At 37.6% G+C, this 72,089-nt stretch overlaps 1 pseudogene; it reads left to right on the top strand.

Annotated features, from left to right (window-relative positions):
- The first annotated feature begins 46,884 nt into the window (after positions 1-46,884).
- On the top strand, positions 46,885-49,449 carry LOC126077517 (40S ribosomal protein S2-like; annotated as a pseudogene).
- Positions 49,450-72,089: the final 22,640 nt, after the last annotated feature.

Below are 72,089 nucleotides of genomic sequence, written 5' to 3'. Positions count from 1 at the left end.
GAAAAAGGAATCAAATACTTGGAAACTGAACAATACCCTGCTGAAAAAAGACTGGGTTATAGAAGACATTAAGGAGGGAATAAAGAAATTCATAGAATGCAACGAGAATGAAAACACTTCCTATCAAAACCTCTGGGACACAGCAAAAGCAGTGCTCAGAGGTCAATTTATATCGATAAATGCACACATACAAAGAGAAGAGCCAAAATCAGAGAACTGTCCCTACAACTTGAACAAATAGAAAGTGAGCAACAAAAGAATCCATCAGGCACTAGAAGAAAACAAATAATAAAAATTAGAGCTGAACTAAATGAAACAGAAAAACAATTGAAAGAATTAACAAAGCCAAAAGCTGGTTCTTTGAAAAAATCAACAAAATTGATAAACCATTGGCTAGACTGACTAAAGAAATACAGGAAAGGAAACAACCTGAATAAGAAACGAGGTGGACCACATCACAACAGACCCAACTGAAATTAAAAGAATCATATCAGATTATTACAAAAAATTGTACTCTAACAAATTTGCAAACCTAGAAGAAATAGATGAATTCCTAGAAAAACACTACCTACCTAAACTAACACATTCAGAAGTAGAACAACTAAATAGACCCATAACAAAAAAAGAGATTGAAACGGTAATCAAAAACTCCCAACAAAAAAGAAAAGCCCTGGCCCAGACGGCTTCACTGCAGAGTTCTACCAAACTTTCAGAGAAGAGTTAACACCACTGCTACTAAAGGTATTTCAAAGCATAGAAAATGATGGAATACTACCTAACTCGTTCTATGAAGCCACCATCTCCCTGATACCAAAACTAGGTAAAGACATCACAAAAAAAGAAAATTACACACCTATATCCCTCATGAACATAGATGCAAAAATCCTCAACAAAATTCTAGCCAATAGAATTCAACAACATATCAAAAAACTAATCCACCACCACCAAGTGGGATTTATACCAGGTATGCAAGGCTGGTTTAATATTAGAAAAACCATTAATGTAATCCACCATATAAATAAAACAAAAGACAAAAACCACATGATCTTATCAATTGATGCAGAAAAGGCATTTGACAAAGTCCAACACTCATTCATGATAAAAACTCTCAGCAAACTAGGAATTGAAAGAAAATTCCTCAACATAATTAAGGGCTTCCAACAGTCAACACCACTCTAAATGGAGACAGCCTGAAAGCATTTCCCCTGAGAACAGAAACCAGACAAGGATGCCCCTTATCACCACTCTTATTCAATTGCTCTGGTCCTAACCAGAGCAATTAGGCTAGACAAAGAAATAAAGGGCATCTGGATTGGCAAGGAAGAAATAAAATTATCTCTATTTGCAGATGACATGATCTTATACACAGAAAACCCTAAGGAATCCTCCAGAAACCTACTGAAACTAATAGAAGAGTTTGGCAGAGTATCAGATTACAAGATAAACATATGAAAATCAATTGGATTCCTCTACATCAACAAAAAGAACACCAAAGAGGAAATCACCAAATCAATACCATTCACAGTAGCCCCCAAGAAGATAAAACACTTAGGAATAAATCTTACCGAAGATGTAAAAGACCTATACAAAGAAAACTACAAAGTACTACTACAAGAAACTAAAAAGAACCTACTTAAGTGGAAAAACATACCTTGCTCATGGATAGGAAGACTTAACATAGTAAAAATGTCTATTCTACCAAAAGCCATCTATACATACAATGCACTTCCAATCCAAATTCCAATGACATTCTTTAATGTGATGGAGAAACAAATCACCAACTTCATATGGAAGGGAAAGAAGCCTCGGATAAGTAAAGCATTACTGAAAAAGAAGAAGAAAGTGGGAGGCCTCACTGTACCTGATTTTAGAACCTATTATACAGCCACAGTAGTCAAAATAGCCTGGTACTGGTACAACAACAGGCACATAGACCAATGGAACAGAATTGAGAACCCAGATATAAATCCATCCACATATGAGCAGCTGATATTTGACAAAGGCCCAGTGTCAGTTAATTGGGAAAAAGATAGTCTCTTTAACAAATGGTGCTGGCATAACTGGATATCCATTTGCAAAAAAATGAAACAGGACCCATACCTAACATCGTGCACAAAAACTAAACTCCAAGTGGATCAAAAACCTGAACATAAAGACTAAAATGATACAGATCATGGAAGAAAAAATAGGGACAACCCTAGGAGCCCTAATACAAGGCATAAACAGAATACAAAACATTACCAAAAATGATGAAGAGAAACCCGATAACTGGGAGCTCCTAAAAATCAAACACCTATGCTCATCTAAAGACTTCACCAAAAGAGTAAAAAGACCACCGACAGATTGGGAAAGAATTTTCAGCTATGACATCACCGACCAGCACGTGACCTCTAAAATCTATATGATTCTGTTAAAACTCAACCACAAAAAGACAAATAACCCAATCAAAAAGTGGGCAAAGGATATGAACATACACTTCACTAAAGAAGATATTCAGGCAGCTAAAAGATACATGAGAAAATGCTCTTGATCATTAGCCATTAGAGAAATGCACATTAAAACTATGATGAGATTCCATCTCACTCCAACAAGGCTGGCATTAATCCAAAAAACACAAAATAATAAATGTTGAAGAAGCTGCAGAGAGATTGGAACTCTTATACACTGCTAGTGGGAATGTAAAATGGTACAACCATTTTGGAAATCTATCTGGCGTTATCTTAAAAAGTTAGAAATAGAACTACCATAGAAAATTTTTTTTTTTTTTTACCATACAACCCAGAAATCCCACTCCTCGGAATATACCCTAGAGAAATAAGAGACTTCACACGAACAGATGTATGCACACCCATGTTTATTGCAGCTCTGTTCACAATAGCAAAAAGCTGGAAGCAACCAAGGTGCCCATCAACGGACGAATGGTTAAATAAATTGCGGTATATTCACACAATGGAATACTACGCATCGATAATGAACAGTGACGAATCTGTGAAACATTTCATAACATGGAGGAACCTGGAAGGCATTTTGCTGAGTGAAATTAGTCAGAGGCAAAAGGACAAATATTTTATAAGACCACTATTTTATGATAAGATCTTGAGAAATAGTATAAACTGAGAAGAACACATTCTTTTGTGGTTATGAGGGGGGAAGGGAGGGAGGGTGGGAGAGAGTTATTTACTGATTAGTTAGCAGATAAGAAGTAGTTTAGGTGAAAGGAAGGACAATACTCAATACACGGGAGGTCAGCTCAACTGGACTGTACCAAAAGCAAAGAAGTTTCCGGGATAAAGTGAATGCTTCAAAGGTCGGTGAAGAAAGGGCGGGAGTTTGGAGACTATGGCTTAAGGGGACTTCTAAGTCAATTGGCAAAATAATTCTATTATGAAAACATTCTGCATCCCACTTTGAAATGTGGCGTCTCATGTCTTAAATGCTAACAAGCGGCCATCTAAGATGCATTAATTGGTCTCAACCCACCTGGATCAAAGGTGAATGAAGAACACCAAGGTCACATGATAACTATGAGCCCAAGAGAGAGAAAGGGTCACATGAACCGGAGACTTACATCATCCTGAGACCAGAAGAACTAGATGGTCCCTGGCCACAACCGATGACTTTCCTGACAGGGAGCACAACAGAGAACCCCTGAGGGAGCAGGAGATCAGTGGGATGCAGACCCCAAATTCTCATAAAAAGACCAGACTTAATGGTCTGACTGAGACTAGAGGAATCCCGACGGTCATGGTGCCCAAACCTTCTTTTGGCCCAGGACAGGAACCATTCCCAAAGACAACTCATCAGACATGGAAGGGACTGAACAATGGGTAGGAGAGAGATGCTGATGAAGAGTGAGCTACTTGTATCAGGTGGACACTAGAGACTGTGTTGGCATGTCCTGTCTGGAGGGGAGATAGGAGGGTAGAGAGGGTTAGAAATTGGCAAAATTGTCACGAAAGGAGAGACTGGAAGGGCTGACTCATTAGGGGGAGAGTAAGTGGGAGTATGGAGTAAGGTGTATATAGTGACAGACTGTCTTGATTTGTAAACTTTCACTTAAAGAGCAATAAAACTTATTTTAAAAAAATAGGGCCTATAAAAATCCAATTAGTGTATTATGATCATCTTTTATAAAAATTTCAATAGAGTTGGAAAAATGTGAGCTGAAAATAATTCAAAATTATTTTGGGATTCAAAATGTGAAAAGTATTAAAACTTATAATATCCAAGCATGTTTTTATCCCAAGGGAAAATGACAATTAGGTTCAAACACCAGATAAAAGATGTGCACACCTATTGTCTAGTTCATACTTGGCAGAATTGTGTGACGGGAGAGGCACAGAAAATGTCTATTAGCAACTAGAAACTATTTTTGTCCTCACTTGACACAGCAACTTGATCATTCATTTAGACAGCACACTATTGCTCTTGACACCATATGCTCTGTCAGCATCTGGCATTTGTTAATTGCCCAGCATAAAACAGGATGGACAGTTATTAGTAGCATCTTGCCAATTGTTCTAGAAAATACGTAGAAGCAGAGAGTGGGTATAGACCATTACCCATGTCCCTATAACCTCAAAATGAGTATTTTAGTGTTTCTTCTTCTGAGGCATCACTTATTACGAGTATCTATGCATCCTCTATAAAATGAATAGATGATTAGAAATAGAACTAGCACCACTGAGATGAGTATCATCATTACTATTTTCACAACTCAACAAATTATTTTGACAGTATAGATAGCACTTATCTCTTAAGCTTACAGTAATCCTTTTTTTACAATGCCATATTCAGGTAGGATAATCACTGCATAATGCTTTCTTTTAATAAGGTTGATTCCAATCTCATAGTAACCTAGAGAGTCTCATGACAAAGCAGTATTTCTTGTCACTTTTTTTGTTGTTAACTTTCATCTCAGTTAGTGCAATTTTCTCCTTCCTTTGAACTACATACATACATTTTCAAATATTTTAAATAAAATGCCCCTGTAAAAGTTTGAGGACCAAAATCCAAAGCAGTTAATGTTTACGCAAATCTAGGTTTCCCAAATATAGTGCCAGCTGACTATCCATTTGCAGGATCCAGAGCAAGAAATAGCCAGTGAGCCTTGACTGAAAGTCCACCTATATTGGATGAAGGCCACAACCCCAAGGAAATTCCCCTTCAGCCGATTGGCTGCGTATAATAGATCTCATCATGGAGGTGATTACATTATATCATATCTCATTATGGAGGCAACTACATCATTATATAGCTGCCAAATTACATCATAACTGCCAAAGCACAGAGAATTATGGCCCAGCCAAATTGACATGCAACCTCAACAATCACAGTGACTCTATGTACAACAGAATGAAACATTGCCTGGTCCATCTTACAGTACAATGCATTTATTCTTTTTGAGAGAAGTCCTCAGATTATATGTCCGGGCATTGTTACAGACAGTGAGAGAATTAAAAAAAAAAAAAAAAAAAAAACTAAGATGGCTTATAGAATTAGGCACACCACCACTAGAATTTGCCGGTAATCTCTACAGTTTTGGAGAAAGTTGGATAAGTTCCTTGCAAGCAATAGATGGTCTAGGGGCACTTAAAACATCAGCCTGTCTTTTTCCCTTCATTTTCATGGGGTCTGGGAACAATGAGGAACAATTTCAAAGTAGTCTCTGTATCACCTTTCTATTACTATAAGAACAAATTACAACAAACTTAGAACCTTAACACTTTGGTCGCCCAATTATTTTCTGCTTTGTATTTTTTGTTGATTTGTCATTAATGGAAGCATGCTGAGTCCTTGAGTGTGTCTAAATTTTTGTTAGGTAGCATGGATTTTTTTTTTCTTGCCCCCTCCCACAAGCCTGCCCTTTGTGTTCCAAGGTACATATGTTGTAACACTAATTCTATCCCAGAGTCCACTGTTATATTTGTGTAACAAATAAAAATTTTAAATTTTTCTATTTTACCTACCAAAAATTCAGACATCTCTTATAATACCCTGTAAAAACAGTAATTTGTAGCACACTATTGTTTCTTCCATTTCAGTCGTCAAGACCCCTGCCTGTGGAAGCCTGCATTTTGAGTGGTGGAGCAGCTTCCCAATAAACCTCAGAGGCTGAAAAATTAAATGGTTTCCATATGTACCACTGGAACCCTGGTGGCACAGTGGTTAAGAGCTCAGCTGCTAGCCAAAAGATTGGCAGTTTGAATCTACCAGCTGTACTTGGAAGCTCTATGGGGCAGTTCTACTCTGTCCTATAGGGTCACTATGAGTTGGAATTGGCTCTATGGCAATTTTTTTTTTATACGTACCATCACACACAAAAGGGTTAAAACAACACTAATTATTTTACAGTACTGTTGTCAAACGTGCAACATGAGTCTTATGGGATAAATCAAGGTGTCTGTAGGGCTGCATTCCTTTCTGGAAGCTCTAGGGGGAATCTATTTCCTTGTCTTTTCTGACTTTTAGAGGTTGTCTGCATTCCTTGGCTCATCACATTCTTCATCCATCTTCAAATCCAGCATCAGGTCACATCTCTTAGACCTTTTCTACTCCCTTTTTCTCTTTTAAGGACATTTGAACTACATTATACCCACATAGATAATACTTGATGATCTCTTTATTTGAAGGTCAGCTGATGAACAACTTTTATACTATCTGTAATCTTAATTTCTCTTTACCATATAAGGTACATTATTATATAAGGTACATTATTCACAATTTCCAAGGATTACAATGTGGACATTACTGGGTGGCCAGTTATTCTTGCTATCACAGTCTCCAACATGTACCTGCTTGAAAGACTGAGGAGCTTTAAGGAAGGCTATATCAGAATGTGGATAAGTTCCTGAGAAAACCATCATGAGTGTAGAAAGCGGTTTTATAGAAAAGAACTAACTGTGCATTGAGACCCCAATACCAAAAGGACAATTGTCGCATATTCAGGGTAAGACTGAGCTATATTCAGTCTCCAGTGGAGAAGAAAAAGGCTATATTTAAAGGAAAGAACTGTGTCAACATTAGTTTTTTGGCCTGGGGCCCGTGCTTTAGAGACCCTTCATGTCATCTGCACACCTACATTTTTAAAAAAGAAAATTATTCTAAAACTTGCTGTTGTTATTTTTCCTTGACTCACTCCCACTCATGGTGACATTATGTATAACAGAATGAAACACTGCCAGGTCCTTGGACACTTTCATGATCTTGTTATGTTTGAGTACATTGTTGCAGTTACTGTGTTAATCTATGTCATTGAGAGTTTCCCTCATTTTAGCATTACGGAACACGATGTCCTTTTCCCGTGATTGATCTTTCTTGATGACTTGTCCAAAGTAAGAAAGACAATGTCTTACCATCCTGGTTTCTAAAAAGCATTCTCACTCCACTCCTTCCAAGATTGACTTGTTTGTTCTTCTGGTAGACCATAATACATTCAATATTCTTTGCTAAAAGCACAATAAAAAGGCATCAATACTCCTTCAATCTTCCTTTTACATTGTCTAAATTCGACCTGCATATGAGGCAATTGAAAATATCCTGACTTGGTTCAAACTTACCTTTGTAAGCTTGAATTGTGCCCCCCCAAAATGCATGTCAACATGGCTAGGCCATGATTCCCAGTATTGTGTCATCATCCTCTATTTTGTGATCTGATGTAATTATTCTTTGTGTGGTAATCCTAACCTCTGTGATGTTAATGAGGCAGGATTAGAGACACTTGTGTTAAAGAGGCAGGACACAACCTACAGGATTATGTTGTATCTTGAGTCGATCTCTTTTGAGATATAAAAGAGAGACGTGAGCAGAGAGGAGAGGGACCTCATTACCACCAAGAAAGAAGAGCCGGAAGTGAACACGTACTCTGGACCCAGGGCCCTTACGATGAGAAACTCCTAGACCCAGGAGAAGATTGATGACAAGGACTTTCCCCCAGAGCCTACAGAGAGAGAAAGACTTCCCTTGGAGCTGATGCCCTGAATTTGGACTTCCAGCCTCCTAAACAGTGATAGAATAAATTTCTGTTTGTTAAAGCCATTCACTGTGTTATTTCAGTTATAGCAGCACTAGATAACCAAAACATCATCAAAGTAATATCTTTGCTTTTTTAATATTTTAGAGTTCTTTTGTAGCAGATATTCCAAAAAAAATGACATTTGATTTTTTGACTACTGCTTCCATGGGCATTGTTTTTGATCCAAGTACAGAGAAATCCTTAATAACATCAATTTCTTCACCATTTATCAGAATGTTGTTTATTGGTCGAGTTGTGAGGATTTTGGTTTTATGTTCAGGTGTAATCTATATTGAAGGTTGTAGTCTTTGACTTTCATCAGTAAGTGCTTCATGCGGTCTTCATTTTCAGCAAGCAAGATTTTGTCAACTTCATATTGCAGGTTGTTAATGAGTTTTTTTTCCAATCCTGATGCCAAGTTCTTCTTTATATAGTCCAATTTCTCATATTGTTTGTTTAGCATACAGAGAGAATAAGTAAGGTGAAAGGATACAATCCTACCATATAGTTTTTCTAATTATAAACCGTTCAGTATCTCATTGTTCTGTTAGAACTAGTGCCTCTTGATCTTTGTACGGGTTCCCCATGAGCACCATTAAATGTTCTGAAATTCCCATTCTTTGTAATGTTATCCATAATTTGTTATGACCTACAGAGTCAAATGCCTTCACATAGCTGATTTAAAAAAAAAAACAGGTAAACATTTTTTTTTTTGGTATTCTCTACATTCATACAAGACCCATCTGACATCAGCGATGATATTTCTTGTTCCATGTCCTCTTCTGAATCTGGGTTGAACAATGTATGGCTTGAGCTGCTTTAGATTATCTTCAGAAAAATTTTGCTAGAATGTAATATTAATGATATCGTGTGCTAACATTACTGCATTCTGTTTATTTTTCTTTTGAATGAACACAAATATCTATATCATCCAGTTGGTTGGTCAGGTAGCTGTCTTTTATATTCCTTGACATAGATGAGTAAGTCCTTCATACATTGTATCTGTTTGTTTGAGCATCTTATTTGGATTTCTGTCAGTTTCTGAAGCTTTGTTTTCACCAATGCCTTTAGTGAAGCTTGAACTTCAATACCAGTTCTTGAGCTTATGGTACCTCCTAAAATAGTTGAATATCCACCAATTCTTTTTGGTACAGTGACTCTGTAACAATCTTTTGTACTAATCTTCTTTTGATGCTTTGTGTATCTTTCTCTTTTTTTTTTTGCCCATGGAATCCTTGAATCTTGTAACTCAGAACTAAAATTTTCTCTTCAGTTTCTTTAGCTTGAGAAATGCCCATTACATTCCACTCTTTTGGTTTGTAAATTCAAGTCTTTGCACATTTCACTATAGTAATTTACCTTGTCTTTTCAAGCTATCCTTTGAAATCTTCTGTTTAGCTTTTTAATTTCATCTGTTTGATTTAGCTATCTGCACTTAATAGCATGTTGCAGAGTCTTTTCTGATATCTGTTTTGATCTTTTCCTTTTTTACTGTCCTTTTAATAACATCTTACTTTCATATGTATGATATCCTTGATGTCAACTCATAATGCTTCTCATTTTTGGTCATTAGAGTTCATTGTGTCAATTTTTTTCTTGAGATGGTCTCTAAATTCAGGCAGGGTGTACTCAAGGTCCCTTGACTTGTTTTGATTTTCCAGCTTCAAGTTTTACTTGTATATGAGCAATTGATGGTCTGCTCCACACTCAGCCACTGAGTTTGTCTTGGCTAAATAGTATTAAAAAAAAAAAAAAATTTTTTTTTTTAATAATATTGAGCTTCTCTGTTGTCTTTTTCCACAGATATATTTGATATGACTTCTATGTAACCCATCTTGTGAGGTGTATAGTCACTCTGATTGTTAAAAAAAAAAGTATTTCTGATACATAAATCATCAATCTTGAGGAATTTTATAGTGGGATTTCAACATTGTCCCTATCACCAAGGCCATATTTTCTAATGTTGTTCCTTTCTTGCTCCCAACTATTGCATTCCAAATACCAGAATTATTAATGCGTTTTGATTGTATGTTTGATCATTTTCAGGCTGCAGCAGTTTGTAAAAGTCTTCAATTCTTCATCTTTGGCATGTGTGCTTTGTGCATGTATTTGAATAATAGTTGTATTTACTGGTGCTCCGTACAGGCATATGGATATTGACCTATCACTGACAATAATGTGCTTTAGGATAGATCTTGAAAAAAAAATTTTTCTTGATGAAGATGAATTCAACACTGTTCTTCAATTTTTGTCTGGACATGGTAGATCATAGAATTTTCTGATTCAAAATGGCCAATACCAGTCCTTTTTAGCTCACTAATGCCTAGGATATTGATCTTTAAACACTCCATTTCATTTTTGACAACCTCCTGTTTTTCTTGATTCATACTTATGCATTCCATTTTATGATTTCTAATAGATGTTTTCAGCTGACACTTCTCATTTTGGATCTTGCCACATCAGCAAATGAAGATAAAGTAAATGTATTTTACAACTCACCATATTTTTACATAAATAGCATACACCTTCTGTGTTTGTTTGCCAGCCACGTCTTCTCCCCTGTGAGGCCCCTCACAAGTGCCGCCATGCCAATCCTCTTCTTTAAGTTTCTGTAAAAAAAGAAATTAGTATAGCCTATATCTTAGTTATCTCGTGCTACCATAACAGAAATACCATAAGTGGATGGCTTTAAGAAAGAGACATTTATTCTTTCACACTCTGGTAGTCTACAAGTCCATTTCAGGGTGTCAGCTCCAGGGGAAGGATTTCTCTCTCTGTCAGCTCTGGAGGAAGGTCCTTGTCATCAATCTTCCCCTGGCCAAGGAGCTTCTCAGTGCAGGGACCCCAAGTCCAAATGACACACTGCTCCAGGCACTGCTCTCTTGATGATATGAGGTCCCCAACTCTTTGCTAGTTTCCCTTTCCTTTTATCTCTTGTAAAATAAAAGGTGGTGCAAGCCACACCCAGGGAAACTCCCTTTATATTGGGTCAGGGATGTGACCTGAGCAAGGGTGTTACATTACACCCTAATCCTCTTCAACATAATCTAAATCTTGCCTCATTTTTAGAGATTAGATATTACAATGTATAGGAAAATTACATCAATCACAAAATGGAGGACAACCATACAATACTGAGAATCATGGTCTAACCAAGTTCACACATATTTTGGGGGGACACAATTCAATCCATGGCACCCTACTTACAAAAATATCTCCTGGGAGGAGGACGCAGCTGGCAAACAAATGCAGACAGCCATGTTATTTGTGTAAAAATATGGTACATGTCATCCTACTATTCAGCACGGACACTAGTGCTGGCACCCCCTGAGGTTTTACCTTGGGACCTAACAAATTCAGGCCTCAGGGTATTATTCTCCACATCTCTTGCAGGACAGTGTTTAGCCAAAACTAACCATGGTAATCACATGTGTGTCAGAATAGAATTATGTTCAAAGGGTTTTCAATAGCTCATTTTTCAGAAACAGATCACCAGGCCTTTCTTCTGTGCCATCTCTGAGTAGACTCAAGCTTCCAACCTTTTGGCTACAAGTCAAGCACCTTAACTATTTGCATCATCAAGAGACGCTCTTAATCAAAGCTAGCTATACTCAATATTAAGCAGGTTTCTGGTGTGGGGCACAGTCAACATTCATCACTGGATGTTACTGGCACGCAGGGAAGATTTAAAGAATAGAGATAGTCAGGGAGAAAAGGGCTTATTTTTAGCACGTCAATTTCACCCCTCTTTAGGACATCAGCAGAAGATATTTTCATACAGAAACATTTCTGAGTACTGCTGAAGGTCTCTTACATGTTTCATTTTGTTTTGATGTACCCTCCATTCTGATGCATATTCCAGAGGTATTTTCCTAATGAACAAGTTTTTGGCAGCAGGTACACTTGTGGTTAAGGATCTCAGTGCATTAATCTTTATGTAGGCATGACTCTTAAAATAGTAAGAGAAGTATTCCATTTAAGTTTCTTAGCTGAGTTTTAACTTTTAAATATTTATGCATATGAATGTAAGACTCCACGTGTCTGTCAGTTTGTCATACTGTGGGGGCTTGAATAGTGCTGTGATGCTGGAAGCTATGCCACCGGTATTCAGATACAAGCAGGTTCACCTACGGAGGACAGGTTTCACCTGAGCTTCCAGACTAAGACAGACTAGGAAGAAGGACCTGGCAGTCTACTTCTGAAAAGCCATAGCCAGTGAATACCTTATGAATAGCAGCCAAACATTGTCTGATATAGTGCTGGAAGATGAGCCCCCCAGGTTGGAAGGCACTCAAAAGATGACTGGGGAAGAGCTGCCTCTTCAAAGTAGAGTCCACCTTAATGATGTGGATGGAGTAAAGCTTTCGGGACCTTCATTTGCTGATGTGGGCATGACTCAAAATGAGAAGAAACAGCTACAAACATCCATTAAAAATCAGAACCTAGAATGTACGAAGTATGACTCTAAGAAAATTGGAAATCATCAAAAATGAAATGGAATGCATAAACATCAATATCCTAGGCATTAGTGAGCTGAAGTGGACTGGTATTGGCCATTGTGAATTGGACAATCATATAGTCTACTATGCTGGGAATGACAGCTTGAAGAGGAATGGTGTTTCATTCATTGTCAAAAAGAACATTTCAAGATTTATCCTGAAGAACAACACTGTCAGTGATAGGGTAATATCCATATGCCTGCAAGTAAGACAAATTAATACAACTATTATTCAAATTTACACACCAACCTCTAGGGCCAAAGATGAAGAAATAGAAGATTTTTTTCAGATGCTGCAGTCAGAAATTGATTGAACATGCAATCAAGATGCATTGATAATTACCGGCAATTGGAATGCAAAAGTTGGAAACAAAGAAGAAGGATCAGTAGTTGGAAAATATGGCCTGGGTGATAGAAACAATGCCAAAGATCGAATGATACAATTTTTCAAGACCAACGACTTCTTCATTGCAAATACCTTCTTTCACCAACATAAACAGCGACTATACACATGGACCTCCCCAGATGGAACACAGAGAAATCAAATTGACTACATCTGTGGAAAAAGAGGATGGAAAAGCTCAATCTCATCAGCCAGAACAAGGCCAGGGGCCGACTGTGGAACAGACCATCAATTGCTCATATGCAAGTTCAAGCTGAAAGTGAAGAAAATCAGGACAAGTCCATGAGAGCCAAAATATGAATTGGTGCATCCCACCTGAATTTGGAGACCATCTGAAGAATAGATTTTGACACATTGAACACTAGTGACCAAAGACCACACAAGTTGTGGAATGACATCAAGGACATCATACATGAAGAAAGCAAGAGGTCATTAAAAAGACAGGAAAGAAAGAAAAGACCAAGGTGGATGTCAGAGGAGACTGAAACTTGCTTTGAAACATCAAGCAGCTAAAGCAAAAGGAAGAATTGATGAAGAAAAGAACTGAACAGAAAATTTCAAAGGGCAGCTTGAGAAGACAAAGTAAAGTATTATAATGACATGTGCAAAGAGCTGGAAATGGGAAACCAAAAGGGAAGAACACACTTGGCGTTTCTCAAGCTCAAAGAACTGAAGAAAAAATTCAAGCCTCGAGTTGCAATAGTGAAGAATTACACGGGGAAAATATTAAACAACACAGGAAGCATCAAAAGAAGACGGAAGGAATACACAGAGTCATTATATCAAAAAGAATTAGTTGATGTTCAACCATTTCAAGAGGTGGCATATGATCAGGAACCAATGGTACTGAAGCAAGAAGTCCAAGCTGCTCTCAAGGCATTGGCAAAAAACAAAGCTCCAGGAATTGATGGAATATCAATTAAGATGTTTCAACAAACAGATGCAGGGCTGGAGGGGCTCACTCGTTTATGCCAAGAAATATGGAAAACAGCTTCCTGGCCAAATGTCTGGAAGAGATCCATATTTATGCCTATTCCCAAGAAAGGTGATCCAACTAAATGTGGAAATTATAGAACAATATCATCAATATCACACTCAGGCAAAATTCTGATGAAGAGCATTCAAAAATGGCTGCAGCAGTATATTGACAGTGAACTGCCAGAAATTCAGGCTGGTTTCAGAAGAGGACGTGGAACCAGGGATATCATTGCTGATGTCAGATGGATCCTGGCTGAAAGCAGAGAATACCAGAAGGATGTTTCCCTGTGTTTTGTTGAGGACTTTCCTTTGCCCTAGCTTTCTACCCCTGAGGGCTTCTTGACTTTTGTTCAGCATGATTGACGTTTGCTGAGTAAGCAGTTAACGACTTAATGGTTTGATACTTTTTGTCTTGCCCTGAGCTGCAGCCTCCCTGTGATTGGTCTTTTAAGCACCTTGCAGAGATTGGTCAATACACTGTAAACTATGCAAATGAAGTTAACATAAATGTGTCTGCAGAGGTTAAGCACTTGACTGCTGAGAGGTTGGTGATTCAAATCGAACAGCAGCTCCGCAGGAAAAAGATACGCCAGTCTGCTTCCATAAAGATTACCCAGTGCCGTCGAGTCAATTCCAACTCATAGCAACCCTATAGGACAGAGTAGAACTGCCCCATAGAGTTTCCAAGGAGCGCCTGGTGGATTTGAAGTGCTAACCCTTTGGTTAGCAGCTGTAGCACTTAACCATTATGCCACCAGGGTTTCCTCATAAAGATTACAGCCTTGGAAAAACCTATGGGGCATTTCTACTCTGTCCTATGTGGTCACTCTGAGTTGGAATTGACTCCCTGGCAATGGGTTTTTTAATGTAAATGAAGTGACTATAGACTATGCAGATTAAGTGACTAAGGTCCATTGAGGAGACTGGCGCTTGTTGGGAGGGCCATGCCTTGAAATTGACAAGAAGTTTGCTTATATATGCAAGGGGCCACGTGGCAGTCGGTGGAGATAGCAGAAACCTGCTAAGTGGGCTGAGTCAAGTTGCTACACTGGCAATAAGCTGGGTCGGCTAGCAGTGGAGTTGCCCACAGCAGGAATGCCAAAGGCAGAGAAGCCTACAGCTGAAAGGGGGATGACAGAGGCCTGGATGGCTCAGAGGGGGTGTGCAGGGCCAAGAGACAAGTCCTGAGGGGTCCAAAAGGAGTTCTGTCATGAGGGAGTTGCTGAGTGGGGGACTGCATGGCAGAGAGAAAGGCCTGTTTGCTTGCGTGACCAAGAGGAGCTGAGAGAGCTGTCTTGCATTAAAGAAGGAAGGGATGTATTCTCCACTTTAGGGGAGCTTTGCAAACTTTGCCTACATGCTTCCTAACTCTTATCCTGAGTTGTAGTCTATTGATCCTGATACCAAGTTGTACCTGTTACTTTCCTAACAAACCACTTAACTGTAATTACGGTCTGTGAGTTCTGTGTGGCCATTGCAAAGAATTATCAAACCCAGAAGAGAAGTATATACTGCTGTGGGAGGAATGGCTGGTCTCAGATTTGGTAAAAAGTTTGGAGAATGGAGATATGTATCACCTCTACCTTGTAGGAATCAGCTTTGGGCTGATGGTGATTATCATTCCAAATTATCCCCCCAGAAATCACAGGTCTTTTGTTGCCACCACTTTACAATTTTAATGAATACAGTTGAAGCTCCAGAAACTACTGTAATTCTCAACAAACACTTTGTGGTTAACTAATCTTTTTTTTATCTCCCCATAAATTTTATTATGCATGTAACAGGGTATAATACTATAAAAAAGTTACAAGCTATTAAAATGTGTTAACAAGTTATGGCACCCGTGTATTTCAACTCAGTGAGGTTTCTGTAATCCTGACTTTTTCCAAATCCTCTTAAATTTGTGGCATCATAGGTTATATTTGACGAAGAAAAGCCCGTTGGTGCAGCAGCTGCCTGGTTATTTCCAGACTGTCTCTTACAGACATAACATTTTCTTGGAGTCTTTTTATCCATGATGGATACCAAAGGGAAAAAATATTCTCAAGGCCATGTAAAGTCACTAATTACAGCTGACAGGGCAATAAATTCTTCCCGATTCTGTAGATAGCCTTAATTTCAAACTATTTGTTCACTCTTAAAGTAATCAAAACAACTGGGTCAAACAGAAAGAAAGGATTCTACTGCTGTTATAATGATTAAACACCCCAACAACAAAACTCAAGGACCCACTTATTTTTTGTACATATGAACAATAAATACATAGAAATGAGCTCTGGGTGGGGTGGTTACAGAATCTGACCATCTCTCTAAATATCTGAACTTTCTCCCTGGATGACTGGTCATGTGACTTGTAGGAATTCTTGAGGTGTCTTCGATAGCATACACAGAAACAACATAGCCATGGTGACCACTATGGTAACCAGTTTTTGAATGCTGGATCTCATTTCAACTATCACACTAACGATATTTCCAATTATAGATTCCAAAGAGGATGTGTGTGTGTGTGTGTGTGTGTGTGCATGTATATGTGAAAGAAATTTGTGGAACAAATCAGGGTTGAAAGTAATTGATCCAAATAAAAAAAACAACAAAAAAAAAAAAAAAAAGAGAAAGAAAGAAATAAAAGAAAATATCTAGCTACTCGGAAAGAAAGATAATAGATAACTCATACTTTGGGAAGTAGATAAGAGTAGATCTTTTAGAAGGTACAGCTTTTTTTGCTTCCATTCTATGGGATCATTTTCTCAGAATTCTATAGAAATGTTTATTTCTTAGTTTTTAATTGTCATAGAGGTATCAAAACTAATAAGGGATGGGCCAGATGTTTAAATCCCTGAGACACAAAGAAAATTTAAGTTCTTTAGAAGATGTAGTTGATACCATGACTTCCATATCTAAGAAACATATTTGGAAATGGTAGCATGTGCTGCTCAACTATTGCACTCCTCTGTATGTTATGGGTGCCAGAATCATAAATAAAGTGAATCTGTTCAAACCCATTCAAGATCCAGTCTAGATAATGGTCAGTCAAGTTGTGTGTGTGGCATAAATCCATGAGGCACATTTCATGCAGGGCACAATCTAAGTGGAGGGCCCTCAAGTTGCTTAACTAGCCTTAGTCCAGTTCTAAGAAAAAAGATAATAAAACAAGCATAAAACAATAACAAACCTGCAAACCCACTGAAAGGATGAAATACAAACCAGAACATTGAGACGAAGTCAAGTCATGTAACTTGGCCAAGCAAAATCGATTTAATTAGGAAATCTGAAGCATTCTGTTCACACAAATAACAAAAGCTCCAACCTTCCCAAACAAACAAGTACACACAGGGTGTAAAAAAAAAATTAAAAACTGTTTCATCCACTAGTAAAGAAAGAGTTCCCCAAATATTACCAGACCTTCTGTATTAGTTCCCCAAATACTACCAGACCTTCTATATTAGCTCAGTAAGATTTAGAATAAACCAAAAAAAACAAAAAACCAAACTCGTTGTCAAGTCAATTCCGACTCATAGCGATCCCATAGGACAGATAGAGCTGCCCCAGAGGGTTTCTAAGACGCAGCTGGTGGATTCAAACTGCCAAAGTTTTGGTTAGCAGCCATAGTTCTTTGTCCAGTACACCACCAGGGATCCAGACTTAGAATAACCCAAAGGCCATTGCCGTCGAGTCGATTCCAACTCATAATAGCATAGTGAAAAATTAGCCCTGATGCTGAAAAGGGCTCCAAAAAGCATAGACTGATACCAGCAATTAATAAATCAACAAATACACAAATTCTTGGGCCTTTCAAAAAAATTTATGAGAACAGGCATGACCTATGCCTCAGTCCTTACCTTCTGCAAGGTGAGGGGAGTGAGCTTAGATAAAGAAACAAAAGCACGAGTAACAATTTGATAAAAGTTCTGATTGAATACATTGGAAGCGTAGGGGATAGAGCAATCGGTTCTACCTGGTCTGGGAATGAATGATGTTTTCTTTTCTTTTCTTTTTTTAGGTATCTCCTAGGAAAAATGAGTTTGTGCTTTGCAATGTGTAGGACAGTGATTAGGACATACATTTTCAAGCAGACTCCTGAGGCCAGATACCGTCATTCACTGTGTGATTTTTTTAATCTCCCAGTTTCTGCTTCTATAAAGGAATATAGAGGTAGAATTTATATCTCAGGGTTACTATGAAGATAAAATAAATTAATTTAAATAAAGGACTTACATGTTTCCCCGGCTCACAGTAAGCACAACATAAAGGTAAGACTTCCATAACAAGACATGTGGGACTTCATGTATTTATTTTCCTTCGAGAAAAAAAGCAGACATCCAGGTGAATATTCTAATACTTTATCATTGGTTTTAGTGTTTTAGGAAACATTTGACATTTTATAATGGTGTAGACAGCTTTTGCTTGAAGATAGACACACAGATAATCTGAGCTCCATCAGCAGTGTTCAATAAAGAACTTCATTCACTTAGAATAAGCCCTAACTCCTCATAAATTAACCAGAAGTTAGTGTTACACTCAAGGACTAACCTACATTGGCTTTATGTGTCTGCATTCATAACAGTCAAGAGGTAGACCCAAATATCCATTTCTCCATATATCCTAACCCTCCAACTTGCTACCACACTCTGTTCTAACTCCATGAAAGTCATTATTCCCCCTGTTCCTTATTCATATCAGTCATAACAAAAACTCTAGACTTATACTGCATCCTAATTTTTCACAATCTAGTTCCCAGGAAGCATGCCTATTATATCCCCATCATTCAGCATTCCCTGCCTCCCAGAGCTCCTCCTTGTAACTTTTAGAAGGTAACAATCCTTCACTTCCATGCTATTATCTCCTAGTTCATGGTCATTCTCTTCAAGACTTTTCCTCTCTTCAATTCAGATATACTTGTGTATGATGCATTCAACATCTTGGTATCTCAGTTCTTTGAATTCCTAATTGACAATCATGCCCTACTCCCTACTTCAGAAACAAACTTCCATGCTAATTATTACCTTAGACCTTGCATTACAAGTAGCTGAAGCTCTTCTATAATTTCCATTTGGTTAGTTTCACTCTCTGATCTCCAAGTTTCACTCCTTCTAGAACCATTATGCAAACAATCTTTCTCCACACAATGCACTTAAATCCTTATCATGCCACCATTCTGTTTTCTCTTACCTACTTCCATGGTATCCTTATTTTCATTTTTACCCAGGTGAAATCTCATTAATAATTCTTACAATCACTTCTTTTTATACACCCTTTATTTTTTAGCCATCATGTCAATTTGCCTACTCTTTTGCCAAAAATCATAACTCCCATTAAATCCAATTACTTGTGTACTCTGTCTGAATCCATAAAGCTAAAAGTAGTCAGAGAACAAAAACACAACAATGCCAAGTCACACAAATTTAAATTCACCACCATAAACCTGAATAGGGCCCTTAAAGCTACTGGACAGCCATACTACATTTCCCTGTTCCATTCCTCCTACCACTATCCTAAACAACTATTTCATACCTCTTCTTCTCTGCTCAAAATTTCACCAACTCCTTTCTCATGTCACTTTTATTTGATGACTTTACTTCATAATTTACACACATACCTCAATTTTTGTGCTTTGCTTTATTGCTGTTTGCAGATATTGTGTTTTTTACAGTTTGAAGTTTTGTGGCAACCCTGCATCAAACAAGTCTATGGGCGCAATTTTTCCAATAGCATGTGCTCACTTTGTTTCTCTGTGTCACATTTTGATAATTCTCGCAATATGCCAAACATTTTCATTATAATCGTATCTATTATAGTGATCTGTGATCAGTGATCTTTGATGATAATGTTGTAATTGTTGTGAGACTCCATGAACCGCAATCATATAAAATAGCAAACTTAATCAAAAATGTGTTTTCTTTTTGCTCCGCCTACCAACTATTCCCCCATCTCTCTCCCTCTCCTTGGGCCACACTATTTGTTTTTCTTTTTCCCTTTTTTTATACTTTTTTAATGTGCTTTAAGTGAAAGTTTACAAAATCAAGTCAGTCTCTCACACAAAAACTTATATACACCTTGCTACATAATCCCAAATACTCTCACCCAAATAAGACAGTCCGCTCTCTCCCTCCGCTCTCTCTTTTCGTGTCCATTTTGCCAACATCTAACCCCCTCTACTCTCTCATCTCCCCTACAGGCAGGAGTTGCCAACATAGTCTCAAGTGTCCACCTGGTACTAGAAGCTCACTCCTCACCAGCATAGCTCTCCAACCCATTGTCCAGTCCAATGCCTGTCTAAAGAGTTGGCTTTGGGAATGGTTCCTGTCCTGGGCCAACAGAAGGTCTGTGGGCCATGACCACTGGGGTCCTTCTAGTCTCAGTCAGACCATTAAGTCTGGCCTTTTTATGAGAATTTGGTATTTGTATCCCACTGCTCTCCTGCTCCCTCTGGGCTTTTCTGTTGTGTTCCCTGTCAGAGCAGTCATCGGTTGTAAGCTGACACCATCTAGTTCTTCTGGTCTCAGGATGATGTAGCCTCTGTTTCATGTGCCCCTTTCTGTCTCTTGAGCTCGTAATCGCATTGTGTCCTTGGAGTTCTTCATTCTCCTTTGATCCATGTGGGTTGAGACCAATTGATGCAGCTTAGATGGCCGCTTGCTAGTGTTTAAGACCCCAGACACCACTCTTCAAAGTGGGATGCAGAATGTTTCCTTAATAGATTTTATTATGCCAATTGACTTAGATGTCCCCTGAAACCATGGTCCCCAGACCCCTGCCCCTGCTACGCTGGCCTTAGAACCACTCAGTTTATTCAGGAAAATTCTTTGCTTTTGGTTTAGTCCAGTTGTGCTGACCTCACCTGTATTGTGTGTTATCTTTCCTTTCATCTAAAGTTGTTCTTATCTACTCTCTAATTAATAAATACCCCTCTCCCACCCTCCCTCCCTCCCCTGTCTGGTAACCACAAAAGAATGTTTTCTTCTCAGCTTAAACTATTTCTCAAGTTCATATAATAGTGGTCTTATACAATATTTATCCTTTTTCAACTGAATAATTTCACTCAGCATGATGCTGTCCAGGTTCCTCCATGTTATGAAATGTTTCACAGATTCCTCACTGTTCTTTATCGATGCGTAGTATTCCATTGCATGAATATACCATAATTTATTTATCCATTCATCCATTGATGGGCATCTTGGTTGCTTCCATCTTTTTGCTATTGTAAATAGTGCTGCAGTAAACATGGGTGTGCATATATCTGTTGGTGTAAAGGCTCTTATTTCTCCAGGATATATTCCCAGGAGTGGGATTGCTGGATCTTATAGTAGTTCTACTTATAGCTTTTTAAGGAAGCGCCAAACAGATTTCCAAAGTGGTTGTACCATTTTACATTCCCACCAGTAGTATATAAGTGTTCCAATCCCCCCACAACCTCTCCAACATTTATTTTTTGGATTAATGCCAGCCTCATTAGAGTGAGATGAAATCTCATTGTAGTTTTGATCTGCATTTCTCTAATGGCTAATGATCATGAAAGTTTCCTCATGTATCTCTTAGGTACCTGAATGTCTTCTTTAGTGAAGGTATTCATACCTTTTGCCCATTTTTTAATTGGGTTATTTGTCTTTTTGTAGTTGAGTTTTTGCAGTATCATGTAGATTTTAGAGATCAGGCACAGATCAGAAATGTCATAGCTAAAAACTTTTTCCCAGTCTGTAGGTAGTCTTTTTACTCTTTTGGTGAAGTCTTTGGATGAGCATAAGTGTTTGATTTTTAGGAGCTCCCAGTGATCTAGTTTTTCTTCTGCATTCTTAATAATATTTTGTATACTATTTATGCCATGTATTTTTATTAGGGCTCCTAACATTGTCCCTATTTTTTCTTCCATGATCTTTGTAGTTTTAGATTTTATATTTAGGTCTTTGATCCATTTTGAGCTCATTTTTGTGCATGGAATGAGGTATGGGTCTTGTTTTATTTTTTCGCAGGTGGATATCCAGTTAAGCCAGCATCATTTGTTAAAAAGACTGTCTTTTCCCCAATTAAATTTTGTGGGGCTTTTGTCAAGTATCAATTCCTCATATGTGGATGGTTTTATGTCTGAATTTTCAATTCTGTTCCATTGGTCTATGTGTCTGTTGTTGTACCAGTACCAGGCTGTTTTGACTACTGTGGCAGTATAATAGGTACTAAAATCAGGTAGAGCGAGGCCTCCCACTTTGGTCTTTTTCAGTAATGCCTTAATTATCCAGGGCCTCTTTCCACTCCATATGAAGTTGGTGATTTGTTTCTCCATCTCATTAAAGAATGCCGTTGGGATTTGGATCGGAATTGCATTAAATACATTGATCGCTTTTTGTAGAATAGATTTTTTATAATGTTAAGTCTTCCTATCTATGAGCAAGGTATGTTTTTCCACTTATGTAAGTCTCTTTTGGTTTCTTGCAGAAGTGTACTGTAGTTTTCTTTGTATAAGTCTTTTCCATCTCTGGTAAGATTTATTCCTAAGTATTTTATCTTCTTGGGGGCTACTGTAAATGGCATTGATTTGGTGACTTCCTCTTGGATGTTCTTTTTCTTGGTGTAGAGGAATCCAACTGATTTTTGTATGTTTATCTTGTGTTCCAATACTCTGCTGAACTCTTCTATTAGTTTCAGTAGTTCTCTTCAGGATTCTTTAGGGTTTTCTGTGTATAAGATCATGTCATCTGCAAACAGAGATACTTTTACTTCTTTCTTGGCAATCTGCATGCCCTTTATTTCTTTGTCTAGCCTAACTGCTCTGGCTAGGACCTCCAACACAATGTTGAATAAGAGCGGTATGGGTTTTGTCTGGTTCCGGATCTCAATGGGAATGCTTTCAGGCTCTCTCCTTTTAGGGTAATGTTGGCTGTTGGCTTTGTATAAAAAAAATATGTTGAGGAATTTTCCTTCTTTGCCGGTTTTGCTGAGAGTTTTTATCATGAATGGGTGTTGAACTTTGTAAAACAAATGCCTTTTCTGCATCAATTGGTAAAATCAAGTAATTCTTGTCTTTTGTTTTATTTATGTGGTGGATTACATTAATTGTTTTTCTAATGTTGAGCCATCCCTGCATACCTGGCATGAATCCCACTTGGTCAAGGTGAATTATTTTTTTGATATGTTGGTGAATTATTTTTTTGATATGTTGTTGAATTCTATTGGCTAGAATTTTGTTGACTATTTTCGCATGTGGTATCTTTACCTGCTTTTGGCATCAGGGATACGGTGGCCTCATAGAATGAGTTTGGTAGTATTCTGCCCTTTTCTATGCTCTGAAATGCCTTGAGTAGTAGTAATGTTAACTCTTCTCTGAAAGTTTGGTAGAACTCTGCAGTGAAGCTTTTTTTTGTTGGGAGTTTTTGTTTACTTTTCAACCTCTACTTTTTCTTTTGTTATGGGTCTATTTAGTTGTTCTACCTCTGATTGAGTTATTTTAGGTAGGTAGTGTGTTTCGAGGAATTCATCCATTTCTTCCAGGTTTTCAAATTTGTTAGAGTTCAATTTTTCATACTAGTCTGATATGATATTTAATTTCAGTTGGGTCTGTTTTAATATTGTCCCTCTCATTTCTTATTCAGGTTATTTGCTTCCTCTCCTGTTTTACTTTTGTCAGTTTCTCCACGGGTTGATCAATTTATTGATTTTTTTCAAAAAAACAGCCTTTGGGCTTGTTAATTCTTTCAATTGTTTTTCTGTTTTCTATTTCATTTAGTTCAGCTCTAATTTTTATTATTTGTTTTCTTCTGGTGCCTGTGGGTTCCTTTTGTTGCTCTCTTTCTATTTGTTCAAGTTGTAGGGATAATTCTTTGATTTTGGCCTTTTCATCTTTTTGTATGTGTACATTTATTGATATAAATTGGCCTCTGAGCAGCACCACTTTTGCTGTGTCCCAAAGGTTCTGATAGGAAGTGTTTTTATTCTCTTTGGATTCTATGAATATCTTTATTCCATCCTTAACATCTTCTATAATCCAGGGATTTTTGAGTAGGGTATTGTTCAGTTTCCAAGTGTTTGATTTCTTTTCCCTGCTTTTCCTGTTATTGATTTCCACTTTTATGGCCTTATGATCAGAGAAGATGCTTTGTAATATTTCAATGTTTTGGATTCTGCTAAGGCTTGCTTTATGACCTAATATGTGGTCTATTCTAGAGAACGTTCCACATGCACTAGAAAAGAAAGCATACTTGGTTGCTGTTGGGTGGAGAGTTCTGTATATGTCTGTGAGGTCAAGTTGGTTGATTGTGCAATTTAGATCTTCCGTGTCTTTATTGAACTTCTTTCTGGATGTCCTGTCCTTCTCCGAAAGTGGTGTGTTGAAGTCTCCTACTGTTACTGTGGAGCTGTCTATCTCACTTTTCAATGCTGATAGAGTTTGTTTTGTGTATCTTGCCACCCTGTCATTGTGTGCATAAATATTTAATATGGTTATATTTTTCTGGTGCATTGTCCCTTTAATCATTATATAGTGTCCTTCCTTATCCTTTCTGATGGATTTAACTTTAAAGTGTATTTTGTCAGAAATTATTGCCACTCCTGCTCCTTTTTATTGATGTTTGCTTGATATATTTTTTCCCATCCTTTGAGTTTTAGTTTGCATCTTTAAATCTAAGGAGTGTCTCTTGTAGGCAGCATAGAGACGGATCTTGTTTTTTAATCCATTCTGCCACTATCTCTCTCTTTATTGGTGTATTTAGTCCATTTACATTCAGGGTAATTATGGATAGGTATGAATTTAATGGTATCATTTTGATGTCTTTTTTGTGTGTGTTGTTGACAGTTCCTTTGTCCCACTTAATTTTATGCGCTGAGTAGATTATCTTTATATATTGTCCTTTCCTCATATTTGTTGTTGTTGATTTTGTTTCTGCTGAGTCTCTATTTTTTTCTTGTATTTTATTTTAATGAGTAGAATAGTTTGTCTCCTTTGTGGTTACCTTATTATTTACCCCTATTTTTCTAAATTTAAACCCAGCTTTTATTTCTTTGTATTGCTTTATCTTCCTCTTCATATGGAAGGTGTGTGATTACATTTCTTAGTCCCTCTTTATTATTTTAATGTTGTCTTCTTTTATATAATAACGTTGCTGTTACCCTGTTTTAATCTTTTTTTTTTTTTCTTGCTTTGTTTTTTTTTTTTATTTCCCTGTCTGGGTTGACTTCTGGTTGCTCAGCCCAGGGTTCTAGTCTTGGGATGATACCTGATATTATCGATTTTCTAACCAAAGAACTCCCTTTAGTATTTCTTGTAGTTTTGGTTTGGTTTTTACAAATTCCTAAACTTTTGTTTATCTGGAAATGTCTTAATTTCACCTTCATATTTAAGAGACAGTTTTGATGGATATATGATTCTTGGCAGGCAATTTTTTTCCTTCAATTTTTTAAATATGTCATCCCATTGCCTTCTTGCCTGCATGGTTTCTGCCGAGTATTCTGAACTTATTCTTATTGGTCTCCTTTGTAGGTTACTTTTCATTTATCCCTCGCTGCTCTTATAATTCGCTCTTTCTCTTTGGTTTGGCAAGTTTGATTATAATATGTCTTGGTGACTTTCTTTTAAGATCTACCGTATGTGGAGTTTGATGAGCTTCTTGGATAGATTTCTTCTCATCTTTCACAATATCAGGGAAATTTTCTGCCAACAAATCTTCAACAATTCTCTCTGTATTTTCTGTCATCCCTCCCTGTTCTGGTACTGCAATCACTCTTAGTTTATTTCTCTTGATAGAGTCCCACACGATTCTTAAGGTTTCTTCACTTTTTTTGAATTCTTTTATCTGATTTTTCTTCAAATATATTAGTGCCAAGTGATTTATCTTCGAGTTCAGAAATTCTAGCTTCTACTTTCTGAATTCTGTTCCTCTGACTTTCTACTGAGTTGTCTACTTCTGTAATTTTATTCTTAATCTTCTGAATTTCTGATTGCTGCCTGTCTATGGATTTTTCCAGCTGATTAAACTTTTCATTATGTTCCTGAATAATCTTTCTAATTTCTTCAATTGCTTTTGCTACATGTTCCTTGGCTTGTTCTGTGTATTGCCTCATTTCCTTCCTGATGTCTTGAAGGATTCTGTATATTAAACTTTTGTATCCTGGCTCTGGTAATTCCAGGAATGCACTTTCATCTAGATGATCCCTGGATTCTTTGTTTTGAGGGCCTGTTGAGTTGATTATGGTCTGTTCTTTATATGACTTGATATCGACTGTTGTCTCCGAGCCATCAATAACTTATTATATTAGTTTATGCTTGCTTACTGTGTTGTAGATTGCTTTGTTTTGTTTTGGTATACCCCTGTGGGTAGCTTGAGTGAGGTAGCTTGATTATTTTCACCCCTGAAGCTCTGACTTCCTGTCTCCATATGGCTAGAGCTGTTATCCAGTATATCCGTCTAGGAGTCCATTCAGTTTTCTTGTATGAATTCAGCTCAGGTGTCCAGGTAGCAGATCATCAAGTGTGTGGTACAGGCTCTGTCCTTCAGTCTTAGAGGAGCAAGAGTGATTGGCATATGTACTGGTATCTGATTGCAGCAGGGGGTCACACTCTGAACCAGGTAGGGGGCTGATTATCAACCCCTGAGTGTCTCCGAAGAAAGCACATCCCTGTTTCCTAGAGCGTGCAGGTGGGTGGGTTCTGCAAACAGACCATGGCACCCAAAGTTTTTGGTTGTAAGGACTGGGAGGTACCAGTTATCTTTGGACCCCTTTCATGGGTGGCTGTGTGACCTGAGTGGAGCTACCAGTTCTTAGGTCCCTGATGTGGGTAGGTGAGGACCTTGTTTAATAGGAAAAGCAATGTCAAACATCAAACACCCACCTCTCCACTGCACAGCTGAAATGGTTGGAGTTTGCCAACAAGGGCCTATTCTCCCAAAATAGGCCTACGCAGTTCCATGCAGAACGGAAAGGTGCTCAAAGTCCACAGAAGATTTATGCCTGGACAGGAGTTGCTTATGTCTTGAGCTCCCCTGGTTAGTGGAGTTAGCAAATTATCTTTTCCCCCAGTTGCAAATTTTTTCCTTCCCCAAGGCTAGGAGGGTGGCTCTAGGTGCTCAACAATGCCTATCTCAGGCCCAGGGAATTCAGTAACTGAAGCTGGCTTGGGGGTAGAGGGGTGCGGTAAAATATACAGCAGTCTCAGCTTTTGCTGAGACTGCTGTTCTTCTCAGGTTCAGGAGGTGTGAGTAGGCTGTGTGGTGGCTGCTTCTCCCTGAGGAAACTGCAGCCCAAGGTAGTAGCAGCCTGCCGCCACCGCCGCTATGGGAATGGTGCCTGAGGGCTCCCCACAGTTCAGGTCCGGTAACTCCTCTCAGTTTGTGAACTGTTTCTTCCTTCCCCTGCCCCTCAGTTCATTTTCTAAACTTGCATTTGAAGCTCAGGGCTCCCAGCTTGTCACAAATATACTCGTTTCCCTTGTTTTGGGGGGTCTTTGTTGTAAAGAGACCTTGCCAGAAGCATCTGTCTATTCTGCCATCTTGGCTCTGCTTCTGGGCCTCCCTATTTCTTGAGATAATATTGAAATTTGGCCAATTAATAACCCTACAATGACCTCTAAGTATTCAAGTGAAAGGAAGTGTGGCACGTCTGACATCTCTAAATCAAAAGCTATACGTGATTAAGCTTAATGAGGAAGGTATGTTCAAAGGGGAGATAGGCTGAAAGCTAGGCCTTATGTGCCAAACAGTTAGCCAAGTTGTGAGTGCAAAGGGAAAGTTCTTGAAGGAAATTAAAAGTGCTATTCCAGTGAACACACAAATGGTAAGAAAGCCAAACAGCCTTATTGCTGATACGGAGAAAGTTTTATTGGTGTAGATAGAAGATCAAAGCAGCCAAAACATTTCCTTAAATCTAAGCCTAATCCAGAGCAAGGCCTTAACTCTCTTCAATTCTACAGAGGTTGAGAGAGGTGAGGAAGCTGTGGAAGAAAAGTTTGAACCTAACAGAGGTTAGTTCATGAAGTTTAAGGGAAGAAGCTGTCTCCATAGCACAAAAGTTCATAGCAAGTGCTGATGTAGAAGCTACTGCAAGTTATTCAGATCTTATTAAGATAATTGATGAAGGTGGCTACTCTAAACAACAGATTTTCAATGTAGATAAAACAGCCTTATCATGGAAGAAGATACCATTTAAGACTTTCATAGCTAAAGAGAAGAAGTCAATGCCTGCCTTTAAAGCTTCAAAATTCAGGCTGACTCTCTTGTTAAGGGCTAATGCGGCTGGTGACTTTAAGTTGAAGTCAGTGCTCATTTGCCATTCCCAAAATTCTAGGGTCCTTAAGATTCATGCTAAATCTACTCTGCTTATGCTCTATAAATGGAACAAAGCCTGGATGACAGTATATCTGTTTACAACATGGTTGGTTTACTGAATACTTTAAGCCCACTGTTGAGGCCACTGCTCAGGAAAAAGATTCCTTTCACAATATTACTACTCATTGACAGTGTACCTGGTCACCCAAGAGCTCTGATGAGATGTACAAGGAGATTAGTGTTGTTTTCATGCCTGCTAACGTAACATCCATTCTGCAGCCCATGGATCCAAGAGTAATTTTGGCTTTCAAGTCTCAGTATTTAAGAAATACATTTTTTAAAGCTATAGTTACCATAGGTAGTGATTCCTCTGATGGATCTGGGCACAGTAAATTGAAAACTTTCTGGAAATAGTTCACCATTCTAGATTCCATTAAGTGTATTCATGATTCATGGGAGGAGGTAAAAATATCAACATCAACAGGAGTTGGGAAGAAGTTGATTTCAACATTCATGGATGACTTTGAGGGGTTCAAGACTTCTGTAGAGGAAGTAACTGCAGATGTGGTGGAAATACCAAGAGAACTAGAATTAGAAGTGGATGCTGAAGAAGTGACTGAATTGCTGCAATCTTATGATAAAACTTTAATGGATCAGGAGTTGCTTCTTATGGATGAGCAATGAAAGTGGTTTCTTGAGATGGAACCTACTCTTGGTGAAGCTGTTGTGAATATTGTTGAAATGACAACAAAGGATTTAGAATACCACAAAAAATTAGTTCATAAATTTGCAGCAAGGTTTGAGAGGGTTGGCTCCAATCTTAGAAGAAGTTCTACTATGGGTAAAATGCTATCAAATAGCCCTGCATGCTACAGAGATATCTTTAGTGAAAGAAAGAGTCAATAGATGCAGAAAACGTCATTGTTATCTAATTTTAAGAAATTGACACAATCAACCCAACTTTCAGCAACCACAACCACGATTAGTCAATAGCCATCAACATTAAGTCAAGACCCTCCACCAGCAAAAAGATTTTGACTCATTGAAGGTTCAGATTATGGTTAGCATTTTTTAGCAATAAAGTATTTTTTAATTATGATACGTACATTGTTTTTCTTTAGACAATGCTATTACAAACTTAATAGACTGCAGTATAGTGTAAACATAACTTTTACATGGACTGGGAAAGCAAAAAAAAAAAAAAAAAAAAAATGTATGACTTGCTTTATTGCAGTGGCCTGGAACCAAACCCCCACTATGTCCAAAGAATGCTTGCACACAGAAAAATGAAACAATTTTAAGACTTCTACCTGTATATCAACTACTTACTTTTATCTTTACCTATATATTTGGTCAAACCTCCTAATACTATTAATGAGCTATCCATGTTCCTGCCTAAGCCTTGCATTTACATTTTCCTTTATGAGGGGAGGGGCCCCTGGTGGCACAATGGTTAAACACTCATCTGCTAAAGGAAAGGTCAGAGGTTCAAACTCTCTAGCAGCCCTATGGGAGACAAGACTTAGCCATCTGCTCCCGTAATGATTACAGACTAGAAAACACTATGGGGGCAGTTCGGTTCTCTTAAATAGGATCACTATGAGTCAGAATCAACTCAACTGCACACAACAACAACAACAATATAACAAGATATAAACACATTATGAGATAATTATGACATCAGGAAGTAAAAGCCATCTGTAATATGGTGACATATTTAACACAGAGCAGTGGAATGTAATCCAGCCTCAGAGAATCAGGGAAAATTGGAGAAGATGAATTTACATTAAATAGTAAATGCCCAGTGCTGTCGAAATAGTAAATAGTCAAATGGAAGGTGTCTTAGTTATCTAGTGCCACTTTAACAGAAATACAAGTGGATGGCTTTAACAAAAAGAAATTTATTTCCTGGCAGTAAGTAGCCTGAAAGTCCAGATTCAGGGCATCAGCTCCAGGGCAAGGCTCGCTCTCCCTGTTGGCTCTGCAGGAAAGCCCTTCTCATCAATCTTCCCCTAGACTAGGAGTTTCTCCGCACAGGAACCCCAGGTCCAAAGGACATACTGTGTTCCCAGCACTGCTTTTTTGGTGGTATGATGTCCCCACACTCTGTTCGTTTTCCTCTCTTTTATCTCTTGTAAGATAAAAAGTAGTTCAAGTCACACCCCAGGGAAACTCCCCTTACATTGGATCAGTAATGTGACCTGAGCAAGGGTGTTACATCCCACCCTAATCCTCCTTAACCTCATCTAAACTTGCCTCATTAACCACAGGCAGAGATTAGGATTTACAACATATAGGAAAATCACATCAGATGACAAAATGGTGGACAATCACACAATACTGGGAATCATGGCCTAACCAAGTTGACACATATCTTGAGGAGACACAACTCGATCCATGACAGAAAGATAAGAATTTCATGAAGTAAAAACATTTGTGTTTCAATAGCTAAAAGAAATAATAGTAAAAATGCTGATGCTTATTAAGAGCTTCTCATATGCTGAAGGAGCCTTGGTGACACAGTGGTTAAATGCTCAGCTGCTAGCTGAAAGGTCAGTAGTTTGTAAAAAACCATAAGGTTTCCAAGGCTGTATATTTATGGAAGCAGTTTGGCACATTTTTCTCCCATGGAGTGGTTGATGGGTTCAAACAGCTGACTTTTAGGTTAACTGCCGAGTACTCAACATTGCACCACCAAGGCTCCCTTCCATAAAGATCGCAGCCTTTGAAACCATGTGGGGCTGTTCTATTCTGCTCTATAGTATCACTATGAGGAGAAATCGGCTGGACAGCAATGGTTTTATTATATGCCAGAGACTATTAAATGATGTGTTAATACATTTTATATTCTCAATAAACATAAAATGAGGTCACTAATATCTGTGATGATTAATATTATGTGTCAACTTGCCTAGGCTATGATTTTCAGTGGTCTGGCAGAATCGGATTGATTGTTCTTCCATAATGTAACATAATGTAATTAACTCCATGATGTGATCTGATGCAGTCAGCCAACCAGATAAAAGGGGAATTTCCTAGTGGATGTGGCATGCCTCCAGTATAGAAATGGATGTTCCCAAAAAGCTCGCTCTCTCTCACAACCCTGCCCCCTCTTCTCACCTGACCTCCAGTTCTTGGGATGTGTTTTTGTTATTGTTAGGTGCCATCCAGCATGTTCTGACTCATACTGGCCCTAAGCACAATGAAACACTGCCAGGGTGTGTACCATCCTCACAATCATTGCTATGCTTGAGCACGTCATTGCTGCCACTGTGTCAATACATCTCACTAAGGGTCTTCTTCTCTCTTGCTGACCCTCTACTTTACCAAGCATGATGTCCTTCTGCAGGAACTAGTCCCTCCTGACAACATGTCCAAAGTACTTGAGACAAAGTCTCACCATCCTCGCTTCTAAGGAGCATTCTGGCTGTACATCTTCCAAGACAAATTTGTTCATTCCTCTGGCAGTCCATGGTTTAGTTAATATTCTTCACCAACACTATGATTGAAAGGCATCGATTCTTTGGTCTTCCTTGTTCATTGTTCAGCTTTTGCATGCATATGAGGCAATTGAAAATGCCATGGCTTGGGTCAAACACACCTTAGTTCTCAAAGTGACATCTTTGCTTTTTGACATGTTAAGGAAATCTTTTGCAGCAGGTTTTCCCAATGCAATACATAGTTTGATTTCTTGACTTCTGTTTCCATGGGTATTGATTGCCATCCAAGTAAAAAGAAATTGCAGTGCTGTGGATCACTTTTGTGTGGCCTTTCTAGCCATGGTCTTGTCATTCCCACTCAAGTGATAGGGCAGGATTGTGTTATAGTGTAATTGTGGCCCACCAAAGGGATTGGTCAGTTTTGCCATCCTGCTGGGCTTAAAATGAGCAACCCCAGAAGAGAGGAAAGAGAAGATCCCACGGCAACCAAGGAAGAGCAGCCAGGAGTCAGCTAATTCTTTGTACCTGGGATCCCGGCACTAAGAATCTCTTGGAACCAGGAGACAAAGAGAAAGCTGTAACACTGAGAGAGCAGAGACCCATCAGCAAGAGACCCAGTGTGGTAAACTTACTGGGCTTCCCATCCCATGGAGAGAGAAAGCTGAGCACTTTTGGGCAGAGGTATAGGGCCAGGGAGAGGCGTGCCTGTGAGCATGGCTGGGAAGAGGCTGTCCTGATGGTGAAACTGTATCCTGAGTGTTCCAGATCCTGAAATGTAACTGTTAATTCCTTAATATATCCCATAATCGTGAGTATTTACTATGAGTTTTTGTGGCTATTGCAATGAATAATTGAACCCAGCAGAGAAGTAGAGAGTGCCATGGGAGGAAGGTTTGGTGTCAGAATTGGTAAAGACAGCGGAGAGAGGAGGCATATCTGACCTCTGCCTCATAGGAATCAGCTTTGGGCTGTTAGCCTTGATTTCTTTCCCCTTGTGAAATTAAAGGAGGTCAGACACTGTCCCCAAGTCATTTTTATAGAAATCCTTGAACTTCAATATTTTCTCCATTTATCATGTTGCTGCTTTTTAGTCCAGCTGTGAGAAATTTTGTTTTCTTTATGTTGACGTACAATCTATACTGATGGCTGTAGTCTTTGATCTTCATCAGTAATTGCTTCAAGTCCTCTTCACTTTCAGCAAGGAAGGTGCTGTCATCTGTGCCTCATAGGTTATTAATGAGTCTGCCTCAAATTGTGATGCCACATTCATCTTCATATAGTCCAGCTTCTTGGATTATTTGCTTAGCATACAGATTGAATAAGCATGGTGAAAGGATACAACCCTGATGCATGGTCTTTCTGATTTTAAACCATGTAGTATCTTCTTGTTTTGTTCGAAAAACTGCCTCTAGGTCATGTACAGGGTCCACAACAACATAATTAAATGTCTTACGATTACATTCTTTGCAATATTGTGTGTAATTTGTTATGATTCACACAGTCAAATGCCTTTGCCTAGTCAATAAAATACAGGTAAACATCTTTCCGGTATTCTCTGTTTTCAACCAAGATCCTTTGACATCAGCAATTGTATGCCTCATTCCAAGTCCTCTTCTGAATCCAGCTTGGATTTCTGGCAGTTCCCTGTTGATGTACTACTGCAACCACTTTTAAATTATCATAAGTCAGCAAAATTTCACTTGCATGTGATATTAATGATATCGTTTGATAATTTCCACATTCTGTTGGATCACCTTTCTTCAGATTTGGCACAAATACAGACCTCTTCCAGTTGGTTGGCCAGGTAGCTGTTTTTTATATTTCTTGGCATAGATGAGCGAGCACCTCCAGTGCTGCATCCATTTGTCGAAACATCTCAGTTGGTCTTCTGTCAATTCCTGGAGCCTTGTTTTTTCTGCAATACCTTCAGTTCACCTTGAATTTCTTCCTTCAATACCATTGGTCCTTCATCATATGCTACCTCCTGAAATAGTTAAACATAGACTAATTATTTTTGGGACAGTGACTTTGTGTATTTCTTCCATCTTCTTCTGATGTTTCCTGAGTCTTTTAATATTTTGTTCATAGAATTCTTCAATATTGTAACTCGTGGTTTAATTTTTTCTTCAGTTCTTTCAGCTTGAGAAATGCCAAGAATGTTCTTTCCTTTTGGTCTTCTAACTCCAGATCTTCACACATTTCATTATAATACATTACTTTATCCTCTCATGCCACCCTTTGATATCTTCTATTCAGATCTTTTAATCATTTCTTCCATTCACTTTAAGCTGCTGTATGTTCAAGAGCAAGCTTAGAGTCTCTTCTGATATCCATTTTGGTCCTTTCTTTCTTTCCCGTCTTAATAATGACCTTTCATTTTCATCATGTATGATGCCTTTGATATCATTCTACAGCTTGTCTGGTCTTTGGTCGTTAGTGTTCAATAGTCAAATTTATTCTTGAGATGGTCTCTAAATTCAGGTGGGATATACTGAAAGCTGTATTTTGACTCTTATGGTTGCATTTTAATTATCTTCTGCTTTTTACACTTCAACTTGTATATGAGCAATTGATGGCCTATTCTGCAATTGTCCCCTGACTTTCTTCTGCATGATGATATTGAGATCCTCCATCATCTCATTCCACAGATGTAGTTGATTTGATTCCTATGTTTTCTATCTGGTGATTTGCACATGTACAGTTGCCATTTACATTGTTGAAAAGTGATTTTTGCAATGAAGAATTAGTTGGTCTTGCAACATTCTATCATTCCGTCTCTGGAATTGTTACTATCTCCAAGGTTGTATTTTCCAACTACTTTTTTTTTAGTCCTTCTTCTTTGTTTCCAACTTTTGCATTCCAATTATCAGTAATTATCAGTGCATCCTGACTGAATGTTCAATCAATTTCAGACTGCAGAAGTTAGTAAATCTTCAATTTCTTCATCTTTGGCATAAGCAGTTGGTGGGTATATTTGAATATAGTCATATTAACTATTCTTCTTTGTCGGAATATTGATATTTTCTTGTCGCTGATAGCATTGTACTTCAGGATAGATCTTGAAATGTTATTCTTGATGAGTGTGACACCATTCTTCCTCAATTTGTCATTCCCGGCATAGTCCCAATAGTAGACCACATATAATTGTCATATTCAAAGTGCCCCATCTCAGGCATCAATTTCCCCTAGGTGACTTATGAGTGCAACTCTATCCCCTCCAAAAAAAAAAAAAAAAAGTTGAAATTCTAACCTTCAGTAGCTGTGTGACTTTGTTTGCAAATAAGGCCTTTGAAGATGTTGTCAGTTCACATAAGATCACAGTGGACTAGAATGTGTCTTAACCCAATACGAGTGTTGTCCTTATAAAAAAATGAGAAGAGACATAGAGAGATATAAAGGGAGGACAGCTATATGAAGATGGAGGCAGAGGTTAAATGATGCAACTATAAGCTAAGGAACACAAATGACTGCAAGGAACCACCAGAGCCTAGGATGAGGCAAGGGAAGGATTATCTCCTAGGACTTTCAGAAAGTGCATGGCCCTGGCAACATCTTGGTTTTGGACTTTCATCTTCCAGAATAGAGAGGCAATAAGTTTCTGTTGTTTTAAGTCATCCAGTTTGTGGTACACTGTTATGGCATTCCTAAGAAACTAATAAAGTCACACTGCCAGTAAATGACTGCAGAGAACAACCTATGCCCCCTAGGTCCAGAGTTCATACTTTTACCAACCATACTATATTGCCTCTTGTTATGCTTTACAAATGGATGTGGTGAGCTATCAGTGAATTGAGTTTGCTGGAGAAAAATCTTAGGTTGGAGGAGGTAGAGGATAGAGGTGAAAAGACCCAGAGGGAGCACATACTGACTTTATGCTGCATGTTAAAAATCTAGACCAGTGTTCTCAAACCATTTATGGTCAAAAACCAGGATTTATTGGGGTTTTTTTTGTTGTTGTGTTTAATTTTCAATCTGTCATGCATTCATGTGCTCATAAAATACAAAATTACACACCTGAGGGTCAAGGCAATGCCAATTTACACTAAAAGTTTCTAAATGCATACTCACAACATTGGTACTTACCTAATCATGGGCCAGTAGCAAACCATACAAATCACACTAGTCCTCATTTTAAGTAGCATTGGTTTAGAAGTTATCCTGTAGATTCTATGGTGGCATTAAGTTTTTTTAAAGACTTAAATACAGAGCTCCTCAGTGGCACAAATTGTTAAACACTGGTCTGCTAACCAAAAGGCTGGCAGCTCAAATTCACTCAGAGACTTCTTGGAACTAAGACTTGGAGATTTGCTTTCAACGGGCACAACCTTGAAAACCCTGGTAACCAGTTATACTCTTTATGCTTGGGGTCGCCAGGAGTCAGAATTGATGAAAACAGACAAAAACAAAAAAGAATCAAATAGGTATAGATTTAGTTATTGTTTTCTCTGTAGAGGCTAGGCTAGAAGAGGGTAATACTAGATACAGTGAGACCAATTACAAATCAATTATTAAAATCCAAGAAAGAGGTGACTGAGACCTAAACTGTGTCTGTAGTTGTAGTGATGAGGAGATGGAACAGATAAAGAAGCACTTAGAAAGTAAAACTAGTCTTGTTCCTGGACATGACGACATCATCCTGAGTTCCAAACAACTCAAGGAGATTATTAGTTTGGCTGGTGTCTTAAACTCAGCAGCTAATCCTGCTACTGCCAAAAAAAAAAAAAAAAAAAAACCTGAAAGTGTATTTACTCTTTCAAAATTCACAAAGAATTCTGCTCAAGGGATATTCATTTTAAACCCTATGTTCAGGAAGTAGAAAGAATGACCAGGAGAGATGGCTCTAGGTGATGTGTTAATCCCTCAAGAAAGTGTTTATCTTGTATTGAAATATGCTATGATAACATGGGTTAGTTATTGAAGGACGGGACTTTAATACAAAGCTTCAAGTGGATGAAACTTTGAAAAAGAACGGATGGCATGATAATCAAGGATTAAAATTCTGCATGCAATAATAGAAATGGACATATGTGTACCTGAGAAATGGTCCAGAATGGTATTAATGTGGATTCCTGCAGTAGGTAATGGAAAGGCACTCAGGGTGACGGGTGGTTGCTATCATGGAGATAGAAGAATGCATACGTACACACAGTGGTGAAGCCTGAACACTAGGATACCAAGCAAGGACTTCTTCATGGAAGAACAAGGACAGAGATATACCTCTTATATGAAATATAGGTAGAGGGAATGATTGAATTGAGAATGTGCAGTATATGCCTAGCACAGTAGTAAAAGCTGTACATATGTAATCTGGTTTAATTTTCATATAAAACCTGCAAGTAGATATTTTTATCCCTTTTTGGCAGAGAGAAAACTGAGGATCTAGGAAATTAAAAACTTGTCAAATTTCCCACTATAAAGTGATAAGTGAAGCTGCTTTGTCACATTACAAACTGTCTTTTCCAGAAAAGCACATTCCTTCCATCTCTAAGATTCCTCAGTACTTAGACAAGAAATTCCTGCCCCTAGAATTTGCTCAAGCTGTGAAAGCACAAAACTCGATGTCGCAGCCAAAGCTAACACTCAGTTTGGACTTAATGCGTATCAAACCCTGCTTGTTTCACTCCAGTGTCCCTCCTGAGGAGCCCTGGTGGCAAGGTGGTTAAAGCACTTCACTGTTAACCAAAAGGTTGGCAGTTTGAACTCACCAGCCACTCCATGCGAGAAATATGTGATATTTTGCTTCCATAAAGATCACAGCCTGGAATACTTTGTCCTGTAGGATTGCTGCGAGTTGGAATTGACTTGATGGCAACAGATTTGGTTTGGGATTAAGGAGAAGACACGAGGAAAATCCATGAAAATTCAGTATTTTTAAGCATTCCATTCAACCAGTATTTATTGATTCCCTCTTTTGTGCCAGGTACTATGCCAGGTGTTTAGGATACATCAGACAAAAAGTATTCCTCTTTCAAAGCTTACATTCTAGTGTAAGGGAATATAAGGGAAAAGACAGACAACAAATAATAAATGTAATGAAAATAAATTAGTATAGGATAAAGTGGTAAGTGCTATGGAAAAAAGAAAGAGCAAAATAGCAGCACTAGTGCTGGAGTAGTGGGGAGTGATTATATCATTACATAGTACTTTCATGGTAACCTCACCTAGAAGGTGACATTTGTGGCAAGAAATATAGAATGTGAGAGACAGACAACCCAAGGTGATGTGTTAGAAAAGTCCTCTACTCTAAGGCAGGAGCTGGTCTGGATTATTCAGTGAGCAGCAAGGAGGTCAGTGTGGTCATAGTTGGAGTGAGGAGTGTGTTAAATATATTGTGAGGAAGACAGGTCACATGAGGTATGCTTCTAATATCCTCTGAGTGAAGTGGAAAGCTTTTTCAGGATTTTGAACAGAGGAATGACATGTTTAGATTTCATGTTTTATGTGAAAGGGTCCTGACAAGTATTTTGGACTATACCTAGGAAACCAAAGCAGCAGTTCCCAAGGCAAGTGCGGAGGCATGAAACAGGCTGCTCAGCCATGCCTTCAACAGAACCTGCGCCATTTTCCCGTTCCCTAGCCTGCCTCTGTCTCCAAGTGTGATTTTGCTCTTAACTCCTCCAAAAGTCAAATGGTAACCAATGTTTCCCCTAATACCACTTGAAAACAAGTGATATCAACCTAAGCCTGTCAAACAGGATGAAGGATGGCACCAGCCACCCCCTGGGCTGATGAGATAATGGCAGGAAAAGATCAACATGTTTGAAATAGAACCACCAAAACCAAACAGAAAGAGAATGCACATTCCACGTCTTCCTAAAACCTGTGGCCCTTTTGCCCTTTAAAACCCTAGATGGCCTGCAGTTACTGGAGACAAACAGCTTTAGGGGGTGATCATTCCTCTCTGTCTCCATACACTGGTATATAAAATAAAGCTCTTGCTACCCACCTCACCCCTGTCTCAAGAACTGGCTGTTTGCGGCCGGTGGCTCTAACTCACAAAATTGCAGTAACAAGCACACAGTAGGCATTCAATAAATGTGTGTGAAACATAATTTGATTTGGGGATCCTGCATTGGTGCTTCAGGCTACGACATCAGGATTATACTGCCAGCACGTATAAATCTTATTGCTTCACTCTGCTGACAAGATTTATACCTACAACCCTAAAGCCGCCAAGGACCACTTGGTTGGCATTAGCTATGAACCTACGCAAGTGAATCATGATGGCTTTATTTCAGTGTAAATTTACACACAGTGTGCTCAAGATACATAAAATTCTTAGCAAAGTTCTCTTAAAATTAAACAGTGATAAATAATTAAAATCATAAAGAAAATACCTAAAAACCAAAACCAAACCCACTGCCATCAAGTCTCGTTTCCAACTCATCGCGAATACCTAGAAAGGAGAAATACATAGTAAGTAGACAGTAACAAAATTTTAATTTTCTTATCAAGTAAAATTTTGTTTTACCTCAACAAAAATGTTATTAGAAATTCATTCAAGTAGAATTTGATTAAATTATTAAATTTGAAATCTTATGAGATACAAAAATGTTTAAGTAAAAAAAAACTATACAAATCACATAGAACGTCTCAGGTATTTATTCTAGTAGTAGCCATTAAAGCAAAAAATAAATCATAGCTTTAGGATGCAAATGTATAGCAAATGTTCAATGGCATTTTAAGTGTCAGTCTATCAATTCATTCTCCTTTATTAGAAAGATTTATAGGTATAGATAATAGACATAGACATAGATATCTATACAGATATAGAAATAGACATAGATACATAGAGACAAGGAACTCTATATACGGTGGCACAAACAGTCAAGTCCTGGGCTGCTAATGAAATCTTGGCAGTTCAAACTCACCCCGTAGCTCCATGGCAGAAAGATCTGGCAATCTACTTCCATAAAGATTACAGCCAAGAAAACCTTATGGGGCAGTTCTACTGCATCACATGGGGTTTGTATGAGTTGAAACTGACTCAACAGCACCAAACAACAACAATAATAATCTATAGAGATATCTATGTATCAGGAGCCCTGGTGGTGCAGTGGTTAAGCGCTCAGGCTGCTATCTAAAAGGTAGGCAGTTCAAATCCACCATTCGCTTCTTGTAAACCCTATGGGGGCAGTTCTACTCTGTCCTATAGGGTCACTATGAGTCAGAGTTGACTCAATGGCAACAGGTTTGCTCTTTAAAAAAAAAAAAAAATCTATGTATATAGAGAGAGATCACTTTGATTGACTTTTATAACAAATCCCAAATGCTAAGTATACATGTGTGTATGTGTAAACAAGTGATCCAGTAAAGATAATACCCTGCACAAATATGTTTGTCTGAAGGAAGTCAAAGCTGAGATAGAGAGGACTATGACATAAGAAAAATAAACTTTTCTTCCACCTGAGGAACTGCACCCATTCCATTACATACTAACTCTTTTCACATTTGGTTTGGATAAGAATCATTTCTGCTTACCTTACATTCCAGAGTGGTCGGTCATATGACCCAGGTTACACCAATCGGAGTAATTCAATCCCTAGTCAGGTCAACTGATTCTGAATTGTTACAAAACTAAAGACAACCAGCCAAATTACTTCATAAAAATTCTGGGAGAGCTAATGAGAAAGACTTTCTTTCTCTGGAATTGCAGCCACCTTGCTACCACATAAAGAAAGCATTTCAGGATAAAATCACATGGAAGCAAGTAAATGAGTAAAGAGAAAATAAGGGAAAAGAATAAACTAGAATAGAGAGAGGGGGAAAGAATAAGAGAGAGTAACCCAGGGAACTAGGGAACACAAAAGCTTGATGTCATCAGCTAAAATTCTGGATCTAGCTTTGTCTAAGTGCCACCAACCAGATTGATTTCTCTGTTGTGAGAGATAGTCTTGAGGTAGGTTTCTTTCATTTGTATTGATAATAGTCCTGACCAATGCAGAAATGGTTTACTTTGTCTCATGCTATGAGACATCAGTTTTGAAAAGTTACAGAAAATAAAATAAGAAAACAAAAAAAGCTCTGTTAAAATAAAATGAAAACATCAATGAAATTCAAAGATTACACTTTTAGCACAGAGGTAGGATCACATTTGGTGGACGTGTAAGGAAGTTGGGAAGTAAAATCTGAGTGCAAATAACAAAGACTAACCTGACGGAAAATCACTGGGAAATTTCACATGAAAACCAAGAAAAATAATAACTAAAATTATTTCCATTTGAAGTTACGACAACCAAGAATCACTTTAAGATACCGCTGCATAATTAAAATCACTTAAAAATGACAGTTAAGCCTCTTGATTTGTTCTTTGAAGTGCTTTTACCATAAGTTTTTAGGCTGTGAACGAACAAGAGCATTCAGCGTAGGAGAAAAATTTTAATATAGAAGCAAATTGATCAGTTAGTATCTGAATAGAGCTCAGTATAGATAATCAGATACAAAAGTGAAATTTCAAGTTCTAAGGATTGTGCATGTCACGCATAACTTTATTATATGTATTAATACATAGAATACTTGCTTATTGAGATAAATAGACCTCTCAAAGTGATTTCTATTTCTGCCTCCTCGTAGAGGAAACAATAAACGAGGAAACAATAGTGGCTCATTAACAGAATTCATTCCCTAAGCGTGCTTCTTCGTCAGTTTCTCAGGAGCTTTACCACATTCAGCTCTCACTGGCTCCGCTGAAGTATTTAGAATGTATGCAGGACCAACTATGAGGTTCAGAGTTTCTTCATAAAGAATCCGTTTTCAACTTATTATACCTCAAAGCAGATGTACAATTGTTTCAGGGAAGCAGATCATAGCTTTAGACACTAATTTAAACTAAAAAAGGAGTCATGGATTATGAGTGGTCAGATCATTGTGTAATTAGAATCAAAAGGTGAGTTTTTCAAAGATTTCTACCCTCATTATAAAGCACTTAAAACTCCAATTATCAACAATCTTGTGAAAAAGCTGACATTTAAATAGCATTCATAGCTATAATGAATTCTCCAATTGTGGAACTACTGCCTTTTTTTTTTTTTTTTTTGGTAATTTCCTTTGCCTAATTTTTTTTTTAAAAGAAATACAACGTTCAGTCTGGCTATAGGTTGCTCAGAACTAGCTAGAAATCATGAAAAATAAGATAGATTAAAAGAGCCATGCTATAAAGGGTTATTAGGCCTCTCAGGGAAAGAATAAAATGGAAAATACAAACAACCGAATCGATAATGTACTTTCCATTTTTTAAAGACAAATTGTAGAATTCTAGGAAATCTAGAATATTTTGCACATTATTTCATCTTTTAAAAATTCTTCAGCTACTTTGACAAAATACAGTGAAATAACAAGCATTTGAGTTTCATGTGGGAGAAAGATGTGGCAGTCCTCTGTAAAGATTACAGCCCCAGGAACCCTATGCGGCAGTTCTACTCTGTCCTATACTGTTGCTTTGACTCGATGGCAAGGGGTTTATGTGAGTTCGTTTATTTTTTCTTGGCCATAATCAGTCCATTATTAATTGTAAATGAGCAGTGAGATGAACAAATGAGATGGAAAAGAAAAGCCAGAAACCTAACTTAGCCAACAACTAAAACTGAGAGTCAAATGCACCTTTCCATCTCTGAGGCCATGTGCTTGACGGCCTCATGTTCAGTGTAGTAGAGGAAATTGTATTAATAAAAACATTGTAATCTTTCAAAACATATTTGAAATATTAATGCCATATATGATAGAAGCATACCTTTAAACAGCTACCTAATTTGATGAATTTCCGTTAATAGGATGCTTTTTTAGAAGATTTTAATTTAAAAATCTGAAAACATTAAATAAATAATAAAAAAATAGGCAGGTGTTAAGTAAACTATCCTTTTCTCTAAACTTATTTAAATAGAGTAATGGAAAACAGGAAGTAATAAGAAACAAAAAAAATAAAGAAGACAAGGCTGAATCATAAGGAAGTAATGCAATTAACAGAGCCCTGATGATGCAGTGGTTAAGGGCTATGGCTGCTCACCAAAAGGTCGACAGTTTGAATCCACCATCTGCTCCCTGGAAAGCCTATGGGGCAGTTCTACTCTGTCCTGTAGGATCTCTGTGAGTTGGAATCGACTTGATGGCAATGAGTGTGGTTTTTGGTTTAATGCAATTAACAACTAAGAGGCAAAAATGAAAAAAACAAAGGGTCAGCCCCAAAGATGTCCCATAAAAACATAAATTGTATAATATTTAAATTTTCCATGATAAAAATTTAAAGTCTATATCCATATAGATACACAATGTGAATAAATACTAGTAGGATATACGACGATACGATATAGAGATTTTATGTCAAACAGGTAGATAATAACATAGAGTAAAAACATGAGAGTTATTAAAACAAAAAAGCAAGTAAGAACTAATAGAGAGGAACACCAAACTGCAAAGTAATGGGCTAAGAGCTCTAAGCAATACCATAAGAAAAAATACCACACAGCTAAGATCTATAACGTTTGGAAGAGGAAACAAATATTATTTGAGTGTCATATCATTCACTTAAAAATCTCCCCAGAATACATACTATCATATCTTAAAATACTGAAAAAACCGAGTGCCATTGAGTTGATTCCGACTCATAGTGACCCTATAGGACAGAGTAGAACTGCCCCATAGAGTTTCCAAGGAGCATCTGGTGGATTTGAACTACCGACCCTTTGGTTAGCAGCTGTAGCACTTAACCACTATGCCACCAGGGTTTCCTATCTTAAAATAAGTTTTAGTAATTTGACCAGTTTCAAAACACATATAGGAAATTCCATAGCTTTTATAAGGTAAATTACAACTTCTTCTTAAGAAATTAGCAATGATGGAAAAGAACGCAAATAATAATATGCTAACATTCACTAGAGTATAAAGATACTGGGACTCTCAGATTGATTGTTTTGATTGAGAATGTCAATGATTAAAATATTTTTTGATATAATTTGGAAATTTGTAATAAAAGTCATAGAAGTTGTGCTTACTTTTTGATTCATGAAGCATCTCTTCGTGATATGGAATATCTAGCTGAGAAAAATAATTAGATTTGTTCACAAAAATCAGCATATAAGTTGAATGACACATAATTGTAGCATATTAACAATGGAAAATATCTTGAATGTCTATCTCAAAAGAGAGGTGTGATTAAACTATGTCGTAACCATATAATGAAATATGATTCATTCACTAAAATTATGTTGTATCAATTATTTATTTTAACAGCAAAGTTAAAATAAATCATCTCAAAAGATGTAGAAAAGCTATTTGTCAAAAATGTACATTCAATTACTTAAAAAAAAACCTCAGCAAACTAGGAATTGAAGAGAACTTCTTTTTTTTTTTTTTCTTTACCTTAATAAAGGAGCAAAAGAAAAAAATACAAACATTTGGGCATGACTAAAAACTAAATCGAAACTAATGGGAGACGTTATTTGCAATTTATGTCACATATTTACTCAAATGATAGTCATTTCTCTCTTTTAAAATGAGTGTAAAATGCCAGAAACACGATTAAAAAATGTGTGAGTGGCAATAGAATGTACAGTGTTTTTACACAAATAACACACGCTTTCTGTTCGTTTGCCATCCTCGCCCTCCCCCAGTGAGGTATTTTTGTAAGTGCACTATACTAATTTTTTGCAGCAACATGTAAAAAAAAAAAAATTGGCATAGCGCAGCTTACGAAAATACCTCACAGAGGGAGGTTGTGGTCGGCAAACAAATGTAGAAGGTATGCGTTATTTGTGTAAAAATATGGAATATAGTATGTTGCTTTTTGCATAAGAAAGTAAGGATAAGAGTGTGTGTGTGTATACATGCATAATTATGCATATGTATAAGCATATGTGTGTACATAAATACCTATTTTAGTTTCCTAGGGCTGGCATAACAAAATACCACAAAGTTGGTGGCTTTAAAGAATAGAAATTTATTTTCTCACAGTTCAGGAGCCTACAAGTCTGCATTCAGGGGTTGGCAATGCTATGTTCCCCCTCTCCATTTTAGCAAACAATCCTCCCTTGTCTCTGTTTCTAAGCTCCAGGCATTTCTTGACATTCCTTAGCTGTAGACAGATATTCTCATGCTATCTTCTCCCTGTATGTGACTCCGTTTCTATGTCTGTCCTTCTCTTTTATAAGCTGCTATTCAGAAAAGATTAGAACTAGGACCCACTCTACTCCAGCATCACTTCTTTAACTTAACTGAAAACATCTACAAATAAAAATCCTATTTCTCCAAATACGTTCACATTCACCAGTTAAGAAGTTAGGACTTCAGCACATATTTTGAGGGGACACACAGTCAATCCATTAAAACATATATGTACATATAATCTCCAAGGTTTGGCAGTTCGAATCCACCAGGCGCTCCTTGGAAACTCTATGGGGCAGTTCTACTCAGTCCTATAGGGTCACTATAAGTCGAAATCGACTCGATGGCACTGGGTATGCTTTGTGTGATGGTTACTTCCATGTCTTAACTTGACCAGCCTATGGTGCTCATTTGTTTCGTCAAACACTAGTCTAGATGCCGTCATAAAGTAGCAGTAGTAGTAGCAGTAGTAATTGTTGTTGCTGTTGTTAATTGCTCTGGAGTCGGCTCCCGCTCACGGTGACCTTACGTATTAACAGAACAAAACATCGCCTGGTCCTGTACCATCTTCATGATCACTGGTATGTTTGAGCCCATTTTTGTGGCTATTGTGTCAACCCATCTTATGGAAGGCTTCTCTCATTTTCACTGACCCTCTACTTTACCAAACATGATGTACTTTTCTAGCAGTCGGTCTCTCCTAATGACATATCGAAAGTAAGCAATCAGAAGTCTTGCCATTCTTGCTTCTTAACAGCATTCTGCTTCTATTTCTTTTAAGACTGACTTGCTCATTCTTCTGGAAGTCCACAGTATATATAGGGTAACTGTGAGAATAGATTTATTTTGGATTTATTCTGTCTACATACTATCAGTGGACATCTTGCTATAGCCCTTCAGCTCTTCCCATCTCCTGACCTATGGGTTTAAGGACAAGAGACTATGTGAATATCTATTCCATCACATGACCTACGGATTTTAGGACACAAGACTGAGAGAATCTCCAGCCTGCCCCCTGACTACAGATTTTGTATTTGCCCAGCCCCTACAAATGCATGAGCAAATTTCTTAAAATCTCTCTATTTCTCTCTCTCTCTCCATATATGTACATATATATGCGTGTGTGTATACACACACGCACATATATAAAACCAAACCCATTGCTGTCAAGTTGATTCCTATTCATAGTGACCCTATAAAACAGTATATAACTGCTCCATGGGGTTTCCAAGGCTGTAATCTTTCAGAAGTGGACTGCTACATCTTTCTTCTGTGGAGCAGATGGTGGGTTTGAACCACCGATCTTTTGATTCTCAGACAACAGCTTAACCACTGTGCCACCAGAGAGTCTTCACTGTAGTACAAATATATATAATAAAACATTTGCCACTTCAGCATTTTTTACATGTCCAATTCAGTGACATTAATTATATTAAGCATGTTGTGCAACCACCACCGCTATCCATTTCCAAATTTTTTATTACCCTTAACAGAAACTCAGTGAACCCTAAGCGATGACTTTATTTTTTCTCACCATCTCATCCCTGGTAACTGTTAATAAAGTTTAGTGTCTATACATAGATGAACCTTGAAGACATTATACTAGGTGAAATAAATAAGTCAATCACGAAAGGACAAGTATTGTATGATGCCACTTATATGAAATATCTAGATTTTATAAGTGTATAGAGGTCAAAGTTTATTTGGGCTGTTTTTAAAACAACTGGACTTGTAAAATTTTTGAGTTTCATGCCAGATGTGCTTTCTGAGCTATAGGACTCTGCCTCTCACGAAGAAATAAATAAGTTGGGGCCAATACACAGAGACCTCCCTTGGCTTATTTATCTAGCATGTAGTGACTCATGGAAGATTCACTGAAGGCTTGAATATAAAAGAATGAGAGAAAAAAAAAAAAGGACCAATGCAGTGCCTTGATGGATGTCAACATTTAAAGGCCATATATAGGCAGAAAGCTCCCAAGCTGACTGGAAAGTAGTGTTGATGATTTAGGTAGGAACTTTGTAAAGAATATCATCAAGAGATCTTACAGTTTCCAAAGAAAATAATAAACACTGCCAAATGTTACGGAAGAGAGTAAAAAAAAAAAAAGAATGAAAGAAACAGAGAACACTGAAAGGGCTTTTGAATTTAGCAACTAGAAATCACTGGTGACATTGATGAGAGCTCAGTTACAAGAGTAGTGAAGTCAAATGTCTGACTACAGATGGTGGAAAACCATTAGGAATGAGGGCCTGGAAGACTTGCTACTCTTACAGGTGGTCGTGAGAGGACTTGTGAGATTAAGTGGTAGCACTTCCTGTATCTCAGGGCAGAGGGGCCAGTCAAAATGGTCTTCAGAAAGGGCACATCAGGGACAGAGTTAAGGCAACTGGAGTACAGAGGAAGAAGATAAATGGTTAGAATAAAGGCTAAAAAAGAATAAGAAGTAAAGAAAACTACTTGCAAAGTGGAAATAAAAAAGCAATGGCTGGCCAAGGAGTCCTTATTTTTCCTTCTCCTTAGATAATAGGTGTGTGTCTTAGGTTCCTAGCTGTGCTGTAACAGAAATAGCACAAGAAAGTGGCTAAAAGTCCAAATTCAGGACTCAGCGTGGTGATTCCTTCCTTGTAGGTATTCCAGGGTGTACCTTGGTTCCTTGGCTTATAGAGAGTCCTCACAGAGCTGTCTCCTCTATCTCCTCCCTCCCCCCACCCTTGCACACATGGCATGTCTCTGTGTCTAACCTGTTCATAACTCAGGAGTGATTAGATTGAGAACCCATCCTGCTCAGGTATGGTCTAATTATCAATGTGTTATAAATAAAGTAATAATAATAATTTCAGGCCTCCCTCTTATGCAGGTAACACTGATATTTAGTCAAATAGAGATATTTCCAAAGTGCCAATAGAAATATGAACTTGTCTAAAGTACATCTTTTGTTTATTCACATGTTTAAAAAATTGGCCTATAGCGATACATTCTTTCTTTTTTTTTGGTAGTTGAAATGAATGGAAATAGTAATTGAGCAGAAAGTAAGTGAATAAAAAGAGACATTTCCAGAAATGTGTCTACATTTTTCTTTTCTCTTTGCAGGTGATAAAAAGGAAGAAGCCAAACAAATAAAGTGGACAATCCAACACAAAAAATAATATGATTAGAGAAATCAATTCCGGAAAGAAAGTGACAAAGCAGTCTTTCTAAAACTCATGTTTTATATTTTGTGGACATACATTGTTTTTATAGAAATGCATTTACATAATAACTAGCATAATTCTCTAATTGGCATAAAAAATCTGAAATGATACATTTCATTTTACTACGAATTCTAACACAGTCCCATAATAAAAGCATCACATTGTTATTTAAATAGCCATAATCCATTGCCGTTGAGTAGATTCGGACTCATAGTGACCCTATAGGACAGAGCAGAACTGCCCCATAGGGTTTTCAAGGAGTGACTGATGGATTCGCACTGCCTACCTTTTGGTTAGCAGGCATAGCTCTTAACCGCTGCACCACCAGGGCTCCTTAATAACCATAGTCGTCATAAAATTTCAATTACTTATGAAAGAATAGCGATAATATATTCTTCTCACATTTTTACCTGAAAAAACAGATTCAGCTTTATTAGGCTTTGTTTTTTTTTTTTTTTTTTTCAAATTTAAAGAGAAAAATGAAAATATTTATTCAGGTCTGTGATTGCCCAAATGAAACGAAATACATTCAAATAGTCCCCTTGCCTGTTAATGTGATTTTTAACTGCTCTTGAATGTTTTATTGTGAAATAATTTTAGATTTACCAAAAAGTTTTGAAGACAGTACATTGAATCCCCATGTACCCTTCACCCCGCTTCCCCAATGTTAATAACTAAGACACTAAGATTATTCTCCTAAAAAAAAAAAAAAAAAGATTATTCTCCTAGACAACACCAAATGGCTGATGATATCCCTGCTACCAGAGGACTGGGGTCCAGCCCATGGTAGGTCGTGGGGTGGAGGTAGCTGAGTTTGTGAAGTGAAGGCCAAGAATGAGGAGTGGCCCTGCATCACCAAGTTTGGCAGCCTGGTCAAAAACATGAAAACCAAGTCCCTAGAAGAGATCTGTCTCTTCCCCTGCCCATCAAGGATTCTGAAATCGTTATATTTTCCTGGGGATGCCCCTCCAGGAAACGGTTTTGAAAATTATGGCCAACTAAAAGCAAACTGGCATTGGCTAGAGGACCAGGATCAAAGCATTTGTCGCCATTGGGACTACATCGGCCTCCTCGGTCAGGGCGTGAAGTGCCCCAAGGGCATGGCAGAAACCATCTGTGGGGCCATCATCCTGGCTAAGCTTTCCATTTCCCTCTTGCCTGGGTGAGGCTACTGGGGGAACAGGATCTGCAAGCACAACACTGTTCCCGGCAAGGTAACTGGCCTCTGTGGCTTTGTGCTAGTGCACCTCATCCCCATCCCCAAGGACAACGAAAGGGTTTTGCCCCGGTGCCCAAGAAGCTGCTGCTGATGGTCGATATTGATGACTGCTATGCCTTGGACAGGGGTTGAACTGCCACCTTGAGCAACTTTGCCAGGGCCAAATTCTATGCCATCTCCAAACCTACAGCTGTGTTATGCACCATCTCTGGAAGTAGATCTTGTTCACCAAGTGGCTTTACCAGGAATTCATTGATCATTTTGTAAAGACTCACACCAGAGTCTCTGTGCAGAGGACCAGGCTTCAACTTTTGGCACCCCATAATGGTTTTTATATAAGAAACATAAAGTGGATTAATTAAGCCTGAAGTAAGCAAACCAAAAAACCAAGGTATTAAAATTAGTACAACACTATGAACTAAGATTTCATTAGTTTTTTCCACTAATGTCTTTTTTTCTATTCTAAGATGTTTATCTAGGCTGCCATGCTGCATTTAGTCATCCTGTCTCTTCGATCTCCTCTAATCTATGGCAATTTCTTATTCTTTTTTATTTTTCATGACCTTGACACAGTTGAGGAGTACTGGTCAACTATTTCGTAGCATGTTCCTCAATTTGGGTTGGTCTGGTGTTTCCAATGATTGGACTGAGGTTATGGATTATTAGTAAGGATATCACAGAGGTGAAATACCCTTCTAATTGCATCATTTCATGGATTACATAATATCAACATGATTTATTACTGATACTGTTAACATTGATCACTTGTTTAAGGTCTGCCATGTTTTTTTCACTGTAAGAATAGTATTTTTCCCTTTGCATGCTCTGTACTTTGAAAGCTGGTTATTAGGCCCAGCCCACATTCCAACGATGGGAGGAATTAAGCCCTACTTCCTAAATGGAGAACATCCAAGAATTTGTTGTTAGGTGCCATCAGTCACCCCAACTCATGGCAACCTCATGCATAAGGGAACAAAATTATTGCCTGGTCCTCTGTCATCCCTATAATCAGCTGTGGTTCAGACCGTTGTGACCCACAAGATTTTCACTGGCTGATTTTCGGTAGATCACCAGGTCTTTCTTCCTAGTCCATCTTAGACTCTGTTGAAACCTGTTCAGCATCTCAGCAACGTGCAGGCCTCCATTTATAAAGGGGTGGTGTCTGTGCACAGCGTGCATTGGTAAGGAGTTGAACCTGATTCTCCTGCATGGAAGGTGGCTGTTCTACCACTGAACCACTGAGTTCCTGGGTAAGCAAACAGTTAAGGTGCTCAGCTGCTAACTGAAAGGTTGGAGGTACTAATTCACCCAGAGGCACATCAAAAGAAAAATCTTGCATTCTACTTCCAAAAAATCAGCCATTGAAAACCCTATGGAGCACAGTTCTACACTGACACACATGGGGAAACATTGGTCTTAATCTACTAGACAAACTGGATTAAGAATTTACATATATGTTACAATTATCACACTGATGAATACATGTTTTGAGGGAAATAGCTTCTGCTTAAATTCTTATTTCTCTAATATCTATAAACTTCTACTTACCAACAAGAACTGCGTCAAATGAAAAATTGAGGTAAGAGATGTTATAGTGTAATTATTACTTCAGAAAAAGCCTAAATCAGCAAACATCATTTAGTATATCATGTGCTTAAAGCATCATTCATTTTTGCTAGGCAAATTGTTTTCTTTTCTGTACTGATTAGCCGAGGTATGATTCAATCCATTAATATATGTGAATAGAACAGTTAAAATTTAAGTACACTGTGTATTTGTAATTTAATATTTGTCTGATATTTAACGTCAGTCCCAATACATTCACATACCAGGCAGGGAAATTAACAGCTCTGAACTAGACCTGTGAAATTTATCTTCTGGTTTAAAAATAAATAAATAAACCAAACCAAAAATACCTACACTGCAGAACAATTCTGATTCAAAAGTCAATTTCATATTTTAAGTTTGATATTTAAGTTTATTTTAAGCTTGTTTTATCCCCAGCCTCCACTTATCTCTCAATTTGCTGACAATAAGAGTATTGAGAGACTTCATTCCAAGACAATTACCCTCAATTGTTTTTCTGTGAAGCATTGGACAGAGTTGGCTAGGAACCCAAATTCTTGATTATTTCCCAACGCACATTTATCAGTTATTGTACTACTCCTGTAATATCATAATGGCCTAGATTTCTCTTTCTATCTGAAAACAGTTTTAGAATTTTGTTCTCATGACAGAAAATGGGAAGACTCACTTTATCTTTTTTTCATTCCCAAGATTGGATCTTGATGAAATGGACAATTTTCTAACTGTCAGCAACTTTACAAATAAGATATATTTTTTTTAGACTCAAAGAAATGAGAGAACCATAGACAGAATTATTATCAAAACTCTTCTTAAATGTTATCTTGCAGAGCCCAGGCAACAATGCATATAGAGCAATAACTCTCTTCCTTGGAGTATTGGGCTGCTATTTAAAGAATAGCAATGCCAAATCCTCATGAGTTTTACCGAAATAACATATCATAGAAACACTGGGCATACAAATATGCTGAAGTCTCCCCATTTCTACTGTGTCAACAAAGTTAAGATGTAGTTGGAGAATGTGAGGCATGAATGAAGCTACAAAATAATACAGAGGTTTGGAGAAAAATTAGAGAACAGGGTTATGGAAACCAAGGGCAAAAAAAAAAGTTCAGCAAAGGAATATAAGTTTACTTAGTAAGTATAATTAAATTAAGAAAAATTAAATTCGAAGGAGATAATTAGAACTAATCATTGATAACCCTTCTGTGAGAGTGAAAGAAGATTTCACCAAGGCAAAAGTCAAGCATGAAGAGATATTATTAAACATGAAGTTTTGATCAAGGTAAATTCTCTGCTTCCTCTTAAATTTTGAAATGACAATAATGAAACTAAAGAAAAAAAGTACAAACTCACACTTATATAGAGTACTAGAGAGGAGATGACAGCAGGTGAGAGATGTCAATATATTTTCTGTAGATGAAAAGCAGATAGACTGGGTAAATGACACAGCGTACAAAGAAAGCTGAGAACTAAATGCCTACACAGGAGGACGACAAGAAGTAAGCTGCCTGTGTTGCAGAAATCAGCACTGAAATTTTCCTGTAATGAAAGCACCAAGTATCTAAAGGCAGAAGGCTTAACATTCTGCCTATATTATTTACATAATGCTGCTATAACAGAAGTACCATAAGTGGATGGTTTTAATAAATAAAAAATTTATTCTTTCATAGTCTAGGAGGCTAGAAGTCTGAATTCAGGGTGCCATCTCCAGGGGAAGATTTTCTCTCTGTGTCAGCTTTGGGGAAAGGTTCATGTCATCATTCTTCCCCTGGTCTAGGAGCTTCTCAGCACAGCGACCCTGGATCCAAAGGATCAAGGTCCACTCCTGGCTTTTCTGTCTTGGTGGTAGGAGATCCCTCTCTCTCTCTGCTTGCTTCTCTCTTTTATATCTCAAAAGAAAGTGATTCAAGATACACCCTAATCCTGTAGATTGTGTCCTGCCCTATTAACATAATTGCCTCTAATTCTGCCTCATTGACATCATAGATTTTAGGATTTACAACACATATGATAATTAGATTAAAAAAATTGAAGACAAGCACACAATACTCAAAATCATGGCCTAGCCTAGTTGACACACATTTTTTGGAGGACAGAATTCAACCCATAACACTGCCCAAGGAGGAATTGAATTGTCCAGAGATCCTCCCCAAACCAACACAAACATTCAAGTACCCTTCTTGACAAGGCAAGAGATAACTGTTTATTCTCAAGAAAAATTGAGTCAAAGCAATCCCAGACTCAGAAACACCAAAGATAGCTGAGGGTAGGGGTGAAATTGACAAACTGTCCTGACAACAAAGAAGCAAATGAAACAGCAGATTAAACCTTACAGTTCCTATCCTATTTACCCAATCAGCTACCAGCATGAGGGCACCCAGATGCATAGCCCCATGTAAGAAACTCAAAAATTCATCCCTGAGGAAACTGGCTAGCCTATTAGAGATTAAAACAAATGAAAAAACAAAAAGCATAAAACAACAAATAAAGGAACAAACAAAGACCCTACAAGTATAGTTAGTTTTGGATTCCACAACAGAACTTCATTAAGAGGTCATGATTCAACAAATTTCCTCCTCCTACATACACACAAACATACACAGAGTATCAATAAGCTTTTTAATTCCACACTCTTTTAATTATGAGTCAGCAGTCCAGGATCAATAGACATTTTGTGAAAGCCTATAATATAGTATTGTTGAGACTATCTCCCCAAGTGTGGGGGGGAGGGGAGAAAAGGGGCAAAGATAGAAAATAAATAACAAAACAGAATATTGTACATGGATGTCTAATTTCCAATTAATATGCATTCTATAAACCATAAACAGGGAAAACAAATGAGAGGTTACAAAAAACATGAAATATTTACAAATTAATGAATATTAAAATAATGAATAATTAAAAGATTAAACGATCCCACCAACTGTCTACCATTACAAATGAAAAAAACAATCATTTCAAGAACTACCATTCTAAAATTCCAGAACACAAGGACAAAAGAAAGGGTCCTAGAAGTGGCAACAAGGAAACACATAAAAGCAGATCCCATATAATAGAATTGAGGTAAGAATGTCCTCAGACCGCACTACTGAGACACTGAATACAATAATGTATGCCTTCAGAAGGCTAAGATAAATTGATTACTTTTTAGGGTTCTGTAGAGAAACAGAACCAATCAGATGTTAGCTGGTAGATCGATGATAGCTTGATAGATAGATATAGACAGACAGATAGATAGACAGACAGACAGACTAGACAGACAGATAGACAGACAGATAGACTAGACAGACAGACGATAGAGAGATAGATAGATAGATAGATGATAGATAGATAGATAGATAGATAGATAGATAGATAGATGATAGATAGATAGATAGATAGATAGATAGATAGATAGATAGATAGATAGATAGATAGATAGATAGATAGATAGATAGATAGATAGATAGATAGATAGATAGATAGATAGATAGATAGATAGATAGATAGATAGATAGATAGATAGATAGATAGGTAGATAGGTAGATAGGTAGATAGGTAGATAGGTAGATAGATGGATGATAGATCGATGATAGATGGTAGATAGATAGATAGATGGATGGATGGATGGATGGATGGATGGATGGATGGATGGATGGATGGATGGATGGATGGATGGATGGATGGATGGATGGATGGATGGATGGATGGATGGATGGATGGATGGATGATAGTGTCTTAGGGGCTGCATTCTCCGGAGAAGCAAAACCAGTAATGTATACAAATATATATACAGGGAGATTTATATTAAGGAAACAGCTCAGGCAATTGTAGGGGTTGGAACATCCCAAGTCCTTGGGTCAGGATAGAGTCCTTTCCCAATTCGGGGAGCTGCAGAAGCTAGTGAACCCAAAACGAGCAGGCTGGAGAGCAGGGATCCTGCTCACAGATAGTGATGGCCGAGGAATCTCCAAGGTCGGCAGGCAAGAACACAAGGTTTCTTCTGAGTCAGCTGCAGGGGCTGGCAACTCCAAAATAAGCAGGTTGGGGAGCAGGACTCTTGCAAGCAGGCTGTGAGCATCGATCGGTGAATCCCAAGATGGACAGGAAAGCTGCTAGTTCAAGTCCCAAGAACCAGAGGTCAGATGATAGACAGCTGCTGGATCCAGAACAAGCGAACAACCTTTGCAAGGTGAGCAGGAAAACGGAAGTAGATGGCGGAAGGCGGAGATATGAAGGCTGAGGGGGTTGTGAGCCGGGCCACAGGCCCCACTCTCACCAGTACCACTCAGCAGATTCCATCACGGGGGTGATTACTTATCAAATTTCAACAGGAAAATGATCACAACAGTGTACAACTGCCAAAATACTGAGAATCATGGCCCAGCCAAGTTGACACACAATCTTTACCAACATAGATAGACAGACAGACAGACAGGCAGACAGATAGGTAGATAGAAGATGGATGGGTGAATGATAGACTGAGATTTGTTTTAAGAAATTGACTCACATGATTGTGGGGGACTGGCAAGTCCAAAATCTGTAAATGAGGCTACAGGCTGCAGATTCCTGCAGACTTCTGCTCCAAAAGTTGTAAATCAGGGGATGGGAATTGTAAATGAAGGGTGATGGAGTTCTGGCAAAATGTCTATTTGTATTCTGGAATATACCATAGAGAAATCCCTTTTTTTTTTTTTTTCCCATTAAGGCCTTCAACCGATTGGAGGAGGCCCAATTTCCTTTACTTAAGGCCAACCTATTTAATCACATGTAACTACTTCATAATGGAGTCTAGGTTAGCGTTTGACAAAAAAACTGGACACCATAGCTCAGCCAAGTTGGCACATAAAGTTAACCATGACAGTTAGCGATTTAAAACTCTGTACCCTAATTTCCATAAGGTTGAGGCTACAATTAGGTTACGATCCATACACGCAAACCCTTAATATATCTGCTTCCCATGTAGCCTTTCTCAAGAAACTACTGTAGGCTAAGCAGCATTTAGAAGAAAGAGTAAATACCAGAAGGGTAAGAAATGAGATCCAGGAAATTAGAAGCCTAATTCTGAAGAGTGATAAAAGGACAGAAGTTGGATAGTAATAAAGGGATGGTCTAGGCCAATGGTTCTGAGGCTAGCTAGAGGTTACCCAGAGCAGATACAAGCAGCTTAAAAGGAGATGGATCAGATTACTTGACGTATTTAACTGTTATCAGAAGATTTTGTTATTTTGGGTATATTTGCAAGATGAGGGGAAAGGAAGCATGCCTGTGATTTGGGGGCAGAATAAGTCTCCTAATAAAATACCCCATTGCTATCAAGTTGATTCTGACTCGTAGTGACTTTACAGGACAGAGTAGAACTGCCCCATAAGGTGTCGAAGGAGCAGCTGGTGGATTCAAACTGCTTATCTTTTGGAAAGCAGCCAAGCTCTTAACCACTATGCCACCAGGGATGTATAATTTATAAAACTGAGAGACATAATAACAGTATATGCATATCATTTAGTAATATGCAGTTAAATGTCAGAATAAACCAATAAATAATTTAAATCAGTTTGCCTCTGGGGCACAGATCTCAGTAGATTGCACATGGAGTAGATTCCAAAAAAACAAAAACCAAATCATTGCTGTCCAGTCAAATTCCCACTCACAGTAACCCTATAGAACAGAGTAGGGTTTCCAAGGTTGTAAATCGTTACAGAAGTAGACTGCCATATCTTTCTCCCGAAGAATGGCTGGTGGGTTTGAACTGCCAACCTTTCTGTTAGCAGCTGAGGGATTAACCATTGTGCCACCAGGGCTCCTTCTGGAGTAGACCAGCTAGTGTTTATTATTTTAATTATTGTTGATATTAGACTTTTAGTATCATTCAATTTTAAAACGTATTACTTTCACAACACATTTCTAAAAATGATCAAGTAGTAAAAAAGTGATATGTTATTGCATGTTATTTAGATAAGCTATCTTAATAACTTAGCCATAAAAAAAGCAGTAAAGTGTTGATTTGAGAATGCAGATGTTTTGGTTTACAGTACAGTAGATGAAAACACATTCTTATAATGAAAGTAAAAATTTCAGTGGATAAAGAAAAATTGGTGATATAAGTGAAAGGAGACTTAAGTGACAGATTCAAGTTCTAGGGGAGATTGGAGATAGGGGTTCAAAAGTCGTGGGTAGAACACTTATGTCGCATAATTATAACCATCTTTAACCGAATTTTTATTTTGTTCTCAACAAACCAAACCAAATCCAGTGCCGCTGAGTTGATTCCAACTCATAGCAACCCTGTGGGACAGAGTAGAACCACCCCATTGGGTCTCCAAGGCTGTAATCTTTACAGAAGCAGTTTCCCATGGAGTGGCTGGTGGGTTCAAACTGCAGACTTTTCAGTGAGCAGCTGAGTGCTTAAGCCACTGCACCACCAGGACTTCTTCATTTTATCATCAAAATAAACTTATAATGCAGGCATTATGATTCCCATTTTACAACAGGAGACCTGTATCCAGAGGCTAAGTGGTAGAGTAGGGATTTGAACTATGTCTCAAGTTGAAATTTGTGAAGATAAACTTTCTAAGCCTTAACGTTGTCTGTAAAGTGTGAGGATAATAATGCCTCCCTCATTGGGCTACTCAAAGATGATTTAAAATATGAAAGAGCATAACAGCACAGCTGATCAAGATAGAATGTTCAATAACTGGCTGGCTCTCATCATTACTATTACTATCAACCAACATTCCAACTTCTTATTTGCAAACGAGTAGTTAAATCAGGTGAATTAGAAGAGAACTTGTAGCTAAATTAACTTTTGGTCATTATTTTGTGTGGATAAAATATCATCACCAGGACAAGAAATTACTTTAAAAACATATCAGAGATAAAACAGCAGGTAAATTTATTATTCAGTAAAAAGACAAAAAAAGAAAGAGAGTACATTCAAATAATTTTACAAAAAGAAATTTTAATAGGTTTAAGCAATCACAACCAATTCACACATTTTCCAAATGTCTTAAGCTGGGTTCTCCAGAGAAGCAAAACCTGCAAAGTATTCATACATACATATATGGAGATTTATATCAAGGATATGGCTCACGTGGCTGTAGAGGTTGGAATGTCCCAAGTCCGTGAGTCAGGTTGGAGGCTTCTTCTGACTAACATAGCTGGAGGGGCCAGCTGACCCAAGATTGCCAGGTCGGACAACAGGCCTCTGGTCGACAGGCTGTGGAGGCCAAGAAATCCCAAGATCAGCAGGTAAGCTGCTAGCTCAAGTCCCAAGAATGAACACGAGCCAGCTGCAGCATCCAGAGAGAGCAAAAGTCCGAGAGCCTTGCCAGAAAGTCCACCTACATTGGATGCAGGCCACACCCCCAAGGAAATCTCCTTTCAACTTACTGGTTCCTCACAGCAGATTCCATCATGGAGGTGATCACATTATATTAGATGTCATCGTGGAGGTGATTACATCATTACAGGACTGTCAAACTACATCATAACTGCTAAACCACTGAGAATCATGGCCCAGTCAAGCTGACACACAACCTTAACAATCACACCAAAGAACACAGAGAGCTTAATGTGAAACCAATTAATAGCTGAAAAAATAGACTATCAAAATACTAACCAAAGTTACAGTTCAAAATTTATTCATGTGCTAAATATGAGTACTTACAAATTACGTAGGTGTACATGTATGCATTTAAGTATAGGACAGACAGGTATACAGAAAAACTATGCAGTGATGCATGTCCATATTATCGCTGTATAATAGTGGGCCTTTAGCTGCTTGTAGTTGAAAGAAGACAAAGGAACATTAGGTTGCCATGACACACAAAAGACAAAAATGCAGTGGTTGAACTTGCTCTTGATTGATGAATTCTTGCCTATTTTTCAGTTTCCTTCTTCTAAAAATCAATTTTTAGAGACGAAAGAAACCATCAATATTTGAGGACCCATTCCTAATTCACCTGAATTTCAGGTGACAGAAACAAAGTACGGCAGTTAAATTCACTCTCATAAATAGAGAAATAAAAGTTAAAATGAGAACCCAGAAAATAAAATGCAAATATTGTGTGACAGCGTAGCTCTGCACCGGTGGTAGGAAGCAGATGATACATAACCTTCTAGCATTTATCTGATATACTTTCATCAAAACCTCATAAATCATACCTTTGCTACTCTTTCTAATTCCAATATGTGTTTAACAGCCCTTCAGTTCTTAATTCTTTCTTGTGTCAATGTAATATAGAACAAACCTACACAACCCATTAGAGAACAAAGCTATGCAAAACGTTACTAATAAGTTATGCAATGTGTACAAGGAGCAGCTTCTTGCCTCAAATTCATTTGTTACGTAGCGTGCATCCACCTTACATTGATGAATTAATGGCTTTTAAAACTGCATGGTTAGACAAGATATTCTAAATCAAAATAACTTGGCTGTGAAAAAAAAAATTGGCAAGGCCAAAATTATTTTGTGCAGAAAATGAATTTTTCTGTAATTGCAAATAACAAACTAAATTAGTCATATTAATATAATACAGTCTTTACTGGCTAGTCAGCCAATTTAAATATTTGAAAGGAACACCTTCCAAATGATCTTGCTCTCCCTTTCTCTCTCTAAAGACATCATGCTACATGAGCTCTATCAAATTAAAGAGTATGCTCTCAGCTTCCCTTTTAATCAATTTCTTTTTTGGTATACAGTAACTTGTGCCACTCTTACAAAAATTAATACCAGAGAGTGACAGGCATATGAAGCTCAATTCATTTGGAGTACACTTTCTAGTATTTTACCAGTCAATGACTCTTGGCATGAGATTTATATCTTATGAACCTCAAAAAAAAAAAAAATGTGTACATACCATTTGATGCAATAGTAGCTGTATCTAGATATTACTACTACAACTGCAGCTGTCCCTTGGTACTCGCTGGGGCCTGATTCCAGTACACAGCCCCATACTAAAATCTGCAGAAGCTCACGTCCCTTAAATAAAATGATATATTATTTGCATGTAGTCTACACACATCCTTCTGTCTACTTTAAATCATCCCTAGATTACTTATAACACCTAATCAATGCACATGCTATGTAAAGAATCATTATATAGTACTGTACTTATGACAAGATGGAGGTGAACAATGGTCAAACGACTGCTGGAGAGAAACTGAGGATCTGCAAGATGGCAGGAGGCTACAGCAGGGTATGCCCACACATCACTTCATTCGTGTGGATTCATTTTACTGCTTGACAGCAAATTCAAGTCTTGCTATTTCAACTACTCCCCCCCCCGCCCCGAATATTTTGTGTCACGGTTGGTTGAATCCATGTATGAAGAACCTGCAGATACAGAGGGCCTTCTGTACACATTTCCCTCAAGTAGACTCCAACTCATGGTGACCCCATGAGTTGCAGAATAGAACTGCTCCCTAGGTTTTTATTGGCTGTAATCTTTACGGAAGTAGATTCTTCAGACCTTTCTTCTGTAGTGCTCTTGGGTGGGCTGGGACTGCCAACCTTTAGATTAGTATTAAGCACAAACTCTTTTCGCCACCTGGGGCCCTTGGTGAGGGCGGGGAACCTGGACATTGGGAGTCTCCATTCAACCTCCTCGGGAATAGCCTGCCTTACTGAACTGAGCTTACCTGTCTGCCTGGCAACATAAAATCAGTAACTCATGAGAAAGGTGGGACCAACTCAATCTTGCCCATTCCATGGAGAAGAGGCTGAGCCGGAACATCTGACGCGGTGCATCGGTTTCACATTAGAAACTGACACTCAGTTCTTCTTCCTTCACACTCCCTGAAGGAAATGAGAGAGATGTAGAGCTGCTAGACAGCTGGGACTTAGCCATTCATTAGGCAAGAATTGTTACATCAAATCAGTCATTTCGTCTGCCTGAAATGACTTAAAGCCTGAACAATCATGGAAAAGCGCGTCATCCATCTCTTCTCTGGGCTGTTTAGCATGAGGATCAGGTTTCATCATTATGACTATTACCTGCACTCAGGACTTTCGTGTATGTGTGTTTGTGTCAGCGTGTGAGGTGTGTTGTGTGTGCGTGCATGTGTGTGCCCGCGTCTTCATTTACTATCTTTAAAAATTGACTTTCAAAATTACAAGAAAATTGTTCTGTGTTTCAGCAAGCGAAAATCATCTGTAGCCATTCCCTATACAAAGCAGAAAATAGACTTTGGCACAGAAATAATCTGCTGTGCTTTTTATTATTATTATTATTAATCATTAATAATTTCCTTGGAGCAAATGCGATGAATGCTGTCTACCAAGAGAAATCAATTTAAAAAAATGTTAGGAAAGCTACAGGTAATGTAGTTATAAAATGAGCAAGTAAGAAAGACTATCAAAGATTTAACATTAGTTATTGGAAACTGATTTATTGGCTATTTCCAAATTTGTTTTCATCCTGTTATCTAAAAATAAATAAATAAGAATTACATTTTATTTAGATTGTAATATGGGTCTAATACAATTTGAATCAGTATCTTTAGTAAGACTATATTAAGTAATCAGGCTGGCTTATTTACTGCTTTTTTTCCCATCCTTAAAGCCTTCAGTAGTATCCACTTCAGAATTAGCAACATTGTGATTAGCAAGATGCAGGATTTCTATCAACACTCCCAGCGCATTTGAAGAGAGGAAAACAAATACCAAAGTTCCATTTGAACAAATGCTTTTTTCTCTCTTTTTGACGGGTGGGTGGGTAGTGGTGGAGTCTCTGTGCATATTTTCTCAGTAGTCCCATTCCAAAACATCTATGACACATCACCATTAGTGATTCATAAGGGAACCATGAATATTTACGTACGTTAAACCGTAGTAGTCTGATGTTGCCAAGAACACAGGAATTCCGGGCAAAGGTACTGTGATACTTTTCCCCTTCTTTGGACACATATTATTCAGAATGGAGATGAGCAAAGAACGTCTCATGCAATTTTGTTTTACTCATTCATCAAATGTTAATTGAGAGTCCTTAATATGCAATGACATTCTCAGTAATTGGCAGAGAAAGATACATAACCAAATTTTTTACAATGAAGTGAGACAACAGTTTTTAAAAGACGTGAGCACAGGCGAGATAGCAAAGTCCCATCATCTCCTTATGCTACCTGCAAATTACCAAGACGAAACACGTGATATTTGGGCAATAGTTTCCACTCTGCATGTCAGTTTGACTCAAGAGATTTCTTTGAACTCTGTAACACTGATTCCCTTGGGAATGGTAAAGCTCTCTTCTCATTACTAATCTTGTGATCCCATGCAAGGTTGTATCTACTTCCCTGCTTGTATGCAAATGTAACCTAGCCTACCTCACAACTGTCACCAAGAATATAATGCCAAAAATGTCACCATGATCTACATATTTAATTCCATTAAGAACTTCTACATTTTTTCCAAATCATTCTAGAGCTAACTTAAACAGAGAACGTCTAGATTCTTGCACCAGCACACTCTGTCACCAAAAATAAATATTCTACAATCCAAATATAACTGAGATAGAATTTTTTGGTGATGTATGAGGCAGGATAAATTACTGCTTCAATCTTTCTCACCTAAATTGCCCAGTAGCACAGACAGTGGTAAAGTTTCATTTTATCAGTGAATTAAATAGAAGTGACTCAGAAAACAAAAGACACAAATAAATGCAAGCCTACAGTATTTGTAAAATTTTTTATAATCTGGTTGTATTTGATCACAAAAGAATTTAATATATTTATTCAAAGCTTAACAACCTGCAATATGCAGCTGACACAACCTGGCTTGCTGAAAGTGTAAGAGGACTTGAAGCACTTAATGATGAAGATCAAAGACCACAGGTTTCGCTATGGATTCCATTTCAACATAGAGAAAACAAAAATCCTCACAACTGAACCAATAAGCAACTATATGATAAAGGGAGAAAATATTGAAGTTGTCAAGGACTTCATTTTACTTGGATCTGCAATCAACACAACATGATGACGAACAGAGAAAATACTGAAGTTGTTAAAGATATTGTTTTATTTGGACTCACAATCAATGCCTATGGAAGCAGCAGCCAAGAAATCAGATGATGGATTGCATTTGGCAAACCTGTTTTTAAGACCTCTTCCACGGGTTAAAAAGAAAGATGTCACTTTGAGGACTAAGGTGTGCCTGACACAAGCCATGGTATTTTCAAATTGCCTCTTATGCATGCAAAAGCTGGACAATGAATAGGAAGAAAGAAGAAGAATTGACACCTTTGAACTATGGTGTTGGCAAAGAATACTGAATATACCATAGACTGCCAGAAGAATGAACGAATCTGTCTTGAAAGAAGTACAGCCATAATGCTCCTTAGAAGGGAGGATGGTGAGACTTCATCTTACATACTTTGGACGTATTATCAGGAGGGAACAGTCCCTGGAAAAGGACATCATATTTGGTAAGGTAGAGGGTCAGGGAAAAAGAGGAAGACCCTTGACAAGATGAATTGACACAGTGGCTGCAACAATGGGCTCAAAAATAGCAACGATTCTGAGGATGGTGCAGGACCAGATACAGTTTCGTCTTGTTGTATATAGGGTCACTATGAGTGGGAACTGACTTGACAGCACCTGACAACAGCATTAAAGGTGGTAAACATTAGTAATCGTAGAATCCCTAGCATTTTTACTGTCCCTTGAATGAATAATGCTTGCTGTTTCTACTACAGTAACAGAAATATCTTTTACTTGTAAAATGCAAATAAATTACAAAGTAAACTCATATATGTTATTTCATCTATTTTTAGAATAACCATTTAATGCTATGATCCATGTCTTATTATTTCTCTTATGCAGATGGAGAAATCCTAGGTGAGAAGTTAAATCCAAGATATTACATCTAAGGTTCTCCAATGCCTATATTCAGAATTCTAAATATAAATGATTAATAAATTTTGTTAATTTATTATGACTCTTCCAGTTTACTCTTATGTAAGTGAAATCTGTGAAGGAAAGATGTATTAACATTTCTAAGAAGCAGTAGAGATGAGAGGGCTTGAGTTTTTAGTTGAGTTGAAATTTAGATTAAACTACTGAAAAAAAAATATTAAAAACTATATCCTTTTCCCTTTATACAAAAACATAAGTCAAAAGAGAGAAGTAAAAAGTGATATATTAAGAGGCAGGAAGAATGTGAATGATGCTTATCCAAGACAGGGTGATTCTTTTAATTTGAATTTTATGAATTATCTGTACATCAGAAATACACATTTTTAATAGAAGCACATAATGTTAAACCACTTTCAATTTCCTTCCTTTCTTTTTGTTTGTGCTGCTCTTATTCTCTGTTGCTACACAGAAAAACAGAAATTCATTGCATTTTAAACAAGAAAAATTGTCCAATCCACATTATTCATGCCTCTTAATTTTTTTTTACATTATTACTAAATACTAGAGATTAAAAAGCATGTATTTAATACATATTCTGGTTGTGGCCCCCAGACCGTATTACAGATAAGAATATATAGTTATTTTAAAGCTCTACAGTATATTAAACTCTTGTGTCTTTTTGATAGATAAGTTGGTTACATATTTCCATCTTTGTTGACTAACTAAAATACATACAGGAAAAAATTAAATGTCTGAGTTAAGCACATATTATGCCAAGAAAATGAAGATATTATCCAGGAAATTAGTTGTGACAAAGTCATTAAGAGCTGGATTCTAAGTAGACATTTTACTGCAAAAATTAAATGTGTTCATATGGAAAAGTGCAAAAATGATCAAGTATTCAAACAGTACTACTGAGAGTAATGAAAACAAGAGTCTGTGACAAATCATGTCTTTATGATTTATTAACAGGTTTGTAGCATAACAAGGCCTGTTTAAGTGCCATTATTCCATGAGTGGAGTATATAAAAACAGTAATCATTAGACTACAATTGTCTAATTTTTATAATAATTAATACATACTTGAAGGAAAGGAAAAGCTAAGATTTTGATCAGGTGGTTTAGCAGAGGAGTTTAACAAAAAATTGCTCTTTAGAAAGCTGTAGAGAAAATATAAATGTTTAATTTAATCAGGTGTATGCAATTACTCAGGAAAGGAAATGATAAAAAATAAAAAAGTCCTAACCAAAAGAAGCAAAAAGAAGGCAAAAGTGGATTGTTTGTGTTCAATGTATTTTTAAATTATATTAGCATTAAATTGTTTTCAATTTTATATCCTATTTTCCTTACAGTAAAGTATATGAGTAGAAATCCTTCCAGGAGTGTTGACATTTTCCATTACCATAAGTTGTCATATTTTCTGTATAAACACTTGAATAGTTTTTTAAAATTGGCCTTCCGGAATATCAATGAAGCAATATGCTTGACATTGTCTTAGGAATAATGTAAGGTAGCATTTTAAATAGAAAATTCAAAGGACTTTCAATTTATGATTTACAGCTGAAATTAAGATTTATTATATGTCCACAAGTAATATGAAAATAACTTAGTCTCAACCTGAGGAGCACAGAATGTTTAAATAAAATAACAATATACAGATGGAACCTGTCATTCCAATGGATGACTCAGTCAAAACTCTTCATAAAGTAAATTGGAATCTAAATACGCGATTCAGAAATGGATTATTCATTATTGAGAAAGTGACTATCAACTACTATGCAAGGCATGCGTAGACTTCCCCAATTTGTAGTGACACTACAGTGAAAGTAGAAGAGAAGCATTAGCTCCCATAATTAAAGGATAACACAAAGCAATTTCAGCAGAGGTCCAGGACTGGATGGGAATTGATGAGAGGCTACTTAGATGCTTTCCACGTCCTCAAAGGTTTCCTGCTAACCAGCAAAATGAGCACCAGCATCTACTTCCACAGGAAGTTTCTTGGAATTTTACCCAGTCATCACTCTCTTCCCTTAAAGCTTCATGACACACACAGAGAGAGAGAAAAACAGATGCTGTTCTTCTCCTTTTCATGCCCCTAATTTTCCCTTATGTTTTTCAGCCACTTTCACTCAATGCTGTTAAATTATTTCAGGGAAGAGAGTGGGAAAAGAAAAACACATTGATGAAATTATGTTGGCATATTTAAAATACTTTATAAACCAGCAATGACATGAATGTTCATTTTCAGTCAAATTTTTATCTGTTTAAATAAATACAGAGTAATATGACACCACAACATCAGTTACAAATTTTAGTAGAATTTAGAAGTTTTTAATTTCAGCAAGAAAATTAAATTTCTTGTGAGCACCTAGGTTAAAAGGTCCACTCACAGCATTTTCTACTGCCTTATTGTGTGACTTGGAGCAGGTCTTCCTAATCTCTCATTTCCACATAAACAAAATGGATAATTATTTTAAAAAATCCCTTGATGAAAAATGATGCTTGTCAAAATAATAACAGACTGAAGTTGTGTAGCTTTTTAAAGTATCTCTACAAAATTTCAGAGGACTCAGAAGTTTAAAACAGAATTTGGAATGCTTGTATTTGTCAGGTATGGTGATTCCATTTAAAAGTGTAACCCTGTATTTTAGGCTAAAGGTTAAAAGAAAACGTATCAATTTAAACAGACTCATACTGCAAAACTGGGAAAAAATCAGCTTGACTTGTTAAACAAAGATCTGTCCCATGATTAAATCAGACAAGCAAGAATTAAATGAAACCTATATAACACATTCAACAGAGTTCTGAAACACATAATTAGCATAATACTAATTGCTGGGCTCTTTTTTCTCCCTCTTGTTTTCTCCCTCTCTTCCTTTCTCCCTTCTTTCTCCTCCCTCCTCTCTCCTTGCCTCCTTTCTTTCTCTCTGATATGTTGTTGTTTTGTGCTATACAGTGGATTCCAATTCATAGCAACTCTGTAACACAGAGTAGAACTTCCCCATAGGGTTCCCTAGGCTGTAATCTTTACTGGAGCAGATCTCCAGGTCTTTTTTTCTGGGAAGTCATCGAAGTATTTGAACCACCAACCTTTGAGTTAGCAGCCAAACACTAAACCGTTATGACAGCAGGGCTCCTCTCTTCTGTATAAAGCCCGTTGCCAAAGTGTTGATTCTGACTTATTGCGACCCTATAGGACAGAGTAGAGCTGCCCCATAGGGTTTCTAAGAAACAACTGGTGGATTTGAACTGTTGACCTCTTGGTTAGCAGCTGAGGTCTTAACCACCCCACCACCAGGGTTTCTAGGAATCTTTCCTTTTATCATGAAGCAATTTCTCAATGCCTCAAGCATACATGTGGTTCATATCATGTTATTAGATGACATTACACTCTGTAATCTAGCTAGCTAGCTAGCTGGCTGTCCTTCAAACAATCTTGTAAGGCCTTATATCATCTCCCAAACCCTTAGTCTAGAATTGTGTGTGCACACAAGGACGACCTACACACAAAGGTGCATGTGCATGCATGCACACACAGGCACACACACATAGCCTAAACGATAAAATGATTATATGATTAACTATTTTACCTCTAAAACAACGTGACGGAAAAGATAAATCAAAGAGAAGTGATAAGAGTTATCTATTTTTATTAAAGTAAATTTTATGATTTTTCACAAATATATAAAAAAACAAATTCAGAGAAGAGGCAATGGGCTTATGCTGCAAAGAATATTTTGTTTGAAATAAAAAATAATTCCTGAGAATAAAGCTGTATTTATGCAAGAATCTATACCATGTACTACCAGCCTAGTAATTCCTTCCATCTGTATAGTTACCTAACTTTACAGAACAGCCTTTAAAAACTCTAAGAGTTGAAAATTTGAAATAATTCTAGAGATAGTTAATATACTTCTACTAATGCCTTGTCTTGGAAACCCTGGTGGTGTAGTGGTTAAGAGCTACGGCTGCTAACCAAAAGGTCAGCAGTTCAAATCCACCAAGTGCTCCTTGGAAACCAAATGGGGCAGTTCTACTCTGTCCCATAGGGTCACTGTGAGTCAGAATCAACTCGATGGCAATGGGTTTAATACCTTGTCTTAAGACTATCAATATTTCAATGAGAATCTTTCATCTGCTTATTTTTATTGCAGGGTCAATTTTCATTGTGATAGACAGTTTTAGATGTCACCACATAATGGTTAAGAATTGGAAAGGAAAGTAAGTTACCTTACAAGTTACATCATAACTTTTAGTTTATGAATATTTGCTTCTGACTACACAACTTGATGTGTATATCAAAATCAAACAGTAAGAGAAAACACCAAACTGAAATAATTTTCAAAAACATGTACAAAAAAAAAACAGAGAGGGAGCAAGAAACAAGTCATATCAATTAAAACTAATGGTTTGTTGAGCACCTTTTCATAAGATTATTGGCCATTTTTACATCTTCTTTGGCAAAATGTCTATTCAAGTCCTTTGCCCATCTTTTTTTTTTTTTTAATTGCATTGTTTGGGTTTTATTGTTGAGTTTTTAAGACTTTTTAATATATTGTAGGTACAAGACTCTTATCAGCTATATGACTTGAAAAATTTTCTCTCATTCTGTGGGATGTCTTTTCACTTTCTTGATAGTGTCCCTGGATGCACAAAGTTTTATTTATTTATTTTTGAAGTCCAATTTATCTATTTTACATTTTGTTGCCAATACTTTTGCTGTAGTATCTAAGAAACCATTCTCAATCCAAAGCCATGAAAATTTACCCCTGTGTGTTCTTCTAAGAATTTCATGCTTTTAGCTCTTATATTTAGGCCTTTGATCTATTTTGAGTTATTTTTTATATATGGTGTGAAGCAAGAGATCAATTTCATTTTTTACATGTAGATACCCACTTGTACCAATACCATTTGTTGAAAAGACTATAATTTCCCCCATTAAATGGCTTGGCACCCTTGTCAAAAATCAATTGGCTATAAATGTATGGTTTTAATACTGAACTCATTAAAGAAAAGCAAATAAAAACTATAATGAGATACACCCACTAAGATGGCTATAAACCAAAGAAAAAATACATAAGTAAGTAACTAGTGTTGGCGAGAAGGTGGAGAACCTGGAGCCCCTGTGCATTACTGATGGGAATGTGAAATGGTGCAGATGTTACGGAAAACAGCTTGGTGGCTCCGCAATAAGTTAAGCATAGAATGACCACAAGACTTTGCAAGTTCACTCGTAGCTTTATACCCAAAATAATTGAAAACGTGTTCAAACTAAAATTTATACATGAATATTCATAGCAGCATTATTCACCATTTTTCCTAATTGTTAAAGTAAGTTATTTTTCATTTCTTTATTTCCTGTAAGAAATATTGACTTAGAATAAAATAAAATGTAGAATGAAATGAACTTTTTATTTATTTGTTTATTTTTGGAGTGGGGAGGTGAATACCCTGGTAATTCACAGAAAATGAAAAACTACTGAACCACAAAGATTGGAAAATGTCAGCAGTCAGGTATCTCCCAGGGACCTTAGTATCAAGAGCTTGTCTATAGCTCTCCAGGACACTGCAATAAACCTACCTTGATACAAAGTATTATAGTTCAAGTCACAAATCTCTGAGAGAGCAAAGCTGACTTGGATCAAACACTCATATATGAACAGTATGGTTTTAAATAAATGTAGCCTCTACCCTATGTATTGATTGATTGGGATCATTACCAGAGACTGGAGAATCGTGGTGAACCAAGAAGAGAATGTAATTGATGCTGAAGTGCAATAACATATTTTGCACACTTACTGTACTATAATTAAATGGTACCTGGTCAAATAAATAAATAAACATGTATAAGTTAAAATATAACTAAAAGCAAACAATAATGCGGACAAGCAGGGAAATTCAACCTTATATCCCATTCAATGTATTTATTGCTTTGGAGTAAGAATATTCTTAATTATTGATATTGGACATTTTTAATGATATTCTGTCAAATAAAATAAAACAATAGACAAAATACAATACTTTATGCAATACGTATGTATATATATACCTTACCCATTGCTGTCGAGTCGATTCCGACTCATAGCGACCCTATAGGGCAGAGTAGAACTGCCTCATAGAGTTTCCAAGGAGCACCTGGTGGATTTGAACTGCCGACCTTTTGGATAGCAGCTGTAGCTCTTAACCACTACGCCACCAGGGTTTCCTATATACTATATATAAAATGGAACCCTGGTGGTACAGTGGTTAAGAAACGTTGCTAACCAAAAGGCCAGCAATTCAAATCCACCAGCCACTCCTTGGGAATACTATGTGGCAGTTCTGCCCTCTCATATAGGATCAAAATGAGTTGAAATTGACTCAACAGCTATGGATATTTAACATACAAAATATATATATATTTTTTTAATTAACTTTTATTAAGCTTCAAGTGAACATTTACAATTCCAATCAGTCTGTCACATGTAAGTTTACATACAACTTACTCCCTTCTCCCACTTGCTCTCCCCCTATTGAGTCAGCCCTTTCAGTCTCTCGTTTCGTGCCAATTTTGCCGTCTTCCCTCTCTCTCTATCTTCCCATCCCCCCTCCAGTCAAGAGTTGCCAACACACTCGCCAGTGTCCACCTGATTTAATTAGCTCACTCTTCATCAGCATCTCTCTCCCCCCTCACTGACCACTCCCTTTCATGTCTGATGAGTTGTCTTCGGGGATGGTTCCTGTCCTGTGCCAACAGAAGGTCTGGGGAGCATTGCCGCCGGGATTCCGCTAGTCGCAGTCAGACCATTAAGTATGGTCTATTTTTTTTTTATTTATGAGAATTTGGGGTCTGTATCCCACTGATCTCCTGCTCCCTCAGGAGTTCTCTGTTGTGCTCCCTGGCAGGGCAGCCATCTATTGTAGCCGGGCACCAACTAGTTCTTCTGGTCTCAGGATGATGTAGGTCTCTGGTTCATGTGGCCCTTTCTGTCTCTTGGGTTCTTAGTTGTTGTGTGACCTTGGTGTTCTTCATTTTCCTTTGCTCCAGGTGGGTTGAGACCAATTGATGTATCTTAGATGGCCGCTTGTCAGCATTTAGGACCCCAGATGTCACATTTCAAAGTGGGATGCAGAATATTTTCATAATAGAAATATTTTGCCAATTGACTTAGAAGTCCCCTCAAACCATGTTCCCCAGACCCCCGCCCCTGCTCCGCTGACCTTTGAAGCATTCATTTTATCCCGGAAACCTCTTTGCTTTTAGTCCAGTCCAACTGGGCTGACCTTCCTTGTATTGAGTGTTGTCTTTCCCTTCACCCAAAGCAGTTCTTATCTACTGATTGATCAATAAAAAACCTTCTCCCTCCCTCCCTCCCTCCCTCCCTCCCTCCCTCCCCCCTTCGTAACCACAAAAGTATGTGTTCGTCTCAGTTTTTTTCTATTTCTCAAGATCTTATAATAGTGGTCTTATACAATATTTGTCCTTTTGCCTCTGACTCATTTCGCTCAGCATAATGCCTTCCAGGTTCCTCCATGTTATGAAATGTTTCACAGATTCGTCACTGTTCTTTATCAATGAGTAGTATTCCATTGTGTGAATATACCACAATTTATTTACCCATTCATCCGTTGATGGACACCTTGGTTGCTTCCAGCTTTTTGCTATTGTAAACAGAGCTGCAATAAACATGGGTGTGCATATATCTGTTTGTGTGAAGGCTCTTGTATCTCTAGGGTATATTCCAAGGAGTGGGATTTCTGGGTTGTATGGTAGTTCTATTTCTAACTGTTTAAGATAACGCCAGATGGATTTCCAAAGCGGTTGTACCATTTTACAATCCCACCAGCAGTGTAGGAGAGTTCCAATCTCTCCGCAGCCTCTCCAACATTTATTATTTTGTGTTTTTTGGATTAATGCCAGTCTAGTTGGTGTGAGATGGAATCTCATCGTAGTTTAAAGTTGCATTTCTCTAATGGCTAATGATCGGGAGCATTTTCTCATGTATCTGTTGGCTGCCTGAATATCTTCTTTAGTGAAATATGTGTTCATATCATTTGCCCACTTCTTGATTGGATTGTTTGTCTTTTTGTGGTTGAGTTTTGACAGAATCATGTAGATTTTAGAGATCAGGCGCTGGTCTGAGATGTCATAGCTGAATATTCTTTCCCAATCTGTAGGTGGTCTTTTTACTCTTTTGGTGAAGTCTTTAGATGAGCATAGGTGTTTGATTTTTAGGAGCTCCCAGTTATCTGGTTTCTCTTCATCATTTTTGGTAATGTTTTGTATTCTGTTTATGCCTTGTATTAGGGCTCCTAGGGTTGTCCCAATTTTTTCTTCCATGATCTTTATCGTTTTAGTCTTTATGTTTAGGTCTTTGATCCACTTGGAGTTAGTTTTTGTGCATGGTGTGAGGTATGGGTCCTGTTTCCTTCTTTTGCAAATGGATATCCAGTTATGCCAGCACCATTTGTTAAAAAGACTGTCTTTTCCCCAATTAACTGACACTGGTCCTTTGTCAAATATCAGCTGCTCATACATGGATGGATTTATATCTGGTTCTCAATTCTGTTCCATTGGTCTATGTGCCTGTTGTTGTACCAGTACCAG

The sequence above is a fragment of the Elephas maximus genome, chromosome 5 (genome assembly GCF_024166365.1).
Source record: "Elephas maximus indicus isolate mEleMax1 chromosome 5, mEleMax1 primary haplotype, whole genome shotgun sequence".
In the NCBI taxonomy this organism is placed as follows: Eukaryota; Metazoa; Chordata; class Mammalia; order Proboscidea; family Elephantidae; genus Elephas; species Elephas maximus.
This window is presented reverse-complemented; position numbering and strand designations above follow the sequence as displayed.